Consider the following 72,089-nt stretch of genomic DNA (forward strand, 5'->3'; position numbering starts at 1 on the left):
TTTTAATCATTTTCATCAAACACTATTACAAAAATATTAATTTAATGATGCGATGTAAAAAAATTATTATGTAATGATTAACTATTGCATCATCGTTGTACAGTCAATCTCTATATTTAACCAACGTTTTTTATGTTTGACAATCAATTTATAAATGATGGATTAAACTTGGTGGAATTTTTATTAAACATTATATTATTTATAATTTTATATTAAATGTAAATTTTGTAATTAGTAAATTAAAAGTTTATATTATTTTATAATGTATATCAAATTTTATTAAAATTAAACAATAATTTTAAAGTATTAAAGTGTTCATATTTTATTATATTTTAAAATGTATATATTACGTCAATTTTATTTTATAAAAATGAAGTATCAAATTATTTTAGATTAATATAAAACTTTACTTATATAATTTAAGAGTAAAGAATTTTCAATTTAATAATTATAAAATTTATAAAATTTATATTTAATATAAAATTATTGAACAATATAATACTTAGTAAATGTTATACCAATCATTTGAAACCTCTTTCCATATATTATATATATCTCAGCTAAACGATGTCAAGTATATATACTCATTTTTAAAGTAACTCTCTCGTAACTTATTTATTTTGTATACATTACTTGAAAACTTTATAAATATAAACTCCTTATCACCTGAATTAATAGGTGATGTTGAATCAATTTAAATTTTTTTTTTTAACCTATCTCTGGCTAACTTACTAGAATAATATTTTTTTGAAATACAATCAACTTTTATACACAACGCAACAACAGTCAACTTAATTTTATACATAGAAATTTTGAAATTGATCATTGAAGAACTTACATTATAATTTATATATATTTTATACATATCAATTACTTTTCATTATAAATATGTTTTTATAATGCATTAAAACATTTATAATAATATATCTTTTCTGTTTAATGCATTATAAAAATGTCTCATCTTTAACAAAAAGGGTAATAGATTTCCGCTGCCACATCTTTTCTGTTTTTAAAATAAAGTTTTATACACAAATTTTGAAATATTGAATTGAAGAACATGCTTTATTTCTATGTTATATAGATCAATTATTTGTCATTATAAATATGTTTTTATAAATGAATAAGCATTAAAACATTTATAATGATAATTTCTAATATAATGTCTTCTCTTTATCAAAGGGGGAGATTGTCCCTCGTCAGCCTTTGGCTCCGCTGTCACTTCATAGTGGCTTTAAAAGCATTAATACATTTTTGTTGGCTACAAAACAACTTCAACCCTAGATAGCTAAGCTACTCAACATTAACATACATGATAGTATATATTCATCAAAATAGAGATGAAACCAGTTTTATATAAATTCGGGAAAGACATTATTTATATGAATTTATTACAGTTTTCGATATCAAAACGATTGACAACTAAATCCATTATTACAAATAAAAATTGCGAACTTCCGAATGGATGGTGTCACTAAAACTAAGAAACATGGATCACGTAATTGTGATAGGTTTGGCTTAAAACCTTTTAAACTCAAGACAACACTTTGTGATAATCATTACATAAAGGACACGTTTTGAGGAACATCTACGTAACCTCATGCATGTTTAATGTTTAATGTTTACTCCCACCTCCTCCACCAACACCAGAACCAACACCAACACCGGAACCTTGACCAGAACCAGCTCCAACCCCAATACCTACTCCAATGCCAATTCCAATACCAATACCTCCACCTCCACCACGACCACCTCCTACACCTGCTCCACCACCACTTCCTACACCACCACCACCACCAAAGCCTCCACCATGGCCTGAACCTCCACCTATTCCACCTCCTCCACCGCCGCCACCACCACCTCCTCCTCCCCCTCCTCCACCTACTCCTCCACCTCCTACACCACCTCCAGCACCAAAGCCCCCTCCGTGACCTGAACCTCCCCCTATTCCTCCACCTCCACCACTACCACCTCCTCCTCCTCCACCAATTTCCCCACCAACACCACCTCCTACACCACCACCCGCTCCAAAACCTCCTCCATGCCCTGAACCTCCACCTAGTCCTCCTCCTCCTCCTCCTCCTCCTCCTCCACCACCACCTCCACCAATTCCTCCACCAACACCACCTCCTACTCCACCACCCGCACCAAACCCTCCTCCCTGACCTGAACCTCCACCTAAACCACCACCACCACCTCCTCCTCCTCCTCCTCCACCACCACCTCCACCTCCACCTAATCCTCCACCACCACCTGCTCCAAACCCCCCACCATGTCCTGAGCCACCACCAATGTCTCCTCCACCACCACCACCAAGACCTCCACCGCCGCCAAAGCCTCCTCCTCCCCCTAATCCGCCGCCACGGCCACGACGGCCCATCCAGCCCCTACAGCGTGGTCCACGTCCAAATCGACAATCATCTCTGAACCTTTCTTGGTCAAGCTTCTGGTCACCAACAACAGTGATCACACTCATCTGAAGAACAACACACATAACAAGAACACTCACAGAAACCCATCTCCGATGGAAATTAGTAGCCACACCCATAACTGGTAAATCAGTGCAGATACTCTTTATCCACTTCGTGCTCTTCCATAATAACCAGTGTGCTTTATATAGCCTTTCTCCACTACCCAATTCTATTAATGTCGTATCTTCTCAACCGTTGGGAAATTGGCGCTAACATTAATACATTACGAGTCCAAATAATATCAAAGTCAAAAGCCCACGTGAACTTTCGCTGTATGCACTCGTTGCACTATATATAACACCCCTACATTCATTTATGTATGAGCTATTTCAATATTACAAATTTATGCAATTTGTTTCTGGATTTTTTAATAATTATATACTATAGTTTCAAATTAAAAATGACAGATATCTTGTGTGCGTTTAAATTCACAAGGTACTTAGCTACTTCAATTATATATATAAATATGGGTATATGATTTAAATATGATTTGAACAAATAATAGTTTTTTTTTTTTTTAAGAAAAACAATTATGTTTTAAAGACAACTCCAACCAAAGATCAATCCAATATACACAATATCATTTAAAAAACTTTTTTCCTTTTTCTGAAAATTAGGGAAGTCCTTTTCATTTACTTTATTTTTTTTCTTTCTTTTATTGCATACACTATGTCTTGCTATATTTGGTAATGTGTACATACGGTGGCATACACCATACTCGGAAAGGAGATGGTCAACACTTCCGACGCGTATACAGTTGGCTATGGATCTACCTCTCTGCGTAGAATTAAATTGGGTCGTCTCATATTTATTTGTATCAAATAGTAAGAAAATTGCTCTGACAAACATCGATCTACATGCACAGTCATGGACAAAATAATAATGAATGGTTGACTCTAGAGTCTCCATTGACTTGTGCTACTCTTTTAGATACTAGCTGTCACTACTCAGTTGGAGATGCTGGATCAGTAAAACAGGTAGTTCCAGGAAAATTAGGCGCAATTTTACGGTTTTTTTTTTATTAAAAAAGTTAGTTATATAAGCTTTAAGTTATTAGATAATCACTGGTATTTTAATCGGATATATAGATTAAATATTTATATAATTTATATATAACTCAAATTTATTATAAATTATAAATAAATATTATATGTTTAAATATACAAGTTATATTTAAAATTTTCAAAATTAAATATTTTTAAAGATATAGATTATATTTTAGATTTATGATAAATAATTTACACTATAGTATAATATTATTTTATTTATTGATAATTTATTTTAAAATATTAAAATTTAATTCAAAAATATTTATAATTAATAAAAAAATAAATTTGATAAAAAAAAAGTGACTAAAAACTTTATCGTAAGAGAAAAACTCTTGAAAGATGCTTTCACACAAGATAATCCTTCGTATTTAATATATAGAGTTTGACTTGATTTAAAATCATTAAAATTTAGCTTATAAATAATTATGATGAATAAAAGTTGATTTTGATAAAAAAAATTAAAATTATTCTTAAAAACTTTCTCAAGAAATTTTTTTACAAATACTCTCACACAAAATAGTTATTCGTATTTAATATATAAAATTTAATTATGATTGACTTAATAATGAAATTGGAAATAATATGTATAAAGTTTTAAGTTCAAACTTGATTGTTGTTATTGTAATTCTTCCTAATCAAAACAAAAGGTAAGGTTTTTAAATTTATAAAACAAAAAAACACAAATATACTTAATTAAATTATATAAATAAGGTTTTGTGTCATGTTATAAAATATTCAGCCATCTTGTTTAAACTTACAGTTTATTTTATAAAAAAAAAAAAAAAACTTTTATTTTTTTTAAAGAAGTATATAAAATGAATTAAAAAACATAAAACTAAATATTTTGATACTTATATATAAAGTTATTTATACAATTGAAGAAAATATAATATTAAATTATTTCTATATAAACTATAGGTTATTTTCATAAATTATTCTGAAAAGGTTATTGAAATAATCAGTTAAAAAAGGTTTGTGAACATATTATAAGTTTTAATAAATTCTCATAAATTTCAAGTGTTTATTATTTTTTTATTATAAAAGTTGTTATTTGTTTTTATTAGTAAACAATAAGATTACAATAATGAGAATAAAAACATTTATAAAAAAAATTAATATAAAAAATAAAAAAAATATGGCTTTATAAGAAGAGGGAATAATATATTGAAAATAATTATATGTGTGTGTAGAGAGAAAAAAAAAGAATAGAGGTATAAAAATTGTATTGGTGTTATTGACTAAATTCATTGAAAATTATAAAATTATGAGAAAAAAAATCATTAAATAGGTTGTAAGACTTATTAAATTTTACGATTTTCAATGAAAGCAAGTGATCGAATGACATTGATGTAATATTTATCAACTATTACCTCATTCAATAACTTTATATTAGATGTGCTTTATAACTTCATTTCACTTTTTATTTTTATATTAAATTTTGTTAAAAATAAGTAATAGTTTCGTATTTTTATATGTTTTGAAATATATATCACGTAATATTTGATTTATATAAATGAGATATCAAATTATTGTGGAATAATATAAATTTTTTTATATATAATTATTTCAAAAGTAAAGAACTTTCAATTTTATAAAAAAAAATTGAAAGAACAATTATTTAAAATAAAATTATTAAATAATGTAGTAATTAGTAAATATTACACCAATAAAAAAATAAATTATTCAAATAGTTGTTGTACAAAATATTATACTAATATGTCTCTTCTCATCACTTTATTTGATGTCTCCCGAAGTTCCAATGAAAAAATATTGGCCAATGACAATATATTACAGCTTTAAATTCACATAACTTAGATGATTAATCACACTACCAAAATTAACACCCATATAAAGAAGTCACTTTGATGATTTGAAAATTATATCTATTGTCTTGTTTTATTGTGTCACAATGTTTCCAAGAAGGCACAAATTTATTATTTTTCTTGAAAATTTGAGAGGTATACATCAATATGTTAGTAGGAGGATTAATTTAATATAATTTTAAAATTAAATAAATAGGAAATTCATATCATATGTTAAGTCTCAATTACACTTCTTTTTGGATAAGACTTGTTGAACAATTCTACTCATTCTTTGAACCATTGCAATATAATTGTTCTTTTTTTGATTCATTTTGTGTGCAGATATAGCTAACCCATAATTTAGCTAACAATACCCTAATACACCTCATTTTTGTGCAGGTATTAGAGAATTGAGGATTGAAGACCCATAGGATTGGAAACCTAAGGAGCTAAGGAGCAGAGAAGAGTGATTGCGTCGGGCGCAAGATGACCCGCGCCGGGCTTGAGCAGAACAGAGTGCCTTATCTCTGGAAGTTATATATGCGCCGGGCGCAAGACTACCCGCGCCAGGCGTGATCGAGGCAGAGAGTGATTCAAACTCTCTGGAAGACATTGCGCCGAACGTAAAAAGAAATCGTGTCGGGCGTGTCTTGAGGCAAATAGTGCTCAACTTCTCTGGAAGGCCCTACGCCGGGCGCAAAGACTTACGCGCCGGGCGCGTAACCCTAATCTGACTCCCCAAGCTCGTATTTGAAGACATTTTCGAGGGCTTATTCCTCATTCACACATTGGGCGCGTTTTAGGAGCTGTGGAAGGGATTCCCGGGCTTGGAGCCGTTCGTGTGTGGGTCTTTCCTTCGGTTCTTCATTCTCTCTTCATCTCTATTTTATGTTTACCCTCATTGTTTTGAGTGGTTCTACCCATTGTTTTGTGGGGTTAGATGTAACCAACGAATTCTATTGTAATCCTTACGTTTTCAATGATATATATATACATGTTGTTCATTCATTGTTGTGTATGTTTATATTCTTAATGTTTGCTTTGGATTGAATCTCCTTTGCATGATATAGGTTCCATTGGGTGTTGGAAAATAACCATTGAAACTAACTCTGAAACAAATGCTTAGTGAGAAATGTATCTAGGAATGGAGCTTGGCCCATTAGTAGTCTTAAACCTTAGCCCGTAATGCAGGTGTAGATATTGGGTACTCAAGGAATTGATATTTAATATTCGCACCTAGACTCTTGCTCTAAGGGATTAGGTTTGAGTAAACTTATGGGATGACTAAGCAATGTATGTAACAAGAGATTAAGGATTCATTAGTCTAACGTTTGGTGAAATTTGACCCCACAATCTCACAAAAGTTATAATACCATTTCTACCATTTTCCACTCACAACCAAATATTTTTATAGTTAACATTCCAGTAGTTATACTCTTCAATTAATCTTCACATGACAAACTACAAATTGGAATTATTCTTTAGTCACGAATAGTCAGTAAATGCTTATTTTACCTACTAATCCCCGTGGATACGATAATTTTACTACTTGAACGACCGGTATACTTGCCGTGTTTGAGACCGTTGATAGAAAAAAAGTGATTTAAAGTGATAACAAAAATAATTTTAACGGAAATCTCAACATCATATTAATTTTATGTCTCTTTACCAAATATATATAGAGAGAGGATGGATCCGTTTACTCTAGGAGTAAGTCTACCTAGACTTACTTCGTTCAATAACTCATGTTTAACATTAAATTTCAACGATCCAACCGTTCAATTTAAAGTTCTTAATACATAGATCAAATTTGTGAATTTTTAGAAAATTTGAAAATCATTTGATACTTTGTTTCATTAATTCAAATTGACGGATAATCATAAAATCATTTTATATATTGATTCAAATTAATGAAACGAAGTATCAAATAATTTTCAAATTTTCTAAAAATTTACAGATTTGATCTATGCATTAAGAACTTTAAATTGAACGGTTAGATAGCTGAAATTTGATGTAAAACATGAGTTATTGAACGGAGTAAATCTAAGTAAACTTACTCCTAGAGTAAATGATTCCTCCTCATATATATATATATATATATATATATATATATAATCATAAAAATTTGCAGATTTGATCTATGCATTAAGAACTTTAAATTGAACAGTTGAATCGTTGAAATTTGATGTATAACATAAGTTATTAAACAGAGTAAGTCTAAGTAAACTTACTCCTGGAGTAAAAAAATCCCTCTTATATATATATATATATATATATATATATATATATATATATAGTTTCATGTCTCTATGATTCATCATACTAATTGATTTTCTTAAATTTCATAGAGCAAGAATTTGATTGGCGAGAGAACTCACCTGTCCTTTCTTTTTATTGTCACCTTGAATATTTGAGATGTATCACCATTGTAAGAGGATTTATTAAAGGGAAAATAAGTCGTTTAGTAATTTAAACTATAAATCACAAACTATTATTTATAGTCATAAATTACCATTTGTTTATTTGATAGTGTAAAATTATCTTACTTTATTAGTGCATTACAATTAAAGTCTTTATTAAATGTAATTTTTCAATTCAGAAAAATCAGAAATTTAGAAAATATTTTCTATATTAATTTTGTGATAATTATTTAAAGAAGAAGTAAATTGGTCTCCTTTTTTAATTTCTTGATATATAATCATTTTCTGATCATAATTCCTTATTGTAATAATATTGCTTCCCTTATAAAAACAATTTCCTGGTCATTTTGAAATTATTTTAATTTAATCAACGTGAGACCTAATAATGGAAGTTGAAATAGTATGTACAAGATTTTAAGTATGTTCAAATCTTGATATTTTTATTATAACTTTGATAAATAAAAAAAATAATCAATGTGATTTTTATTTATTTATTTGTGTTATAAACGAGATGTAATTTAGTTGATGAGAAGTTTTACCTTATTTTTTTATATCGTAAAATTAGTCAACTACGAATCTCTAAAATATTTGAATATATTATCATACTAAATATTTGAAATGTGTATTATTATATTAGATAATTAATTGAATATAATTTCACAATTTAAGTAAAATTAATAATTAAAAAAATGAATGACTACTTTAAACAATAAAATAAATAAATAAAAATTAACATAAGACATTAATTTTATAATGCAACCTTTTCTCTCTTTTTTTTTGTCTTTTCAAAAACTACAGTTCTGAAAAATACAAAAACACTAATGGCATAATTATTATAAAAATTTAAAACATTTTCAAACAAAAAGGTGCTATGAAAAAAACACATCCAAAATTAATGGAACAACTAAACTATTAGTACAATAGTAATAACAATCTCATTACAATTCCCATGGCACATTAATATAAGGTCCCTTGAACCTATCTAAATAAATAAATAGTTTAAATATGAATATCATAATCCAAGCACAGATTATCTTACAACTGACTTTGGACACATGAAGAGAAGCAGGAAAGGGGCAATTATCTATAATTCTATAATCTATGGTAATATAACATGACTGCTGCAAAAAGAGCAAGAGAAAAATGGCTTGAGTTGAGCCCTAGAAGCAAATGAATGACACTGTTCAAACAATAATATTCCTAATGTTAGTAGCAGCATTATAAAGCCCGATTGTAGTGGCCCACAGCCTTGCCACACCTCAGAGCATTACTTGGAATTGGGTACTCATCTCTCCACGAATTTGTAGGGGAATAGACTCTAAGATAAAATTGCTGGCCCAAATACTGACGGGCCCAATTCTCAGACCTCACATTCCACATTCCCACATTGTCCAAAGGCATGTATAGTGCAGTCCATGACTTGGGATACACCTGTCAAACCAAACAACACTTTTCAGTATCTAAATAGTAATGTCAATGAAAATGGCATCTAACAAAGGTTCTCCCTATAAAGTATAAAGAAAATCACAAGGGGTAATAACAAACTTGATTACCTGAACTGTGGAACGAGAAATTGTATCTCTCAAGTTGTAACCTAGCCTGCTTGCTGCTGACCATTGCCCTCCATCCATTCTGCTCATTTCAATGAATAGCCATGTTATTATGAGTTTGATTTTAATGATTTTTACTCTATCAATCTATAAAAAAAAAAAAATAACTTTATATGCGATTTCAAAAGTAATTACTGCAAAGGTCATAAATTCTATCATACACAACAATTTATGATTGAATGACTATATAAAATAATTTCACACTGTCAGTACATTCTGATTAAATTGTTATATGTAGTGACAATATAAAACGTTTAGACCATTATTCAATTACAAATCATTATGTAAAATAAGTTTCTCTTTTATAACAATTGTCTTAAAAGTCATAATAACAATAATTTCTTATGAATAAGAATAGTGAGGTGAACTTCTTACCCTACTACAAAGAAGCTGTGGCCATCAATGTGCCATGACTGCACAGTATCTTCAGGATTCTCAAACACAACCTCGATGAAGCTTCGGAAATTGCTTTCCATGACAGAAGTCTGAAGGTAGCCACCACCACCAGTGGGGTTGTCAGGGATACTTCCAAGGTTGAAGACTCCTTGGATCTTGTAGTAATCGGCCAGTTTAAGTGGTGTATCAGCAGGTATGAAGGACACACTATTGACTGCATATCTCTGTTTGCCATTGATAATTGGAGCAGAATTTTGAAGTCTTATTGTGCGGGTTGTGTTTATCATACCATAATGGTAAGATCCTTGTGGATTAGGTCGCGGCCCACTTGCTGTCAGATTCCTCCTGAATTTATTAAATACATGATGTAACTTGTAAGTAATCATGGTATTGTGTTACATAATATATAAATTTCAGAGATCATATAACAAAAATGTTTGGCAATATAAAATCACATAACTTCTGTTATCATACTTCTTCACTATGGAAGAAGTTGATTAGATATCAAATACAATATTAATGTAGTTATGTGGTGGAACTAATTTATAGGATGTCTCAGTTTTTATGATTCTAAAGGATCAACTAAGGATTTTAGAGGGCTGAGTCCTTGAAGGAAAACTGCATACAAAATAATCAGCAAATAACATATAGCTAGATAATGGACAACAACATGAATATGTGCACGTAAGTATTTACTTGACTGAAAGTAAAATTGATTCCGGAAAGGCACGTGTATGATTTAGCATTTGAATATAAAATAAATACCTGAGAGAGCGAGCTTGGTTTAAGGACCAATCAACTTCAACAGTTGGTCCCCAAGGGAAAACACCAGAAACACTTCCTGCAGAGTTACTGTAACGTAAAATGGAGGTAGCATTCAACACTTGTGATGTAAATCGTGTTGTGACAACAATTTGGTAGTCTTGGGGTGGTTGATCAGCAGTAACCAACACGGAGTAAGTCTGCCCCAGATGAATGTCAAGTGAGTCATAAACGTTTTGGAGAGTGTGGGTCCCTTCCACCTCAACAATTGTCATCTTATGCCCTTGGATTCTGAAGTTGATGGAAGTGGTGAGCCCCACATTAGATATCCTGAATCTGTATGTCTTGCCTGAAGAAAAATAAAGTACCTCATAATTTAACATTCAATTATTCATCCAATTATTAAAGTTACATCTACTATGGTAATGGCATAACCTTTCAAGTAAACAAATTGCTCAATGTTGGTGGTATACCTTGATCAACTGTGAATGTGTAGGCATTGGAACCACGTCCATTGATGATAACTCCATCAGGGAAGGGAAGGTCACTTCCACCATCTAGAATTGCCCTCAAATCCTGCAAGAATAAACACAAACTTGTTGAATATTTTAGTGAAAAATGATATACTCTAAGCAACCAGTAGTAGTAGTATATATTGAACTGCATCACGTCAATTAAAACTATGTTTGGTTTACAGTTCAACGTGAAAAAAACCCATTCAACGCCAAAGCAACAAAATGTTGCTTCGTCAATTTTTGCTTGAGAATGTGTGAAATCCTGTTTGCCTTCTCAAACATGCACTAAGATCCATGTCCATTTTCCACGTTTAAGGAAAAAACTACTTTCAGTAGCTTCTGATTTGCATGTTTTTGGTGGTGCAAATTTTGAGGTTTGGACATGAATCCAAACACGCAGTAGCTTCTATTCATACACTAAAAACCAAATCCCTGACACATGTCACACACTTAGATATGATTTCTTGAACAGAGTAGATTGTTTCTTAGTTACATTGCAAGGAACACTAGAACTAATGACACTGGGATCTAACCCCTTTAAAGCGAGGAGATCAATACATTAAGAGTTCATTTGGTGGTTAGAATAGGGATACGATAATAGTAGGATAAGATAAGAACAGAATAAAGTTTAATCCTATCCAATATTTGACGCACACTAGATAACAAAGCAGATAACATTGTATTATCCTATCCTATATACGACATACTGCTAGATAATGATTATATAGGATTAAATTATGTTTCAAAGACAAATTAAGTGGAAAAGTAAGAATATATCTAACACTGATTTGAACTAAAATGTTAGCAGACTTAGACAAATCCAACAAAAATTATCCAAAGAAAGCAACTTACAGTGTGATTTCTCTTGTACCAGTCTCCTGCCAATATGGTGAAATCTCCTGCTGGAGGAGGAAAAGGTACTGGAATCATGGGGCGGCTCGCAATTTGGAATCCACCATAACCTCCTGCTGCCTTGTGGAATGCAAGGGAAGGGTAGTAGAAGTAACTACCTATCTGATCCTTCACTTGAAGAACATAAGTGAAATTCTGCCCCGGTGGAATTGGACAATTGGTACCATACACTCCATCTTGCCATGAGTTTCTCCTCTGCTGCACTCCGTTCCTATAAAGAATCAAGTAGTGTAACACTTAATTCTCCTCTCATGAATAATAGAATTTCTTTTTGGAGGGTGAACAATTATCCCTAGTCAGGAACCAAGGACTAATCCCTTAAGATATTGAGATCCATTTAGAGAATTGAAATTGTTATACTGCATTGTAATTCAGTCTTAGACTCTTGACATTGTTATTTACTTGTCTATTTGGTTTTCATTTTTCATTGATTTACACATCAAGCATTACCACAAGGCTTCCCTATGGGACTATGTGAGTATTTGAGAACAAGTTTTGGACAAAAAAATTCACGTCAATAGCAAACCTACAATATTCAGCTTCAGCGTCTTTTTGTGCATTTGATGCAAACATGCTCTAACTCTATTTGAGGGGGGAAATGCGAGATTCCATTCATGTATTATAGTGCAAACTCCACAGATTACATGAACAATTTAATATTTTCTACATCAGACGAGAGTATTTTACATTTCAATCAAGGGAGTGTCTATCGTCACTTTTATTTAATTTTATAAAATTCTCTAAATTATTATTTGATTAACAAAGAAGGGTATTTAAAATAAGAGTCACAATAAACAGATGAAAGTGACAATAGAAGCATCTTAAGATCTATTGAACCACATAACAGAAAATCCGTGACAGTTACAGTCAAACAGTTTTTAAAATCGCCCAGATCTAGGCATTTAGCATATATTATATTCCTATAAACCGAACCAACCATTATCCTTTTCCTGCATTATGCCTCTCAAACGACACCGTATCGTCAAATAGGCTCCCATAAATGTAGAATAAAACAGAAGGAAAAGGAACATTTTTCTGCATTTGATACTCTAAGCAAGAAAGAGACTAACCAAGATATGAGGAAAGGTTCATCCAAGCTGTTGAAAACATTGATAATCAAATTATCATTGGTCACGGCCTCGATTTGTGGCCCTGGAAATTGCCAGTTTATCAAAATCCCCTGCCATTAAGATTCACACACCATACAACATACATCAATTCCATTCTTAAGAAAAAAACCTGAGATTATGAAGATGAAAAATTTGAAAGAAAAAAAATAATAAAGTACCTGTTGTTTAACACCAAGAGGATAAATGTCACCATATGTGACATTCCAAGTGTAGAATCTATAAGGGTCCTCCCCTCTAGCACATGCCACAAACAACACTACCAACAATAAGACACGACCCACTCTTAAGGAACACCCCATTTCTTAATCCTTGGTTTCTCCTTCCCTCTGTAACACAAAGTGTGGATATGGGAAAATGACAACCTTTGAACCAACCAAGTTCAATATTTTTTGGACACAACAAACACCCTCTTTTCCTTTGTGCAAAGAGGTCACAGCCTACACTTTGCTTTTGCCTTTTGCTTTAGAATTCAATGATATAAAGAGTGACAATGTCGGTAGAGAGAGAGAAAGAGAGAAGCAAAGGATTATTGATTCTTGAACAGAAACAATGGATTAGGGAACCATCACTTGCATTTGCATGTGGTTGTGTGAGAAGTAAGCAGTGGCATAATTGAGCTGTACCCAACACTGCAGTACCATTATAAAGAGTGTCAGCAACCTCTTCAGACAGTGCCCCTTCGAATTGACCATTGCTAACTCATTCACTGGATTACCGTGTTAATAATATAAAAAATCAGAAAGAAATTTCTTTCCCAGAATTGAAAATTACCAGATCAGTATACAGCTACAATGGAATCACATTTACTTTTTCTATTAAAAGAATAACAATGCCTTAATGATGGAAGACTATTTTGTGCCAAATCCAAGGTTTTTCTTTTAAAATGATTAGCATCCAGCTTGATATAAATTTTTTTCAATTATTCATGCACCATTTTGCTACCAAATTATCGGTCAAAAAAATTAAAAAATAAAACTTTCTTTGTTTTTATAACCGCTTTTATTATTTTAAGCAGAGGGATGTCTTTAATACGAGAATAAATCTATTTATATTTATTTTATTGAATAATTTATATTTTATATTAATTTTTAATAATTTAATTGTTGAATTAAAAATATTTAATATATAAATTAAATTTATAAATTTTAAAAAAAATTAAAAATTATTTAATATCTCGTTTCATTAATTTAAATCAACGTATAAAATATTTTTATAATTATCTATCAATTTAAATTAATAAAATAAAATATCAAATAATTTTTAATTTTTAAAAATTATAAAATTAATATATGCATTGAAATTTTTTAATTTAATAATTAAATCATTAAAATTTAATATAAAATATAAATTATTAAATAGAATATATATAAGTAAACTTAGTCTTATTTTAATTAACATAATATAACTCTTAATTTACACTACTTTTACTAGACTTGTCTATAAATAAAAAAATCCATTTCATAAAAATTAATATATTTAATTTTCAGGATTTCACATAAAAATATATATTATATTTATTAAAATATTCTTGACTACACCAGCAATAAATAGTATTCTCATTTATTGTTTTGGAATATTTTTGGTTTGTGAACATTAAATAATATTTTCGTGATTTAAACCTACTTATATTTTAATAAAAAATATTAAGGCTTATTTTGCTTATATATAAGTCGAAAGAGAGTACTTTGTTCCTTTTTAATACTCCTTCAAAGTTGTTATATACAAAATATCAAAGGTAATAAATTTTCTTATTTTTCGTAGAATAATTTTTATGTCTTCTCTTATACCTTCTATTAGTTTTACTTCATAATAAACTCATATTAGGTGTCCTATATAAATTAATTAAAAATTAAGTGAGATGTAAGGTATAATTAACAAAAAAATTTAAAATTACCTTGAAATTTAAAAATAACAAAGATTACTTCTGTTCCTATTTATAAAACACAACGTAAGATAATTATTTATTCTTTTATATAAATTTAATTTATATTATCTTGTATAATACTTATTTTTAAACTAAAATATCTCTAAAGTATGTTCTCTTAATTAAATAAAATGTATTAGTTGATCTCTTTAAAGGCTATGCACTCTCTGATTAGATAGAAAAAAAAATGAATATTAATAAGAAGACAAATAATATAACAAATGCATTTTAATTAGTTAAAAGATTGTTATTAATAATTAGAAGAAAAAAAAGATGATATAAATATAGTCTTAGAAATATATATATATATATATATATATATATATATATATATATATATAAAATTCATTTTGATCGACTAACTTAATTAGTTTTCTAATCTGAATGAATTGGGTAATTGAAATTTATATATAAGAATGAAAGTACCGAATAAAAACAAAATTTTACTTAAAAAAAAACTGACTTTAAAAGAAAAAATGGAGTAGAAGATCCTGAAATGATATTGTTTACTCTCCATATCAAATTTTAATATTATTTTAATTTTTATCCTAAATCAATTATTATTGTAAAATTTAAAAGTTAAATAATATTTTTTAATTCTATTCCTATCAAATAAGTATTTTTTTATCGATTAGTCATTTATTTTTTACAAAACGAGATAGTGAGATATTAATGAAAAGTATTGGTCCAAAATTGTATTTATTAAAATATTTAATGATAATATATTGATAGTATAAAATAATTTTATACAATTTTGCATAGTCAATAAAAAATTTTATGGTTAGGAGTCGTTATATAGATTAGTCCAACTTGCAAAATTTTATTTTATACGGGTCAAGTTCATATTACAAAATAAATAAATTTATTTTTCAAATCTGTATTAAAGTCGCCAAAATCCATGAATAAGAGGATTGATATGTGACTCTAAATAATAATTTAAAAAAATATTTTTTTAAAACAAAAAATGCATAAAATTAAAAGAAAAAAAAATATTTTTACTTTTAAGTTAAAATCCACTACACTAAAATTTATCAATATTTAAAATAGTTTTAAATATTAAATATTAAAATGTTAAGACCAAAAATATTATCAATTCTTATATAATTGTATCAAAATTTTCAATAATAAAAATATCAAAATGGCTTAAAAACAATTTAAATGATAAATACACATTAACTAACCATAATTTTAATATCATAATAATTTAAAAGATTAGATATACAATTAAATACTAAAATCTTAATATATAAGAAAAAATTAATCAACAAAGTCTAAGAATTTGCCCGCTTCACAAACTTCATGAACTAAAATAAAAAACTAAACATAATTATATAGAGACTCGTGATATATATACTATATATAGATTGATAGATAAATTTTAAAAAAATGTATTAAAATGAATATATCATGAGTCTTACATAAATTTTAAAATAAAAAAAAACGTTCATTATATGTGAAGTTTATAGACTTAACGAAATAATTTATAGATTTTGGATTCATTTATCCACCTCTATTATGGTTAATTGTGATCGATTAATTGTATAAAATTATTTTACAGATGGATCGCTATTAAATTCTTTGTTAAATATTTATGGTAAAAGTGCCAAAGATTTTTTTTTTAAGATTAATGTGCATATATTAAGAAATATTTAAAATATATGTAAGATTGGATAAAAAAATCCTTATTTGATATTTCGGAATCTCGATTTTTTTGTTGTTGTAAGTATTAACTCTATTATCCTTTTTAAAAAAGAAAAAGAAAAAAAAAAGGTAGTGGATGAAAAAATGTCTATTAAATAAGAATTCTAAGAAAAGTAATTGTTTTGGGAAAAAAAATGGAGGTTAAAAAGAATGAAGATTTGGAATAGAGAATATAAATTGTTGCATGCGTGTAATTTCTTTACAAGATTATCATTTATGAGGACTAATGTGTTTTTTTCTTCTTTGTTGAATTTTGTTACGAAGGGATGAATGTGTAACTGATGATATAGAGACAGTGCATTAGGGTCTACCTGTCTGCAGGTGTTTGAAAATCCTGGTCTTGTGCATTCATAGCCAGCAACCACTTTTTTCTGTCACAGTAACTTTTTACTAGTTTTTAATTCTCCACGTTGTTTCTGTGGCTCATATAAATATCTAATTCATTCCTTAAATCTTCTCTCTTTTCTTTTTTTTTCTTAAATAGAAAATGCTTATATTGTTTTGATGGTTGTTGGATTACTTCTAAGTTCTAAACCAAAAGAAGAAGCAAATCAATAATAATATTTTTTGCAAAACTTGAATATAATATCACGTGATTATCATTTCACATCAGCATAAAAAATTATCTTGATATGTTTTTAAGAGTTTTTTTAAAAGTAAAAAAGAGAAGTTTCCAAATAAATTAATTATGATAATTTAATGACGAATTATAAGGTAGCCACCATCATAGATATCATTACTTACAAATCTACTGCATTCATGTTTAGCATTCGCCCTTGAATACGCTTCAAATTTACTTTTATAAAACCTACCATTTACTAAAACACTGAATCAATATCTTAAGTATACCGAGAGAATCCATCCAAAAGATGACTTTATTAAATGAGAGTTTTATAACTCAAAGATCATATCATTTTTTTTTTTATTTTACTCGATGCGGCTCTCATAGCACAAAATATTTGAAATTTTGAAAGTTGAATAGTGAAATGTACAAATTTAAAAATTATTTTATAAAATTTTTGAAATCATGAAACTTGTGTGACAAAACATAAAACTAAACCTAAGTAAATTATATAAATAAAAAAAATGGTGAATTATATCACAAACTTTTGATAAATTATTTTTTTCTAGTTTAAAGAATATCGTTTTAAATTTTGTTGCAAATGAAAAAATATTAATCCGACCTTGTAATATTTTAAAAAAACATTGAATATAATTTAGTAATAAGATGAATATATATATATATATATATATATAGTATATAATGTGTGAATGAAAATTTTATCAAGACTTAAAATTACACTCTCGATCATTGTATAAAAATATATTGTAATCCCATCATTATCATTATCACTATCCTTATTAAATAAATATTTATTTGTTTGCATGTCAACTTTTTTTTTATCAATAAATGTCATTACAATGGGATGTTTGTGTGTCTATATATATATTGAGAGTGTATATGATAAAAGCATGTCTTAATATGAAAGATGAGATGAATAAATCAAAGCCTTATGATTGTGATAAAAATAACTAATAGTTAAGATTAAAACTCAATTATAAACACTCTCTTACAAGATTATTACTATTATCACTTACACAACTATTAACATTAATTATTATCACTTACTCACATTAGTGTCATTGTCACTTTTGTTGTTACCATACCATTGCTACCAACGACAATGGTGGTGGTGACGACAACAACAACGATGGCAAGTACAAAAGCTCATTGTAGTATTCATGTCAGACGTAAGGTTAGTCATGTCAGACACAAACCGTCTAGAAAACAACATATGCTCTTTGGATGCGTCACGCTAAGGCGCACGATGGTTGCCATCGGGCACCATTTTATACCTAGTATTTCTCCATGTTTGCAACTCTTGGTGATTAACATGTATGACTCTTGTGCTAAATGATGTATATAATTAAGCATGGTAGATTTAATATGAATTTATGATATTGTGGTATGGTTGTTGTAAACGATAATTTACCAAAAAAAAACCGATAAGAAATGGTATTGTTGTGTGTGAATATCTTGTGAAGGTCATGTTATGACAAATTGGTAAATTGTGAATTATATTGTGATAACATGATATTGTATTGAGTTTTGTGCTATATGCATTATATACATAAATGACAAATCAACGAATCGATGAGTTTTTACTAGCGCCACATTAATAAAAATATTATTTTAATTGTTTTAGTCATCAATAATATATCTGAAAGTGAAAAATTAAAATAGTTATGTACTATCAGTTAAGTTCAATGCGATGTTTTCATTAATAAAAATAACAATATGTAGACTTTTATCTAATAATATTTGACAGATTCTTTAATAAAATTTGAGTATAAAGATCAAAATAATTTTTTTCAAAACTATAAAAATTAAAAAGATCAATTTAATTTTTTAGAAACTAAAATCAAATTTATTTAAAAATTTAAAAAACTAAAAATATATTTAAATCTAAATATAATAATTGATTCTTATACCATAAAGCAAACATAATTATGAATAGAAAAATTTTTCATCCTTCGACTGAATTGTCCGAAATATATTCTGAAAGTTTAAAAAATTAACTTAAATTATAAAATATTAAATTAAATATTTATTTAATAATAAATATATTATAAAATATTAATATTTTAAAAATTCGGACCGTGTTTCTGTTCTAAATTCGGAAGATATAGCAATTCTCTTATGAATAATGTAGGTTTAAATATGTTTTTAGTCCCTCAAATTTAGGGTAAATCTATTTTTGGTCTCTCAAATTTAAATTTATTATTTTTAGTCTCTGTAATTTAAAAAAAAATATATTATTTTAGTCTTTATATTTAAATTTTATTAAAAAATTTATCAAACATTATTGCATAAAATATACTTATTTGTATCTTTATTAGTGAAAATATCACATTAAACCAGGTTAATATTGTATAATTGTCTTAATTAGTCATTTTTAAATATGTTATTAATGATCTAAGAGATTAAAATAAAATTTTTAAAAATTACAAGAATTAAAAATAATAATTTTAAATTTAAAAGACCAAAAATAAATTTATCTTAAATTTAAAAAACTAAAATATATTTAAATCAATAATATATTACCCACGTTGTAAAATGCAGCAGCACATATCTCACTCGTAATTGACCACAAAAATACTTTATCGGGCATTGGTTCACGGTTTACCACGTGGCTCACTTTCCATCTCTTAATTGAATTGTGCATTCGGTGCCTAGGTCTGGCAAACAAACATTTAGGTGGCCCCACCCTTTCATACGTATCCACGTGACAATATTTCAATATTCTAACTCTTAATTCACATAGGGCCAATATCACGCTGCTTAGACTTATTATCTTTTTAGGGTAATTTTTGAAACTAATTATATATATAAATAAGGTTATTTTAAATTATTCATATCTTACACTAAATTTTAATGATCTAACTGTTGAATTTAAAGTTTTTAATACATAGATCAAGTTTATAAATTTTTAAAAATTTGAAAATTATTTAATACTTTATTTCATTAATTCAAATTGATGGACAATTATAATCATTTTATACATTGATTTGAATTAACTAAACGAAATATCAAATAGTTTTCAAATTTTAAAAAATTTGTAAATTTGATCTGTACATTAAAAACTTTAAATTCAACGATTGGATCGTTAAAACTTGATGTAAAACATGAATTATTAAATAGAGTAAGCCTAGGTAGACTTATCCCTAGAGTTAACAAATCCTTCCTCATCCAAATAATATTTGTATTTTTTTAATGTTGATGGAACCATTTGACTCGTATTAAAGTTGTTACAACCTATAGCAATTTCATCTATGTTACTACTGGGAACTACTATTTGGCATTACTTGTTCTAATTTTTTTTCTTAATTTTTTTATTGGGTTGTTATGGTCCATGTCATCTTTAATTTTTTTTTTGTTTTATTGGGTCATTATAGTCTTTATTGTCTCTATTAAAAATAAAATAAAAATTGAGATTATGTAATAAAAGTATGTTGGTCTAATTAGTATTGTAATTGGTCTTCAAATTTGAAGATTTTCAGTTTAAGTCTTAAATTTGATAAAAATATTATTTTTATATAATAATAAAAAGGTATAATGATCTATCAAATGTGAAAGAGACTAAGTGATTGTTAAAAGAGTCTTTTTATATATTAGTATAGATAAAATAATTAAAAAATTATAAATATAGTCACTATGAATCACAACAACTTAATAAAATAAATAAATAAATTAATTAAAGAGTTGATATGAACTATAGTGACCCAATAAAAAAATATTAAAAATAGAGATGATATAGGTCATAGTAACCCAATAAAAAAAATTAAAATTAGGATTGCTATAACCCATAACTACCTCATTTTTTATTTATTTATTTTTTAAGGAGTCACTGTGGACTATAACAACTAAAAAAATTAGTACTTTAATGTTGTTACAACTTATGATGACTAATACTAGGTTACTATTCTTTACAACAATTATTTCTTCATGACTCTCATGATTCTGGAAGAAACATAATACATGTGTCACTTGGGTTGTCATGACCACAACCATAGTGACATTATGTAAAATAGTTCTAAAGACATAAATAATTACAAAATAACAACGTTTGCTATGGTAGACAAGTTTAATATATTGTTCATCGGTGGATAAGTGAATAGTGATTATTTTTATTTAAATTGCTATAAAAAAAATTAATTTGATATCTTGCTCACATTGGTCATCATCACAAAGCCTTCACTTCAATCGTGGTGGTGTAGATTTGCACCTGTCTCTACCAATAGCTTCATGGAATACTCTAAGTTGAGATCATCTAACAAATCTGAGTGAAGATCTAAAAGTACCTTTATTACACGTACCATCGGTCATGTGCAGTCTTGTGAGGCCTTCACTTTGATTGTGGTGGTGTAGGTTCGCATCGGCCTCTACCAATACACATAGAGAACCCACCACCATTGTTCACATCCAACTGCATTAGTGTCTTCACGAATGACGTCAGCTTCTCCAAACCCTCAAAGACGCCTCCTTTGTCAATGTTGGGATCCGCCAAGAACCTCATCACCACCACACGACACACAAGAAGGGATGAAATCCAAATAAGCGAGGAACTAAAATCCATGTTGGATTATGCATGTTACATGTCCCTGTGGAATGTAAAATACTTTCGAGGTCTAATACAAATTTGGGGTGTGCCATTCGCATTGAGTGGTGCTATTATTGGTGTCCGTGAATTCGTAGCAACGAAACTAGTGGAGGTTGGATTAGGATTATTGAATTTTGGGAGGGGAGGATCAAACAATTTTTTTTAATAAAATAATTATTTATTATTAAAAAATAAAATTAATATATTAATAAGATTTTTATTCCCAAATAAATTTGAAGCGTTTTAATTTAATTATTTATATATTTAACGATATTTATTATTTTTCCACTAGTGAGCCACATGAAAATCACACTTTATTTATTGGTTCACCCATAAATAACATAAATCACAGGTTCATAATAGATTTCACCCAAAATAATCTTACTTAAATACATAATTTCAAAAATTACATCACAAGGGTAAAAAGTCCACAAACGAATGGAAATTGTTAATATATTTTAGAAGAATAAGAATAGCCAATTAGCCATTGCACGATTATCTTAGTTCACGAGTTATAGAGCATGAGATGAAATGTGATTCTTTACGAGTTAAAACTTTTTGGAGACATTTAATATGACAATTAGTTACATAATAAGAAGTTTATATGATTTTATAATCTTTCATTTTACTCACAGATGATAATTTATTTATTATCACCATTGAGTCGGATTATAAATTAATTGTCGATTATATTTATAAAATGGAGGAAAATATTTTTAAAAGTGAAATAATTCTCGACCTAATTAGAGTGATATTGTCTCTGTATTTTTTCATTACTATTCAACATAATAAGAGAGAAGTTAATGTTATAGCAGTAAAGTTATATCAATTTGAAAATAAATTTAAGAAAAGGATTATGATGAATATATACCTCGTTTTTATAATTTACAATTTGTTTGATTTATTAAAGAAAAATATATAAAAAAATGTAAGAAAAAGAGAAGAAAGTGATATATTTTTTAATGGTTTAATAAAAGAGAAAAGAAAAAAATAAAAAGAATGTGTATTTATAGCATGAGATAAATATGTAGATAAAAATAAGATAAATGTTTATTTGTATAATAATATTTTTCATTTTTCTCCTCTTTAAAAATAAGATAATATGTTGTTTATTTGTCTAATAATCCAGGCGAGAGACTCACCCGTTTTTCTTTTTTTCTTTTCTGCCTATTAAAAAAGAAAAAGATTTTGAAAGGAAATTAAAATGTACAATCCTCTCTTTCTTATTCTGTTGCACTGTCTTTTCCATGTACCAATCAAACAAGTGTTATGATTTTCTTCAAATAATTAGAGAAGTAGCATATAAAGAATTACGAAAGAAGAGAAAATGAATAAAAAAATAGAAAGAACTTTAAAGTGTTTGACTAGAAAGAAATAAAAGAAAAGTAGTAAAAAGAAAAGAAAAGTTAATTTTTTTCATTAGTTTGTATTTAGTTTTAAAACAAGAAAGAAACAAGAATACACAAACACAAATATATATGAATTATTAGACGAATAGAGACAGATTGAATGTATAGTTTAAGTCTAAAAGATGAATGAAGTCTCTAAATTAATAAGACTTGACACATGAAAAGACTTTACAGAGCATGCGAATAAAAAATTAGAGTTTGGGTTATAATCAACTGTTTGATTATACAGAAAGGTGAAGAAGAAAAATAAAATTTTCTTGTAATTAAAGACATATTTACCCTTAATGTATAAATACATAGAAAATATTTTTAAAAACAAAAAATATTATCATACCAAAAATAAATTTCATGTTAAATTGTATATTTAATGAAAATAAACATTTTCCCATTTTTCTTCTAAAATTTCAATCCTATAATATAGTAATAATTGTATAATTATAATATAAAGTTAATTTTGCAATTTTATACAAAATTCTCTCCTCTTTTTCAAATTTATTTTCATATGAAAAATGAAAATTTATTTTTTAAGCAGGTCTCACACTCATTTTTTTTTCTCTCTACATATTATTTTCTTTCCTAACCAAATAATATAAAAATAAAATCTTTCCACTTCTTTCTTCTCTTTTTCTTTTTGCTCAATGTTGAAAATAAACAATGTGTTAGAGTGTATGAGTGGAAGGAAAAAAAATGATATAATAAAAAATAATTAAAATAACATGAAAGAGAAAATACTTAAAATACTGATAAAACAATAGTAATTCTAACTAGTTCTATTTTTTTGACACCCAAATTTTAAGAGACACCCAAGTAATGCCTATTTATTATTATTTTTAATTATTCTTTTACCTCAATTTTTTCATGCAGTACACTTGAGGAAAGAGAACAAAATTAATAGTTTTGTTTGGGATGTTTTTGTCTTATATGGGTGTCTTAGAAGCATTTTTCGATTCTAGCTCAAAAGTTGACACGGACAATTTATTAAGCGGGATATTATGTTCTCGATCTTGTCTTATGAAAAAAAAATCAACTAAGTAATAATCACATGAATGAGATTAGCTTTTTTTCATATTATTGAATGAGTATAAAAAAAAATAGCAACTCTCAATAAGAGTAACCTGAAGCAAACATGTTTTATTTGAATTATAGTACAAGATCCCCACAAAGGACAGAAAGGACCCGCCAAAAAAACCCCAGCTAATTGATGTCTGAATTATTTTTGACTCATCACTCTAGACAAATGATAGGTAGCTTTTTTGCATCACAAATTAGTGTGTCCGAATTGATTTTGGCTCATCACTATAGACAAAGTATAGGGGAGCTTTTCTTGCATCACAGAATCTTCTTCTCTCTCCTCACTTTCTTAATTCTCATTAACACTATTATCCGAGTGTGTTTTGTGTGTGAGTTCCAACTCCAAGTTAAAGGGACCAAGAGAGAAAGAATAAAAAGAAATAAGCTCAAAAGAAAAGAAGAACATGGGGGTGATAAAGGGTGCCATTGGAGATGCAACTTTGACATCCATATGGGTTTTCATCATCTCAACTTTGAGGATCGTAGCCACTGAGGTGGCACTTCTCCTTGGTCTCCAACCCTTTTCACTTTTAGGCCTCTTCATAACAACCATCCTAAACACCCTCTATGTCCTCACCATAAGCTTCATTGGGAGGGTCTTAGGTGGTGCTAGCTTCAACCCTTCAACAAGTGTTTCCTTCTACACTGCAGGGTTGAGGCCAGACTCATCTCTTGCATCCATGGCTGTGAGGTTCCCTGCTCAGGCTGCTGGTGGTGCTGTTGGTGCCAAGGCTCTCCTCATGGTGGTGCCACCTCAGTACAAGGACATGCTGAAGGGTCCTTTCTTGAAGGTGGACTTGCACACTGGTGCTGTAGCAGAAGGAGTGTTGACTTTCACTCATAACTTGGCTATACTCTTTGTCATGCTTAGGGGTCCTAAGAACCCTTTTTTGAAAGTTTATTTGCTCTCTGTGGCTACTGTGGCTTTGGCTATTCCTGGTGCTGGCTTCACTGGGCCTGCCATGAACCCTGCCAATGCCTTTGGATGGGCCTTTGTGAACAACAGGCACAACACTTGGGAGCAGTTTTATGTCTATTGGATATGCCCTTTTGTAGGGGCTAGTTTGGCTGCTTTTATCTACAGGGTTAAGTTTATGTCACCAATCAAGCAGAAGAAAGCTTGAATTAGTTTAGCTTATTCTATGTTTTATTTAATCAGTCTGATGTCTGCTCCTTTCAAAGACTGTTGTTGGTAGGGAAACTTTGCTGTAACTTTTTGCAACTGGTAATGTTCTTCTTTCATAGATAATCCAGGCGTAGGTTAGCTTATTGTATGAATTAGATTTATGAAATGAGTGACTCCGTAGCATTGAAACGTGAAATTTATTGTGTCTTGGAAAGAAAAAGAAAATGTAGATAATCTTAGTTTTTGTTTGTATGGTGAAAAATCAAGATTTCATTTCATGTGGAGGTGAAATAAAGGTTAAATAAAAGTATATATAAACATATATAAATATATATTTTGAATGGTTGAAATCATCTGTAGCTGAAATTTCATCTACAAACCTGATCCAAATCACAAAGGGGAAACATGGGAGGTAAACAGCATGTTGTAATGAAATGTCAAAACCATATAATTTATAGTATGATATTAGTACCGATATATATTTGACAAGCATAGTAACTGATGTAGTAATAAAAAAGATAATTTTTTTTCTTCAAATTATCAATATATAGAGACTTATGTATATAATTATTTAATGTAATTAGATATTATATACGTAAATTAAAAAGTGATAAAATTAAATTACGTAAAAAAATATTTAATTGCACAAATTTAAAGAAAACAATACAATGGATGAAATTAATATATAATAAAAATAATTGGAGATTGATTTGTTAGCTTTCCTTATGCAAAATGATATAAATTTTTCATCAAAGTAATTAATCCAACCACTTATATATGTATTTAAACTCTAATTTTTTAGATAAATTTTTTTTTACATTGCTTAAGAAAAATATTAATTTTTTGGTGATTTTTATTAAACAATTCTACATAAGATCATGGATTAAAAGTCAACTAATGAGATTTATATATCCCAATTCCTTGATAATAAATGTTATTAGTATTTTCTCCTTGATCATAATTTTAAAAGAGTTTCCTAGCCTTAATTAATTTTAATAAATCATGTATTGGGTGGTCAAATCAAAATAAATATATATTAAGAGCAAAAAAAAATTTAATTGAATAATACATTTATTAAATTAAAAATAGAAAAAAATTACATAGTTTAAGTAGTTACCTCAATCCTCATCATCAATAACAGGAAACTTAACCGTTCATGACTAAAAATTATAGCTTTAAATGAATCTTTGAGCACTCAATGATTCTTAAATTGATATCACAAAAACTTTTCTAATATTTAGAATTGTATTAAAGAAAATATATTATAATATAAATTAATACAAAGATCTATAGAAACTCTAATTTTATAATAATTTTTTATGATTTTCATGTTAGCTCTAGATGCTTAGAACGCTCATATTACTCGCTTTGAATAATCAAGTTAATATGTTTAGTATTGTCCTTTGTTTTCAATCACTTAATTAGAACGAATTCTTTTCGCTTGGAAGACAATTCTATACAACTTGAAGTGAAATTTATCCTTTGAAACTTGTAACTTTTAAATTATTCTTTTTTGTGATCCATTTCAACCAAGAAAAACATAAAACAAAAATACCTATATTTAAACAATTGAACTAACATTAAAATTATTTCTTGACTAAATATTTTGTAATGAAAATAAAATTTAAAAATACAATATAACTTAATGATTATTTAAATTAAATAAAATATAAATGCATATTTAGCGATTATCAATTACTCGGAAATTTGAAGTTCACCTCACCAAACTCTCACTATTTCTTTATATAAGTTAGGTGAACACACTAAGTTAATACAATATATGCTGCAAACAGCAACGGGGAATAAAAACTCAGGAGTACTATTACATTACATCCATAGAGTGCAAAAGCTTAGACTTAATTACTGCTACAAACAAAGCTATATATTTAGTAAACGATTAAAACAGTGACAGGTTTTGAAGTATCCAAGGGGAACTCTCTTCGGCAGGTACAAGAACACAGGATCTAAATGAAGCACACATGTAGAAAACTGCCATGGAGTAAAAATATTACATCGAGGGCCTGAGATCATGCAAGAGGGTACATTGATGCATAATTATAATATGATGAGTCAGATTGAATACAACTTTAGAAGAATTTTTGAGAATTTTTCTATTGAAAATTGAGAGTTTTTTTCATTAGAAAAATTCAAAACAAGACTTTTAAATTTGTATTCAAATAGACTGTATACCCTCTACGGTGCCACGTTGTTGCTTAGTAGTTCTTCAAGTGGAAGGATCTGTCTACTGCATGGATAGCACCATGCAATCGGAACATATTTATGAGTCAGAAAATTGGAGAAGGCCTCAATCAATTGTTGCAGGAAGCACCACTGCCAGTAGTTCTGCCTTTTCTCGCATTCAACTTTGTTGCTTTTCATGAGGCCACCATTGATCTAACTCATGGCTTCTAAATATATTTACATCTTCATCTTAAATAAACCCGTTTTTGTATTTCCTGCTCCAAATTAATTATTGACAAACGGCATTAGCACTGGTTTCTTCAAATTCGTTTCTAAGCAATAATTAATGAAATTATTTTTATATATCAAGGCATTCATAAAAATACTATGTATGAATAACTTGTGGTCAGAGTCCGGTCAATATTTGTATTCAAAACAAATAACATGTGGTCTTATAATATTATTCTAAGACAACCATTTAGTGGTTTAAGAGCAAACTTCCCATTTGTTTTTGGAGGGAGTCTATTTAGTAAGAGGACTATTCCATGAATACATGCGATTTTAAAATTAACCAATCAAAGTGGTATGAAATCATTCACCTAGAAAAGATATTAAAATAGATTTTGACTAAATTTAAGCCACTTGAAATTCTTATGAATTTGCATGCTCCTTCCACTTTTTTTAATAAGATTCACTAAGATTATAAGAGTTGGTTAAATTAAATTTGTTAAACTTTTTTCTCAAAATTATCTCTAATATTATGATATTCTTACTTTACTAACTATTATTAAAGTAAAGGATTAAAATAATATGCGTAAGATCCAATATAAGATATTGATATATCACTATAGTCAATATCTTGAAATAAGGTTTTAGGTCCAAATCATATTACCATCATTGTAACTACTAATTAAAGTAAGAAAAATGACTTTAAGTAAAGATATATTTTGCAAAAAAATAAAATAATACAAGAAACATTGTATATTGATTTTTATAAAAAAGAATCAAGACACTTTTAATTCGAGTCTCATAAAAATTAAGGACGAGAAGAAGTATATATATTTTTGTACTAGTTTTCATCTTCCATTGTTTATGTATATGTACGTGTGACTGTGTGAGTGAATAAGTAAGTAAGTAGATTATAGACACGATTGAAGAAAAAAAAAAGTTCAACAATACATTTTGTAAAACACTTTTGTAGATTCTCTTAATTATTATTTGAATTTCATTACAAAATGCAAAATTTTGTAGGTTTTAGTTCTTATAACTCTATTCATAATCTTATAAGTTTTAATAAATTTTAATTAATAATAAAAATATTTAAAAAAATATGTTAGAAAGTATATCGTAAATATTAACGCTTATTAATAGATATATAAATGTCATCGACATATTTTTTTAACATGCTTTTTTATGATTAAAATTTATTAAAAATTATAAAATCATAAGTAAGATTCATCATATGAAAAAACAAGAAAATTTTATTACTCCAGTAAATTTCAGAAAGTGTCTGATTAAAATTATTTATATGATCGCGTTCGTATGATTATTCTAACCAGTTAAGAACCCCTTCACGATACAATTAAGTTATATAATATAAATTAAAGACGATGATCTGTCGTCTAACGTGTCATAGTCAATAAGCTAGCAGCATTGGAGGATCCATCTACAGTTGGCAATTTGGCATCAAGTAATTGGAGATTGAAACTTTAATTTCCAATTTCTATGCATCATGTTTCGTCAAAATTTGGTTAAAAAAATGTATAGTTTTTGTGGTTGATTAGTTATTTTTTTAAGAAGAAAAGTTTGTCAGTAGAGGAAGCAAGAGACAAAAAGGGGCTAAAAATCCACAATTAAAAAACAAATATGTGTAGTTTTTGTGGTTGATTAATTAGTTTTTTTAGGAGATTGATTAGTTAATTTGTGGGGCTTTAATAATACAAATTAATTAAAGCTTTCAGACTTTCAGCTACATTGTACTCTAGCCAAAGAAAATTATTATAATCCCTTCCCAAATCAAAGTACGTTTTTCTATTGGCTAATTTATGATCATCAAACGGTCTTTAGGACTTGAAAAGAATCAAACCGTGAAAACAACACTAGCCATAGGCCATATGCCAATGACCTTTCCTTACACAAAATCCAAGACCTGCCCCTGCCAGTGGTGCAGCAAGCATCTTTGTGATGTGATTTTTGTTGTTAAATATTTTATAATTAACCCATCAAACATGGAAAAAATCGATCTCTTTATTTGTTTACTTCTTTATTACTTAATTTCCAACATAGATTACAAAGTAATAACTCGCCACAACCACAAAGTTTTTAACAGACCCATAATTATTTATTAAAAAAATTAAAAAGGGAAAGTTTTATTATCATTTTACAAATAACGATTAACGAATGAAGAGACATATATATATATATAGGAGAATAAAAACATCCTCGAAGTCAGTTTAATATCGATCACCCATCCAATTCGAACCTAATTTAGCATATGAAGAAGAATATTCATTTAGAAAAAGAGCATATATATATAAAAGTACCTGAAAGCAACTGCTACTTGGTTCTCTGTCTGTGGTAGCTTAAGCTTGTGTCTGAAAATCTTGAGGACACTGAACTTTGATCCAATAGATCAAGGACAAGAAGCTAATGTTGCCGTCAAGAACTACCTTTCAGTGATGTATAGCTGTAAGAAGAAAGAATTGTAGGAGCTCTTGATAAAAAAATATTTCTACATCATTCTATGAATTAATGTCTTATAAAAAGTTGCTTGCAACTTTAGATCTTGTTATTTTTTCTGTTATACCAAGTATAATTTTGGCTCCTAGATCAATACTAATTAACACTCTTGCACTATTAGATATGAATGAAGAAAGTGAAGTAAGGTTTGCATATATGAAAAGGTGAAGCATAGGTTATATGAAATATAAGGGCATGAATTATAGAAACGTACCATTAGGTGAGATATAAAAGATGAAGTGGGTGAAGGAGGAGCAGCCAGGTTTATTTGTACGTAGGGATAATACAAAGGGTTTGGGCCTGGCCGCTCCTCTTCAAAAAAGAGTTTAGGGTTTAAAGCTTAAATATTGATATATGGTCCGAAAATACTAAAAAGTTAGAAATAAAGAGAAGAGGGAAGTGAGAAGGTTCATTGAATGTAGACAGAAGAGGGGAGCATCGTACAGAGACAGGAACATGGCTTTGGGAGTGGGACGAGCTGTAAAAGGTTTGGTAGGTGTAGGCAGCATCTGTTTAAGGTTTCACTTTTTCGGGAAAACGAATAAATCGCATGTTTAATTCAGCTTACACTCTTAAGCGTAGCCACGTTTAATATCCCGGCCAATGCACACAGAATTAATATATCTTTCTTTAAACTTAAAAATAAGTATGTTTAAATAAATATATTTTAAAAATTAATTCTTTAAAATACTGTTTTAGTAAAAAGTATAGTCATCATTCAAACACTTAAAGACTCTCCTTTTTCATTGCATTTGTTTTTTTTATATCTTATTGTAATCGTTATATCTGTATTTCTTTTTTTTTAGCTACCTATTTTGTTATGGGTGATGTTACAGAGATGTCTTATTCAAGGATAAAATTGTGAAGGTTTAATGAGTATTATAACAAATAATATCTTAAATGTATTACTAGTAGAAAAATAAGTTTTTAAAATTGGTTATTTTTAACTTTTAAAATCGATTCTCTATCCGATTTTAAAAGTTAAACTTTTAAACTCGATTATTTAATCGATTTTAAAAGTTAACTTTTAAGATCGATTATTTTATAATCGATCTAGAAAGTTTTGGCTCCGAAAAAAATAAAACTGGAACGGGTCGTTTCAAAACTGGAACAAATCGTTCCAGGTTGTTAAAAAGGCCTAAAACTACCGTTTGAAACGGACCGTTCCAGCATAGTTAGTTATGAGTTAAAATCTATCCAGAACGGGCTGTTCTTCTTGCAGAACCTTAAATTCAAAATTTACCGAAATAAATCAATAACAAAAGTAGCCAGAATAAACCAACAACGAAAGTAGAGACACGAGAAGAGCATGAGAATGTTACCTTGATATAGTAGTCTTTTAAAGAAAATGAAAAGGTGGAGAGTTTAAATGAGAGAACGAGAGAGTAAAAAAAAGAATGGAGGGAAAACTCAAAGAGAATGAGAATGGAGAGAAAGATAAAAGGTTTCTGACGATACTTTTAAAATCGGTTATCTAAGAACCGATTTTGTATACTACATACAAAATCAGTTCTTAAATAATCGATTTTAAAAGTAGTACTTTTAAAATCGGTTCTTAAACAACCGATTTTAAAAGTAGCAATTTTAAAATTGGTCATAAAATAATTGATCTTAAAAGTACTTTTAAGATCGGTTAAAATTTTACCGATCTTAAAAGTGTTCATATTATTTACAAAATTGTCATCGTGTCACTTTTAAGATCGGTTAACCGATCTTAAAACTCCGATTTTAAATCTAATTTTTACACTAGTGTATTGATATTAATGATGTTAAGAAACTTACAATTAAAATATTTTGACACCTACCGTAAACTTTTGTAAAACCTTTTGGGTGGTCACCCTCCTAAAATATTGACCGTGTGACTAATGACCTTTTGAATTCATAAAAAAAATTGTATTAGATTTGCATTCAGGTCACCATCACCTTTGTCCTCCATGATGATACCATTTTAAGCATTCAAAAGAGCTTCATCAAATATACTGTTAGACACTACTACAATTTTTCTCCATCACACAATTACATTCCATTCTCAAATGATCATATTTATCTATGATGTTTGTATTGAATCTACATGTGAAGTTCACAATCAAGAGTAAGGATAAAATCTTTTTAATTTATGGGAAATCAAAAAGTCATGCTGAGGTTGCAATTTTTTTTATTATATCTAATCCTAGCGCAATCAAAGAGTTGAGATAAGATTGCGAACAACTTGAATTAAAACTAACCCTAATACAATTAGTGAGTCGTGTTGAGGTTGTGAACAATCCAAATTATAACTAACCTTAGTACGATTAAAGAGTCGTGCTAAGATTGTGAGGTTATAAATGACTCAAATAATGATCGACTATAGTATAATTAAAGGATTGTATTGAAGTTGCAAACGACTCAAATTATAATTGACCATAGAGCGATCTAAGAGCATCTCTAATGTAGAGTACTTAAAATGTATTTTTTCTAATAAGTAACTTTGTTTATTAACAACTCCCATTGGAGTGTGATGACATGGAATATGAAATTACTTTTAAAAAAAAAAAAGTGAAGACTCTTAAATAAGCAATGCTACTTAAAACACATTACTCCCATAAATCATTCCCACCAGTAAAAAAAAAGATTACTTATTATGTTTAATTAAATTAATATTTAATTATAATAATTACATTAATTTTTAAGTTGTCAAAAAGTGAAGTGTAAATAAAAAAACTATAAAAGGTTGGATTACTTATAAGACTCTATCATTAGAGCAAAATTTATAAATAAAAAAAAATAGTGTGTGAATTGCTTAAGAATGATGTGACATGGTAAGTTTCATTTAAAGTAAAATAAAAATCTTAATAAGTTATTTATAAGAACCATTTTTGGAGATGGTTTAAGAATCATGTTGAGGTGGTGAATTATTCAATTTTTCAAAAAAATACTTTAATACTCTAGTATTAATTTTCACTATTTTACAAGGAACACTTATATTAGTTTGTGTATGGTTAATTAATTTCATATCTTACTATGGAAAATTTTATTTTATTTAATCTCCTTATTTTGAAAAAAACTCGAGATTAGGAGATTGTTTATCCTCGAAAGATTTTATCTAACTTGATATTTATTTGGGAAGAGTGGCATATTATGATTATAATAAAATATATGTGAATTAAATTTTTTTTCTTTAAATCATGGTAAGATTGGTCACTAAAAAAAGGAGATAGAATAAGAAACAACAAATATAACTATTGTTTTAGATATAAAATAATAACAAATATAATGAAAGAAGAGAGACTTAAATACTCCAATAATATAACTATACTTTTTGCTGGAATACAAATAGATAAGATTTTTTTTTTTATATATAAAAACATAATTTTGTTTATTTTAAGTTTAGTTAAACACATTAAAAAATAAAAAAGTGCTTATTTTATTAAAAAGAAATACTTTAAAAAAAAGTTTAGACAAACAAATCTAATATGTAATTCAATAATTATATTTCTTATTTCTTGCATATTTTATGTTAGTTAAAATTTATAAAAAATTGTGATAGAAGTTTATTAAATAAAATATAAGTAAATGCTTATATTACTATACTGATTTACCTTTTTCATGGTCTTATTAACTAAATTACGTCTTATTATTTTAATATTTATAAGATAAGATTATTAATTTATATATGTGGATATTTATAAAAGTACTATTCCAATTCATTTAACATATTTTCTTTTTTATAATATTATTATCTAAATTATATTTACTGTAACAAGAATAATTTTCTATATGCATTATTAAATTATGTATCAATATGTGTTTGGTTTTTATAAAACTTAAAATTATATTAATTAGTGATTTTTTTTAGAATTAGTTATTTATTATTTGAACCATCAAATTTGTGATGAGATATTAAATATATTTTATGATATTTTTCCTAATATTTATTGTGTATAAGATGTTTAACACTGTAATATATGTGAAGTAATTGATCAATTTTAAATATTAAAGACAAATTTTGTTGCCCATAGATTCATGAACATAATTGTTTCTAGCGAGATATTTATGGTGTACATACAGAAAAAGTAGTTGATCCAATTAAAATTATAAAAAAAATTGAATTAAATTTATATTCAAAGAGATTCAAATTAAATTATAATTTATTTTGTGATTAAATTAGATGTTTTTATTTTCTGAAAATGGACCCAAAAAAATCACCAAATGACTGCAACTTTTTTTTTTGGCCCAGTAAGAAATTATATTTTATTTTGTTCAAAACGATTCAAACTAAATTATATTTTATTTTTTGATTAAATTAATGTTTTTCTTTCCTGAAAATGGGCCCCAAAAACATCACCAAATAATTGTATTTTTTTTTATTTGTTTAAATAAAAAAAATTACCACAATTACAATAAAAATCGTAGTTAAGTTATCATACATTTACCTGGAGGCTGATGATATATACACCTCCTATCTTTTATAAATACACCAACCAAAAAATGACTGTAACCCTGCAAGTCCTAGCACCCCCAAGACAATAATACAATTGAAAAATCAATTATTAATGAATTAATAAATTCTTAAATAACATAAACACTCAGCTTAACAGTGTTACGGTGATCTGCATCTGCCCCAAAGATATTCAAGCGACTTTAGAATTTTGATGGCCCGCTATATACGATTATGGGTAGGTCAAAAAAAAAAAGAAACGAAAGTCCAAATAGCCAGAAAAAAAGAGTAACAGCCCATCAAAGATATGCTTTTGGGTCAGGTAAAAAGAATTAAATGACTAGGAAAAAGAAATTCTTTAGGGTAAGTAATGGGGTCAAACTGAGATCAAATGTAATGTAATGTAATATTTCCATTAGATTTCTTCTTACCTTATGCTTGCACTCCCTGATTATCATTTTTTTTGTTTATATTGGTAATTAATTAATATTTCCATGTTGGGCCCTGGGGGGTACTGGGTAGGTTGCACTTAGCCCAACGCCATTGACATTTTTGTCCAACCAATTTCTTGGTATGATCCTAAACGGACTAATATTTGGGTACTGGTGGGTCTGCAAACCATCATTGACATTGAACTCTCCTACCACTAGGAATGGCAACAGGGCAGATTGAGTATGAGTTTCATGATACTCGTTCTCATTCCCGTGACTCAAACCCATCCCTACTTGTACCTGTATCTGTCAGGTATGTAATTTTCGTCCACATCCCATCTCCGTCGAGTATCGGTTATACCTGTCCCCGTAAAAAATTATTTATTTTTTTACAAAAAAAATACACAATATTTTTAAATTATTTTTTTATTATATTATAATTATAATTAAATTGTTTCTCTATCTCATATTTTAATTAAAAGATTTCTTAATAATTAAACAACTATAAATGTTGCACATTATAATAAATAATTATACATAATAAAATATTAATTTTTTTAACATAACTCAATCGGGGACAGGTACGTGTACGGGTACGAGTATGTATATACCCGTACCGTCAAAGTCGGGACGGGTTCGGGTATTACCCATGAATACAGGTTTATTTGCTATCCCTGCCCACCACTAAGTACCTCCTCCTTTCCTTCACTCTGTCTTTGATTTAGCTAATTCTGAACTAAGGAAGGTGAGGGATGAGGAGGAGGAGAAGAGATAGAGGAAATTGTATTTGAAGAAGGAGAGAAAAAAATTTGATAAAGAAGTGCATTATATTATTGTGTATATGAAATAAATCTAATAGTGTACCGTAGATTACATTAAAAATATGGTCTATAGTAACATTAGTCTAATATTAATACAAATGTATCTATAAAAAATGTAGTGTGAAGGTAGATAAAGAGTCCATTTATTTGAACTTAAAAATAAGTATTTTCATAAAAAATAATTATTTAAGAAGTAGATAGAAGTTGTTTCTTAAATAAAGTAGAAAATTATTTTTTAAAAAAAGTTTCGACAAAAAAATTAAAATGGTATTTATTTTATTAAGAAGAAGCGTTGTTATGGTTTATATATATATATAAAATAAATTGACCCAAAATATTACAATTAAATGTTGAAAATTGATTTTGGATAAAGTAAAAATAACTTCATATTGCTTCAATCCCACCATTATTTTTTCTAATTGAAATTAATTTTACTTTAGTTATCAAATATTATAATTTTGAGTCAAACCATATTTGACTTAACTTAGCATGGTTTCATCATGATTTTACTACCAAACCAAACATCCATGCACTAATCAATGAAGTAACCTAAAGTTACTAATAGGACGTGACACTTTTCTAAAGGTTTGGTTTTTTTCTCTAACAACCAACCTTCCTTGTTGATGCTTTGCAACTAGATCTTTTTGTTCTTTTGTTTTTCGATTCTTATCTTTTTCACAAAAAATACCCTCCCAACTATGTTTACATTTTTTTTTCAGTGTACCAGGTGTTTAAACAAACACAAAACGAAAGTCTAATAACATTGATACACACTAGTAATGGTGTAGTAGTGGACAAAATTAGCACATAAACTAGTTTAAAACTGAAAACGTAACTGAATTGAGTGCTAAATTGAAAGATGATAAACTAGTTAACTGATTATAAAACGCTTGATAAAATTAACTACTAAACTAACTCTTATTATACATACTATAACATAATTACTAGCTAACTGGAAGTTTAAAATTGAATACCAAAAGTTGACAAACTACTTGCTGAATTTAAAATATATAAATTCTAACCCTAAAATAAATTTCCATAAATATATGCGCAGTGAGGCACACCCAATTGATGGAATCCAAAGTTGAAAAGGATCTGCTTGGATGATCCGCAAATAACTAATCATTAAAAGCTCAATATTCACATAATTTGTCAAACTTGATGAAAGAGATAGTTACTTACCTTTCCAGAATCGTTGGTTTTCTGTGTACACAGTGTATATGTGAATATGTGACATATGTCTCTCTCGCACATTCAAATATGCTATGTTTATATATTAATTTTCAGCTAACACAAGATAAAAAGGATAATTTGATGAAGTAGGTCACTAGATAGATTTGTTATTGTTGCGATCACTGTGTATATAGTAATTCAGAGGGAATTACGGGTCTCCTTTCCTGTCTCCACATTCGTATATTGTCCGTGACGCACCAACTGGATCTAGAAATCTGGTCTTCATCTTCTGTTTTAATATAATAAAAGATCGAGTCTTCTCCATTCAAGAACAAAACAAATTCCCTTCTAATATCAATTGGTAACGTAGAGGATTCTCAACTTAGTTAGATATGTAACAATGTAGACAAAACTACTGAATATCTAACTTTAACTCTACAATTAATATGAGTTTGTAAGGTAAGAATCTCTTTAATTATATACTTTATTTTAGTCATATTATTAATGATGTGACATCTCTAAAATATTTATTTTATGTTAAAGTTTACATGATTGAATATTTATGAGTAGTCTCATAGCAAGTAGTATAATATATTAAACAATAATTATTAGAATATACTCTCTGATATTATTTTAAAATGTGAGTTTATACTCAACTTTACAAATCTAATATGTAAAAACATCCGTAATGCAAATTGCTTAACAATGTATCTTATTTTATTTTATTGGTTGGGTTTTATATTCTCACATTATATTTAAGCAACTCACAATAATTTTACTCCAATAATATATAAAATTTTAAATAATTCTTCCTAATTTTCTTTTCTTGATATGATTTACTGATTCTTCTTTCCTTTCTCTCAATTTAAATTTTTATATAAGATGCAAAACTAAAATTTAAAATATTCTTTATGCTTAGTTATTTGTTTTAATGATGGATACTTTATATCAATATAATGATTATAATATATATATATATATATATATATATATATATATATATATATATATAAAAGACACAATTGTTTGAACGTAAGATACTTTAAGTTATTAGAGCGTCATTTACTTGAAAGTGAATATTATTCTCTCACTTATATATTTTATTTTAACTAAGTGACTAGTTGATGCTAAATCTATACTAAAAAAATGCAATAAAACGTATTTAATATTTTAGAACAAAGGTCAAAATTAAGTAAGATCCAGCAAACCGGATGAGCAACTTAGATCATGGCCTAACTCACATGATTGGAGGATTCTCTTGAATGTTGATCTCCTTGATGTCCTTGTACTTGCGTGATTCTCGAGTGGTTGAATCTAATATATATAATAGGCCAAGTTGAGTCACGCAACTTTACCTGCGCCCGAACCCTATACAGGAGGATATTTTGCATGGTTTTAAGTGCATATTGTTTTCATTACTTATTTTGACGAGGCCTTACACTGAACCAAGTGCCTTACATGCACTCGGGTAAATTAATAAAGCTAGCATATTCTTTTTCGACGGAGATAAAGATCCAAAGACAAAGCATTGTGGGAGCCAAAGAGGAAAAATATTAAAAGATTAAATGTAAAATAAGAAAAGTAAATATTGAATTAAATAAGAAAAATATATTTTATTTAAAATTTAACAAAATTATAAAGGATGTAATAACTTTTTTGGGGTTATGAAAGCTACCTACAAGAAGCATCACCTTTAGTTGCAATTGCAAGGCACACCCATTAGGCATGGCAACGGGGCGGAGCAGGGGTGGGTTTTACGTTCTCCGTCCCGCCCCCGCAAATTTAAACTGCCCCGTCCTCGCCCCCAATATCCGCTGGGATAAAATTTGGGTCCCCATTTTCGCTCTCAACGGGTTCGTCCCACCCCGTTCCCGCACCTATTTCTTTTTTTATAAATAAATGAATAATTAAAAAAAATAAAAGAAAAGTAAAATAATATAAATTTTTATATATAAATATTTATAATTTTAGTTTATCTATATATAAATAATTTTTTAATTATATTATTAAGCGGGACAGGGACAGGGTGGGAGCGGGGGCAGGGGCGGGGGTGGGGGCAGGGTGGGTATTAACATCCCCGTCCCCGCCCCTGATTTTATCAATCGGAAAAAACCCGAACCCGAACCTGAACCCGATAAACACAAGTTTTTCCCATCTAAATCAAGGCAGGTTCAGACGGTACTCACGGAGCGGGTTGGATTCTCATGCCTAACACCTGTATTGCACTTTGCTGCATTCTCTGCTACCAAGAAGCACTACATACTACATACAGTAGAAAAGTCCAATCGCTAGTTGAATCTCTCAGCTGGTACATTTAATTTTCTGCAAGTAATAAAAAACAGTAAATTAATGTTATTTTCATTTATTTCTTAAAGCATGTTAGTTTAAGCCTTTAACAAAATTAATTTTGTATTAATTTGATGCTTTAAATATACTCCTGTATCCTTTTAAAATTTGTATAACTAATGAATTAAAGATAAAGAAAAATTGAAATTAAACCTGGTGATGCATGTTTCGATAAGAAGTGATTCTTATAAAGTGGTCCCTTGTTATATGCAACCTAGAGGGAAGTTTAGGGTTTAGAAGTGGGATGATAGGAGAAGGGGTATCTAGGAAGAAAGAATCATAAATTGAGAGAGGTGTCTGAATTTATACCCTCCAACTGTTAAAAGGCATCGTCGTGGTGTCAGTGGTCCAGAGTGGTTGGTACAGTTCATAACAATTTTAATAAATATGTTCATGGGCATTGGGCACATTTAAAAAAAGTTGAACATAAAATTATGCTATGTGCAGGCCCCAAAGGCTATGCTCATCTAACGTCTGCTTCAGTTTTCAACCACCACCTAATTTTTCGCCGCGCTCTAGGTACACGTTTGGGAAAGTTGAATTTCAGATTATTTCACCTTGCTTAATTAATGCAATAATAAATAGTTTTTAATTCATTTTGCCACCTTATCAAATCACCAACTAACACTATTATAAATTAAATAGCTTTCATCATCATCTTGAGGTCAACTATCTCACTTTTAAGATGCCTCTAATAACGCGAAGATTAATTACTTTTATCGAGATAGATACTTCAGGAACGAACAAAAAAAAAATGAGTTTCAACACAAATTTACATAAATAAATAAAGTTCTTTTTTATATATATATATTATATAACAAAGAGAAAGATATAAGAAGAGAAGGAACATACAACTATAACAAAGAGAAAGATAAGTGATATGATGAAAATATGTAAAAATAATGTTGACAAAAAATATTAATACTATACTGTATCTCTTTATCAAAGGAACGGGTTATATAGTTTCACTAAATTTGGATAAAGAACACTTCTATTTTTATTGCAGCTTCATCTTTTTTATGGAAAATTTTGATACTAGGAGTCCTTGGAATGCATATATTTATACATACATTGGATTAAAAAGAAATACTAGAATTTTAAATTATTTAATAAACCTTGGATTTTTTTTATAAAAAAATTAATCTTGTAATTTTATCAAATGGTATATATCTTTTTTGGTACATATAATTCAATTTTTTTAGTGAAGTCTTTCAACATTTTAAAAAGTTTTAAAATATGTCCCATTTGTTGATAGCCACTATCATTTCTTTTTGGATAGATAGACATTATCATTTGATATAACTATAAGATGTTCAACTATGGGTTTTATCAAATAATTTTCTATAAATTATCTATGCTATTGACATGCAAGTGTCTATAATCTAATGGAACTTAACAAAATCTTAAGGATAAATATCACTTTAATAAAAAATATCCAAGTGAATTATATTGCGTAAGTTTCGTAACACACGTTGAGTTACACTCACCGTAATTTTCTGAAACAATATATATAATTGTTTGTGTTAATTTTCCCCATGATTTTATACATCGTAAATATAAATTATTACCATCAATTAAAAAAATTGTTAATTTGTTAAATAGACTAAGATAGGATTTGATATGGTTGGTATTTCAGTTCAAACTCATCTTTTTGAGGTCGGTAGACGTTAGTTTTCTATACATATATTGAGTTCAAAACATTTTTATACCTTAAACAGACACATTATTAATCACTTACCCCCAAATTTCTTTCAAATTACAAAAAAATTATCATAATCATAAATATTTTATTAATTAAAGCAGTAGTTTAGTACTCAAATTGTTGAATATTTATTAATATTGATCGATATAAATGATAATGATTTGAATTTTTATTTATTAAAATGTCCATAATTTGAATCTTGACTTTAAGTGCGAAATAGACTTAAAAAAAGAAAATATTTATGTTGTGTGTGTTTATGATTTTAACATAAATCATATTCATTCCTGCTTATTAATATCATAATTATAAAAAAATTACTCAATATCTTTATTTTTTTTACATTTTATTTAAACTAAATATTATTGAATTAATTTATCAAGCAATAAATATTACTAAAATATAATATATTATTTATTGTTAATTAATAAAATTATAAAATCTAATGACATTTAGGTAAATGTTGTGGAACATCTACAGAGATTTATTGTTTATTTAAAAATTACAAAAAAAGATTGCAACCTTTTTAATTCATAGAATTCAAATTTATTTTTAAAAAAATTTATAAGACACTGTTCAATCAACTTGGTTGACTGGTTGCAATTACTTCAAACTCCTCACACAAAAAATAATGTAAAGAATTTTCACTGAAAAATATAAAAATTAAAATATAAATGATAATAAAATTTTGATTCTTTTAATACATGCATTACTTATAAAATATCATGGAATTTTTTTTAACCGTTATCACTATTAAAAGAAGTTTGTTGAAATTAAAAATTTTAAATCTCAATTGATATCATTATACTATATATAAGAGTAAATTTATTGGTCATATTATGATCAATTAAGAGTATAATGTTCTCAAATATAAAAAAAAAGTGTAATGTTATAATTAATTAATTGAATATATAACTTAGAGTTAATATTTTTCCATAAGACTAACTGCTATTAAATAAAGTTTAAACATTGCCACGATTAAGTCTCGAATATACTAGTACTTTTTTAAAAAAAATATAAGATCTTGATAAAAATTCTTAAATTATAAAAAATTTCTTTAAAAACTCAATAAAACTAAAGGAATATAAAGAATTATTTAACCTTTTATTTCTAAAATTAAATTAAAAATATCAGGAATTTAATTAGAACTACTATTTTAATTTGTGTAATAATGCATAAGCATTTCTATTATATATATAATTAAAATTTTATAATAAATTATACATAAAATAAATATTATGTTTGAATATATAAATTATATTTAAAATTTATGTAAATAAATATTTTTGAATATATAAATTATATTTTAGACTTATAATAAATAATTTATATTATTGTAATTTACTTTATTTATTTATTGATAATTTATTTTAAAAATATTAATATTTAATTTATAAATACTTATTACAAAAAAAAATTAAATAAGAGATTAAATAAAATCTCTACAGATCATTTAGTCGAAAAAAAATTCTAAAAATATCCTTGTTCAAGATAATGATTTGCATTTAATATATAAAAATTTATTTAAAATTGTAGTCTAAGAGTTTTTTTTTTCACATCGTTTTATATTATATTGAATTTAATTTATCTTTACAATATCATATATTTTCATGTATGGTAAAATTATTGATTTTATAATAATCACTTAAAAATCCACTAACAATAAGTCGTTACATTAGGCTGTAAAAAAAATATTAACTGTATATAAAAAGTTAAAATTTAAAATATAAAAAAATTACATAGGTAATATAGCAAAAGTAAACCGAAAATTTAATAAATTATCGCCATGGACTTATTTTACTTAATGTTTAAGGTTTTGACGCATGAATTAATTAAGAAATAGAATTAATATTTTAAAATTTATAAAAGTTATTATGCAATTTTTAGTACATTTCTTATCTTTCAAAATAATTAAATTTCTCATATATATATATATATATATATATATATATATATATATTGTCACTTCATAGTAAACTATTAATTAAGGATATATTGGAAAGAAATTACTTAATATTTTATTAAGATTATAAAATAAGAATTAAAATATATATATAAAAAAAGTATTACAAGATGAAAGAAAATGAAAGAGAAAGGAGTAGTATGGAAAATAGAAAAGTAAAATTTGTAAAGATTGAGCGAACTGAAATGAAAATTAAATGCAAAGAAATACGGGTCCCTAGTCCCTACGTGGTGGCTGGTGGCTTCCTGGAAGATGGTTAGTCAAACAGTACACAAACCAGTCCCTTCGGTTTTCATGATTTCTTTTGTTTTTCCCCTTCTCTTCTCCACACGCACCGTTTCATGCCAACCAAATTTCACCAAACTCATTCTACCCTCATCACTCAATATCACATATATATCATACTCCTTCATTCCTTTCTCCCAACATCATTAGCAAAGACTGAACAACAACGCCTTAATCAATTATCAACATCATCTTGGTCCATGGGGAGTGAGGAGAAAGAATGAAGCTCCAAAAGGGTCATCAACCATCCATCATAGGTGGTGATGGAGAAGTGTTTTATGAAGCACAAAACCAAGGTATTGGCGCGCCTCAATTTGAAGACATGGTTAACATGAAAACCAGCCATGTTCTTTTGATTGAGCCGCGTCAATATCTCACCTTCCACTTCTTTCCATCTCCACCTCATCTCAATCTCAACTCCTTCCTGGTATGTTTGTGTCTTTAATATTCTTATTCATCTTTTTCTCCTTAATTTCTTCACTTCTCACTTTTCTCCTTGTATCGTTCTCTTGTTTCTCATGTATATATATGCCAAGAACCTTGCTTCTCCACCTTTCTTTGTCTAGTTATATATCCCCACAATCAAATAAATGATTTGGATGTATTTTTGCAGAAAACATTTTTTTTTATATCCCTGTAGGAGATGAAGGGCATGTAGATTTTTTTTTTTTTTTTTATCGGTCATAATAACAGAGTTGAAACCTAATATCGGGTGTATACTATTCCAACTCTACTACTGCACATATAGAACATGTATATATCTAAGCTTAGTTGGCCGGTGGGATTATTAGCTATAACAATAGACTGATGTGAATCAAAAAAAAGCTAGCTAACCAAAGAAGAGCCTTTCTCAGAGAAATTGGAATTAGGGTGTGAGATGAATGAATTAAACAGAAGACTTGGTAGTTGAAGATATTCATTAGTCGTCATTAAGCATAAGAATTATGAAACACGGTATATATTATGTTAGGTAGGATGTAGTGTAGATATTGATCGTGGTCAGAAAATCTCTAGTGTTGCTTGCCACCAACTTTTCTTCTCCACCTAGATATTGGTATCTTTGATTTGTCTTCTGGCCTCTATAATTAACCAATTGTACATCTACCCCACGAGTATTCAGAACTTCTGATTCTTCTATATGGTTTAACAATTATATCGTCAAAATGCATACATATATATATTAATGCTTATTAACGTCAGCAGGAGTAGGTAAAATTGGCGTATCAGGTCGGCCATCAGACCTTGCACTATCCATTATTCTAATATTGCATTATCTGTATGCATAAAATAGAGAGAATCCTAGAAAAAAATACATATCAGGAAAATCAGCATTAATTAAACAGAAGGTAGAGAAGATAAAGTATATATAATAATATATATAGGTCCACCCCTGTAAAAAAGTTTATATATCTAATCTAAAATTATCGTAATTTTAATTTCTATCTAAAATTTAATGGCAAACATATATATAGCACATATATATACTCACTTCTCACAACAACAATAAAGCCTTTATCTCATTAGGTGATATCAGTTATAAAGATCACACAGTATAATTCAACGCAGTTATAATAATCTAAATTCCGGATTTTTAACCGGCCTTCATGCCTAGTTAAACTCCACCTATATTTTCATACTCAGTCCCAATATTCTAGGGTTAAGAAGGATATATCAAGTCTTCGATAGCTAACAAAAAAAAAATCACCGATATATACTGAACATATATCACTCACATATCTACTTTACAGAGTGAAAAAAATAAAAAAAACTCTTGTAGTCTTCACAATCATCGTATAAAGAATGAGAAAATAGACTATAAAACACAATCATTCAATCACAAATTATCGTTGAGTGAATTTGTTGATGACTTTTACAATGACTTAAAAGTCATATATTACGTATGAGTTGTAATTGATTGGTAGTGTAAATGTGCATAACCATTAAACCGGAAGAATTAATGTGATGTTGTCTAGCTACTCATCTGAAATACTTAATGTCCCCGATGTCGATGCCAGTTATGTGAAATAATAAATATGTGCACGTAGAACTATAAATTCCCTGCTATGTAGAGGGTGTGGGGGTTGTTGTACAAGGAGTGAGGGATAGTGATGATATTTAAGCGTGAGAGGAATAATGAGAATGATGTTAGGGAGTGGTTACATTACAGGGAGGGGACACAGGGAGAATTAATGAAGGGAATCGTGGCCTTGATGGTTGAGTTAGTAGTGAAGCTTTTGAAAGTGCAAACTCAAGTGGGGCCTCTTACCCTTTCTCAATGTATGTGTTTAATTTGCATTAACTTCTATACCATAACTTGTGTCCCCATATACATAGCTAGCGGCGGGGCAGGCTTTGTGAATTGTGATGTTTCTCCAACTATCCTGTCCTTTTGAGATTCCAATTAACTCATGCAAAAAGGGCAAATTAGGGCATTATGGTCAACATTCAGGGAAGCCAAGTTCAATTTTTAAGAGACAAGAAAAGAAACACACTCATCAACTCAATTGCACTTTTCCATCACACCTACACTTCTAATTTATTTTAAGTTTCTTTGGGTAAATTTAACTTTAAACATTTTTAAGAGAAAGAAATAAAGAAGAAAAATGGAATAAGTGTCTTCAAATTTTTACTTTTAACTTATAGATAAACTAATTTTAACTTATGAAAAATTTATTTTATTTTATTTTTTAAGGTTTTTGAAAAAATATATTTAAAATGGCCCTTTTTTTATCAGTTACGATAACATATTGTAAAAGACTTGACTTAAGGAATTATTGAAGTAAAATTTCAATTTTAATTAAGAAAATGTGATACCATGAAAAAGAATATGTCATCATTTTGAAGGAGGAAGAAGAATAACGAAAATGATAATTGAATTTTATGTTAACATGTAACGTGATGAGCTATTATTATTTGTTTATTTTTGTGATGAGATTTTCTTTTAACTTCTAGGTTTTTTTAAATGACTTTTTTTTTAAAAAAAATTATTATTATAGAACCATTTTTTTAGATTTAGTTTCTTTGAAGTAAGGGAAGTTAAAATTTTAAAAATAATCAAGATAATATCATTAATTGAAAAATAATTAGTTTAAACAATAATTCTTTTATATTATTATTAAATTCTTCACACTACTAGACTGATTTTAATTAGTTAAAAAAATTATTCTATTACATACATATTATATATTATAAATAAAAATTAATATATTCCATTTATATGTGACTTGAGTAACTTATTTACTCAACAATCCATGGGAGGTTGAGTTAGACTAAAAAAATTTATAAACTCACAATTAAATTGAATCTGTCTGACCTAACCAGAAAATACGATAGCATGTGGGGTTAAATTGATAGTTTTACTCAAAAGTAAAGTGAGTATATTTTAAATAATTGTAATTTTTAATTAATATTAATATTTTATATTTTAATTATTTTATAAGTTGTTACACATGTATAATTATAAAGTATAATATTATATATATATATATATATATATATATATATGTGTGTGTGTGTGTGTGAGAGGGGTTATAATAATACCGGTATAACTTAATTTACTAAGTATTACACCGCTCAATAACTTTATATTAATTGTAAATTTTGTAAATTTAATTGTTAGATTGAAAGTTCATATCACTTTATACGTGTATATCAAATTTTGTTATAACAACAACTTGAAGGTAACCAAAGTGTTTATATATATAGAGGGGGTTATAATAACACTGGTGTAACTTTTACTAAGTATTACACCACTCAATAACTTTATATTAATTGCAAATTTTATAAATTCAATCATTAGATTGAAAGTTCATATCACTTTATACGTGTATATCAAATTTTATTAAAATTGAACAATAACTTGAAGGTAATCAAAGTGTTCATATTTTAGTGTATTTTGAAATGAATATATTACGTCAATTTTGTTTTATAAAAATGAAGTATCAAATCATCTTGGATTAATATAAAATTTTGCATATATGAACTAAGAAATATGAATTTTCAATCTAACGGTTGGATTTAAAAAATTTATAATTAATGTAAAGTTATTGAGCGGTGTAATACTTAATAAAAGTTACACCGGTGTAATTATATATATATATATATATATATATATATATATATATATATTCCATAATCAATCCAATTTTTTTTAAGTAAGGGGATTATAATTGGTAATGTATATTCGAAGTCTATTGATGCTAGGATGGTAATGGAGTAGATACGAGTTTCACTATTTTTGTCTTCATCCTCATTCTCATATTTTATATCTATCTTCATTTTCATATTTGATGAGTATGAAATTTATGTTTCTATTTCTATCGAGTATTATACCCATTCAAAAATTAATTAAATTTTTTTCTAAATTTTTTTTTTGAAAAAACAAAAATTTCAACTTAGAGTAACAATTACAAAATAATTAACTTTCACTTGTTATAAATTTAAAATAAAATAAGAATTATATAAATGTCAAGTAAATTTTTAAAATATAAAATAAGTTTCTAAAAATTTAAAGTAAGTATGAATACGAATGTGAAACAAATAAGTATATATCTATCTTGACTCATGTACTTAATTTTATTGATCTTTTTGAATATATGATTATTAATTTTAATCATCTTTATTATTATCAAAGGGAATATTAAATATTTTCGATGGATACAATTTTTGATAGAATATTAAACATTTTTTACAAATCAAATTTTCGATAGAATATTAACCATTTCCAATGGATATTTCATAAAAAACCTCTTGTCAAAAATCATGAAATTTTTTACAAATCATTATCCATCGGTAACATTCTATGGAAAAAATTTGACTTAAACATCTATCAAAAAATTTCGTTGGAGATTCTTACATTTTCGATAAATATAAATCTGTTTAAAATATTCCGTTGATAATATAATTTTTCTTATAAATATTTTTATCGATAAAATCTGTTCAAAATATAAATTTTTTGATAAATTTATATTCGTCGATAATTTATATTTTTTTATAATAATAAATAAGATATTACTTATATTTGTACTCAATCAAACTAAATATTTTTCATCAAAATCTAAACAAATTTAAACATTATTCACAAATACAAATTTATTTAACATACTTAATTAATACTAGAAATTAAGACTAAAAACGTTCCTTTTGTGAATCAAAACAATTGATGACGTGAGATGAGCATCATAGACTCATCACACTTGTTACATTTTCATGTCCACTAGTATCTTATTTTTTTAATTTCCTTTTTTTTTTTTTTTCTTTTCGTGGGTCAAGGAACCACTCTAGGGTTTTACATGCTGTGACAGGTTGATGATTTAACTATGATCCTGGTCTCTTGCCATTTGTCATCACTCCTAACAAAATCATAATCACAAGGCCCACTCATGACTCAACCGTATACTTTTGGATTTAGACAAAAATCAGGCTCATCTTTATTTGATGACGTTGTTTTTTTGACACTGAAATCTTTAGTTTATTATTGGGTCATATACTAAACATGTTTATATGTACCAAAAAAGACTAGACACGCTTATGATATTATTGTTAGGATAAAATGTTTTTGCATACGACAAAAATTGAATATCAGATTTTTAATTAAACAAATTGTTATCGCGAATGTAAGGTGTTTAATTGTTATTTCAATTTATTATATTTTTATATATGATAGATTTAATAATATATATGTGATGTAAATGTTTTTATTTTTATAATGTTATTTTATTTATAATAAAAATTATTATGTGTGGCTTTTTTATTATGTTTGTTTTTATTTTCATAATATTTTTTTTTGTTTTAAAGATTATAATACTAATATATATATATATATATATATATATATAAGGGAATGTTAATAGAAATACAATTTTATTAATATTTGCAACAGACAACACACACATATATATATATACTCCCTCCGTTTTTTTTCATAGTCGTTTAAGGTTTTGCACGGGAATTAAGGAAATCATTGATATTTTAGTTTTCAAAAATATTTATTACTTACTTTCCTATTTTACCCTCTCTCTTTTTTTTGCATTTTTTAGACTGTTGAACTACTCCATTAAATAGTTGTCCCTTTTTTTGTTTTTTATATAGTATTTTGTTGGGAACATATTGCTCTTATAAATGCATATTAACTTTATATGAGTAGTTAGAGAAAAATTAGGTAGACATTACAAATAAATACACACATTGTTCAAGAAACATGTATTAATTATTAAGGGTAAAAATGGAAGAAAAAAATTAATAACTCATTGATTTTAGTAATATGACAATGAAAAAAAAAACAACAAACTCTGACAAAACGACTATGAAAAAAAAAACGGAAGGAGTATATATATATGGAGAATACTAATATACTCCCACCTATTTTTTAGTAAGAGTATGTTAGCAACCTACACCAAAATTTTAGGACAAAAAAACCACTTATTTCTTTTGATTTGGTTAATTCGTACAAAGGATATTATAGTAATGTAATTTAATTTTGAATGAAAATAAAATATTTTCTCTCTCTTATTAATTAATTCTCCCAACTCATTTCTCTTTCCTATTAAATTCTTTCTCTAACTTATTTATCTCTCTCCTATTAAATTCCTTCTTTAACTCATTTCTCTCTCATCTCTCATGATGTCTCACCCCCTTTCTCCTTGAACAAATAAAAATTAATTAATAGAATTGGTAAATGAAGTTAATAAGAGAGAGAAAATATTTTATTTTATTTAAAATTAAATTAAATTACTATAATATTCTTTATACAAATTAACCAAATCAAAAGAAATGAGTAATTTTTTTGTCCTAAAATTTTGGTATAGGTTGCTAACATACTCTTACTAAAAAATAGGTAGTAATATATTAGCATTCTCCATATATATATATATATATATATGTGTGTGTGTGTGTGTGTGTTGTGTTGTGTGTTGCAAATATTAATGAAATTGTATTTTTATTTTAAATGTGCTTATAATATTTTAATTACTTACTATAAAAATTACTTTACTATTTTTAAGAGATATTTACTTTTCCACTATGATTAATTTAAAATTTAAGATTATTTTAATCTTAACTAATGTATTATAATGGATATTTTAATAATTACACATAAAATTTATATAATCTTATAAATATTTTTATTTTTTTTTATAATTTTTATATTTATAATTGTATTGCAAAAAAAAATTATTATAAGTATATTACTGTGATAATTATTTTATTATTATTGAGAGATGAATATGTATAAGAGTTTAATCATTTTGTTATTAATATATAGTTACCTTAAATGTTTAATATTAGTTTATATATATATATATATATAAAGAGTGAGAGGAGAGTTATAATAACACCGGTATAACTTTTGCTAAGTATTACACAGCTTAATAATTTTATATTAAATGTAAATTTTGTAAATCCAACCGTTAGATTGAAAGTTCATATCACTTTATATGTTTATATCAAATTTTGTTAAAATTGAACAACAACTTAAAGGTAATCAAAGTGTTCATATTTTAGTATATTTTGAAATATATATATTACGTTAATTTTTTTTTTTATAAGAATGAATTATCAAATCATCTTGGATTAATATAAAATTTTGTATATATGATTTAAGAGTAAAAAAATTTCAATTTAACGGTTGAGTTTACAAAATTCATATTTAATATAACGTTATTAAGCAGTGTAATATTTAATAAAAATTACATCAGTATTATTATAATTTTCTCCTTATATATACATATATATATATATATATATATATATATATATATATATATATATATATATATATATATATATATATATATATGGGGGTGGGGTGCAACCGTGTTTCTTTTTATTATTTTAAATGTAGTCTGGTTTGGCATCTTGCTGTTTATATAAAATATTTCTTAGTTTTATATAAGAAATATTATGTTTAATACATTATTTTGAACACACTTCGTAGTTGAAATGTATTGAAAAAAAAATCATAATCTCAATTCTCACATTTTATTTAAATAATATTTTTGTTCATATGTAGTCATAGTTCATGTGATGTTTTATATAAAGTTAATAATTAAAGGTTAATTAATGTATATAAAATGTAATTTTCACTTACCAAGCATTATTATGATCTTGTAATTTGTAATAAGCTTAAAATAATAATAATAATAAATATTATATTCAAGAGTGTGTTGTTAATATTCACTACAAGAATATTGTCATATAGTGACATAATATGTGTCGCTAAAAATTACTTTTACCTACACAATAAATATAATATATGTTGTTATATGGTTAAAAAATGTGAGTATAAACTATAGTGACACACAAAATATGTTGTTAAATCTCATTTAAAATCAACACTAAAAATGTGTAACTATATGTCAAATAGATATATACTAATTACATATATTGTACCTATATTAACATTTTTTGTATGTCAATATATGTAACATTTCTTGTAGGTACTAAAAAAGAAATACATACATACATATAATAATATTTTTTTTTGTTAAAAATTAAAGCAAGCTTGTAAAAATAAAAATTAATTTTCATTTTTAATTTAAATTTCCAAATTTTCTTACCTTTTTTATTTCCTTTGCTCTATATTAATTAGAGTGTTAAAGAAAATTACTAAAATCAGTTTAATAGTAAAGAGTGAAATATAATCCAAATGATCTTATGTTAGAACTTAATTTAGTATCGTTATTAAAATTATAACTTATTAAAAAATAGTTGGTTAAAGGCACATTTTTTTGTTCTTATCATTAATGGCCTTCATTATTGAAACTGCTTACTTAAGCATTAGGGGACTTTGATGAGAAATGGTCTTTGCTTCATTTTTATCCTCGTGTCATTTTTAGTTTGCTATGTGTTTCTCTATATAATGTTGATTGAAGATTATTGATTGTCCCCACTTGCCATACTTAAAAATGTACTTTTCACATCAAAGAATTTATTCATTTTGGTATTGTCATCATTCAAACCAGTTATAAATATGTTTTCTTTCCTTCTTTTTTCCAACGAAGATAAGTTCTTTAATAACTCAAAGTTTTATTGATCAACACTAATAATTTATAGTAATTCAAACAAAGTTAATTTAATTACGCTAGCAATATAAAAAAATTTAGACTATTATTTAATCAGAGTATTATATACGATAAATTTATTAATTTTATAATGAATACCTTAAATATCATATATCTAACATTTTTTAATTAGTTAATTATCGTCGATAGAAATTAAAGTCATTCAAAACTCGGGATATAAAAGTTCATTCGCTGGTTTAATTGACCATAATGCACTTTGCATCGAATATAATTAGTGCTAATAAACCTAATATGCAATATAACAATTTATCACTAAGCCATTGAATGTGGAGCACAATGACATGTAAAATATAATGAGTTTTTTTTTTTTAATTATAAAAATTCAACTCAGATACTTCACACCAACAACATTTTTTAAAAATAAAGAAAACGTCAAGAGATTTACGATCATCCATCTACACATTAACAATAGCTTTGACATTTGCCTCAAATCATAAGAACTTTACAACTAACGTAGATTTAGGGTTTGTTTGGATTTTTTTCTTCAAAAATACTTGTAGGAGAAAAAGAAGAAGAAGAATTAAAATATTTTTTTATAGGCTAAAACTAACTTATGAGTTAAAAATAAGATTTTGGAAAAATTAATAAGAAAGAACTTCTACCGAATAGTTTATGCATGTGTTAATTTTAACTTATAGTTTTTTTTTAAAAAAAAATTCTTTCTATTTTACTTTTTTGTAAATACTTACGTAGAAATTTATCCAATCAGATGCTTAGAACTTGAGTCTCATATTGCTCCACAGTTCAGACTTTCAACAAAAACAAGACACTGAGTTAGAGAGTTTGATACAGAACTCAATATCCAATAAAATTTATACAGAACTCAATATCCAATAAAATTTATACAGAACTCAATATCCAATAAAATTTAGGTTATTATTGCATCGATCTTTCCCAAGCATGAAAACTAGGATCAAATTTATCTGGCCTTGAGATTGTTCCATCAAGAAATTGGAATTTATTTTTGGAAATCAACGCAAGTTTCATAGATTTGGCTCAAGGATGACGTTACTTCCAGTTAAGATTGAACTTACCAATGAAACAATGGATTAGCTGGATTTGGCATTGAATCCATCTGAATTAATTTGTATGACGAATTTCTAATAATTAATTGGAACTTGGAAGAACCACCTTGATTTTATATTTTGAGTTCGATATCAGCTTTTAAAATGATTAGCTACTTGATTGTACGTACTCCAATTATTTTCTGAATGTAAATTTGATTGATTATTCATTTTTATTATATATTATCGTTGTTCAATTACAAGTTAAAAGTTAATATTGCTTAGTATAGCATTTACAGATAATTAGAAGTGTTCTCAACTAAATTGGTAAAATCAATCAAGTTAACTAAATTTGTTTTTTACCATAAAAAATATATAAAATCAAACTCATATATTTTTATAATTTTCAAACACAACCGAATCAAACAACTTAGCGGTATTTTTATAAAATTTTAATGGTTATTTGTTATTTTTATTAAAATATTTAGTCGTATTAATTAATTGTTACTTGAGTCACGGAAAGTAAAACAAAATGAAAGTAAGTTTTAGCAAGTATATTTGTTCAAAAGGTTGATTGAACCAAATCAAAATAAATCCATTAATGAGTTTGGAGTTTGGTTAGATTCCGATATCGATTATATGTTTAGTATTTAAAAGATTGATTTAACTTGAATAGTTTTTTAAAATCAAATTTATCTAGGAACACCTTATATATATATATATAATCTGCAAAATCACATTTTAAAAAAGAGAAAAAATATTTTAAAAAAATGGTTTTTCACTTTCAATAATAAAGACTTTATTTTATTATATAAAAAAATAAATGTAAATACATATTAAATACATTATTACATCTTTTTTGAGCCTTTGTCTAAGTTGGATTTTAAAGCATTGAATTTAAAAGCTAATTAATGAGGCTGGAATCAAGCATTAATTAAAAAAATAACTAAAGTTGAATTGCCATTGCTAAAATACAATATGTACTTATCATTTCTGACTTATGAAAAATGGTGGTAAATTAAACCTTCGGAGACAAACTTCATATTCTGATTATCATTCTAAGTTTATTTTATATTAAGTTACCATCTTCAAAAATAAAAATGAAGTCAACGAATTATATATGCTTACTTCATAAGAATATATTTCTTTCAACCACAAGAGAAATGAACTGAAACTAATATTTGGATGGAACAAAAGCACGTTGAAAAGCACATTTGTAAATTAATCAAGTAATCAAGTATCGTAAAACAACATTTGACTTTTATTTCTTTTTGCACGAATACATTAAAAACTCAGAATTTTGCTTGAAACCTGGGAGCATAGATGGGAATTGATTTCTAAAAGATAGGCCCATTTCCTACATTTTATGGTTGCTATGGTCTAACCTTCATTACTTATGTTATGGCCCAGTGGCGTGAACAATCCCTGTTGTGTATATCTGCTTCTTATTTAGAACTTCGAATTTCGAAACCAATTTTATGTGCTTTAGATGTTTCGGTACTGTATTTGGTTTTATTTTAATGAAAAATGATAGTTATACATACACTTAGAAGCATTTCGGTGGTGTATTTGATTTTATTTTTGTGTTATTTTAATGAAAAATGATAGTTTTACACTTAGAAGCATTTCAAATTTGAACCATTAGAGACTATCTAATAATAAGATAGTAAGAGAAGTATAATTTATACACAGAATATTAAGTTTAACATTGGTGTCATTATTATAATTATAATAAATTTAAAAAGTATATTTCAAAATTAATTATTAATAAATTATTTACTAATTGTTTGAAATAATTTGGTAAATATAGATGAAGATCATGAAGTGATAATATAGGATAAATAAAATTAAAATACGGATAGTAATATATACACACAATACAAAATATAGTGTTTAATAAAAAATACAAAATCTAAAAAAAGAAAATAAGACATCTTTGCCAAAAGAAGATGGGAAGTTAAAATGACGTAGTTTAAAGTTTTTTTAATACATTATTTATTCTTTAATTTTTTTATCATGTTTTTAAACTAAAAAAAAATTATAATTAGTTCTTTAATCTTTTACATTTTTATAATTTGATCTATGAAGTTATGAATTTGTTCACAATTCATGAAATTTTACCAAACATTATTGGTACATATAGATAAGGACATCAAAGGTCCCTCATGACAAGAGCAAAGCTAAAAAGGTCCAAAAATTACAATATATGATGACTAATTTGAGGGTAACCTAATTAAATGAAAGAACCTAAAATGGGGTTTCCAGTCACATGTATTGTTGCTTGGAGTGGGAATAGAAGATCAACTATTGACTTAGTCATTTAACAAAAAAATAATAATAATAAAGTGATTATAGCTAATTTTGAAGCTTAAATCTCAAACTTAATTATGTCTCACTTAACTACTAAGGCATTTTAGTTATACTTATAATGTTAAGATTTTATTCTTCTTTTACTTACTTCCAAGTGCATTAAAATTAATTTGTATTAACCATTTTGAAGCGAATGAATATAACACCTTTTGTTAGTTTTATTATTAAAGCATGAGAATTGTTTGCTAGAATTCTTCTTTAAATCATTTGATCTAATAAAAAATTTGTTCAATTCTTGTGACGATCCTCAAAACTTATCAAACATTATTTTTTATGATGCTTATCATGTTCTTCCTTTTCTATTTTCTGTTTCTTTGTTTATTTTTACATTGCCAATTTTAAATTCTATTTGAATTTTTTATTTTAATATCTCTTGTTCTACATATACTTTTTTAAGTGTTTCTTGAGCCTAAATTGTATTTTAAAATGTAATCTTCCATTTCATTTTGGAAGTGTTCCAAGTTCTGAGTGTTATAAATTAAAATATGTATAAAAATTAACAACTCATTTCTAGCTTAATTTGTGTGTGAATTCTAACTTAGGCTTTGGATTCAAAGCAAGACAAAGGAATTTTCATTACATATGAATGATGAGTAATGACACAAAATAATAATGTAATATGATTGTTCAAATATGTGAATATTAAAAATATTTTATAATTTTTTTTGAATTATAAATAAAATTCTAAATTACATGACTAAATTACAATCATAGATGTCAAAACATTTTTTTTACTTAATTAAAAAATTTTAAAATTCAGATATCAAATTATGTATTGAACTTGAACCCACTTGTTTTAATTTTTTTTATAAAAAAAAAAAAGAAAGAAAGAAAAGGAGTGTAAGTAGTAAAATGGGGGCGTGAATAATTGAAAAGCAACCTGCACGAAAGTTTCTTCTTTGGGCTTCGCAGAAAATATAAATAGAAAAGATTATGAGAACAACGACAGACAGAACAACTTGTGGAAAATAAGAGGAAGACATGTCCCTCACTTCTCCTCCACAGATCCAAAAGAAGAAGAATTTTTTATTTTAAATAAAATAACCTAAATGAATTATCCAATTCCACTTTCAATGTTGTCCACCCTTCTCAGAAGCCATGGTCGTAAACCTCTCTCCCTCCCCACCTTTACATTCCAGTTCCGTAATCCGATTGGCGAATTCGAAGTCACCCATTTCAGAACCCCTGTTCAGGCTCAAAACCCACTTCCCAAAACCTCTTTTTTCCCCTTCTTTCGCCTCCCCAAGATTCAACTTCACCTTCAAGAAGCACTTTTTGCATGGAAATAGCAGGAACAGGTTGGATTTCAGGACATGGTCTTTTGCTGGGTTTGACTATGGCAACTTTGAGGGGCCTCAGTCTGTGCTCGAGGCTGCTGCAGTGTTGACAGCCATCATAGTTGTGCATGAGAGTGGCCACTTCCTTGCTGCTTCTCTCCAAGGCATCCATGTGAGTAAGTTTGCTGTAGGGTTTGGTCCAATTTTAGCAAAGTTCAATGCAAAAAATGTGGAATATTCCATCAGGGCTTTTCCCCTTGGTGGCTTTGTGGGGTTCCCTGATAATGATCCTGAGAGTGATATTCCTGTTGATGATGAAAACTTGCTTAAGAACAGGCCAATATTGGATAGATTGATTGTGGTCTCAGCTGGTGTTGTTGCTAACATAGTTTTTGCATTGGCTATTATCTTTGCTCAAGTGCTTTCTGTTGGTTTGCCTGAGCAAGAGGTCTTCCCTGGGGTGGTTGTGCCTGATGTTAGACCCTTTTCAGCTGCTTCCAGAGATGGGTTGCTTGCTGGGGATTTGATCCTTGAGGTGAATGGAAGTGAGTTTAATAAACCAGGTCCTAATGCTGTTTCTGAAGTTGTTGATGTAATAAAGAGGAACCCCAAGAGATACGTGTTGCTCAAGATTAAAAGGGGGGAGCAGAATTTTGAGGTAGGGGTTACCCCTGACGAGAATTATGATGGAACCGGGAAAATTGGAGTTCAGCTTGCTCCTAATGTTAAGATAGCTAAGGTTAGGCCAAAAAATCTGGTGGAGGCTGTGGAGTTTACTGGAAAAGAGTTTTGGGGTCTGGCTTCTAATGTTTTAGATGGCTTAAAGCAGACTTTTTTGAACTTCTCCCAGTCAGCTAGTAAGGTTTCAGGTCCTGTGGCCATTATTGCTGTTGGTGCAGAAGTGGCGAGGTCGAATATTGATGGTCTCTTTCAATTCGCCGCGATCCTCAATATTAACCTTGCTGTTATAAACCTTCTTCCTTTGCCAGCTTTGGATGGAGGCACATTGGCATTGATCCTCATTGAGGCTGCCAGGGGTGGGAGAAAGCTTCCTTTGGAAGTGGAGCAAACGATCATGTCTTCTGGAATTATGCTTGTTATAATTCTGGGGTTATTCCTTATTGTTCGTGATACCCTAAACCTTGAATTTATCAAAGACTTGTTGTAATTATTGTGAATTCTAGTGGGCTTCAAAAAGTATTTCATGATTCTCATCTGCAATGCTGTTGCACCAGTGTCTTAGCTAGTGGTAGTATCTCTGTAGAGGAGGCAAGATCATTTGAAATGATTGAGGTGAGTTTCTTCCTCGAAGGATGTTATGTGAGAGGCATCCCTTTGTTGCAAATTCATTGATCTGATCCAGATTGGATTTGTGATCCTGGAATATAAACTTACAAATTACAAATACTAGTTTTGATTATGAATTTTAATATTTTCTCTTTTGCATTTTCTCTGGAATTCATGAAGTTATCCAGTAAGAGTATGGTTGTGCACAAATTCTAGGTCACTACTTGATATGAATTCTTTGCCTCTATATATCAGAGTTGGAAATGCTTCGATAAAGCATTATGAATACAGAGCAAAATCCTTGCTTTATATTTTAATCTTTTGGAATTTATGACCACTTTCTTTTCTTTTCTAATGTGATGAAATTGAGAGTCCGGCATATGTCCAAAATTTAACTGTTTGACATAATTGCTTGAACTCTGTTGCTACATTTACATTACAAGCCTTGCTAATTCAATGAAGTGGCCATTTGGTATGCAATTTCCTTTCACTGTAAATGAAGAAAAAATGTTGCGTAACTACTCCATGCTAGTTAAAACCTAGGGAGAGAGAGAGAAAAAAGAGAGAATTTTAGGTGTGATAGGTGATAAGAGAAAGGTAGAGAAATAAACCAATTTTTTCTTGTTTTGCTAGCCAATCAGAGGGCCCTTTTCATTAAAGATAAAGTAGAGAAAATGGAGAATAAAAGTATAAAGTAGAGAGTAGAAATTGTTTTTTAGATAATGGTGGAAACTGGAAATAATGAGTGCCAAACTGAAAAATAGGAAATGTTCCTAATAGTTTAACAAGTTTTCTTTCTCCATATAAGCAGGGAGTAAAAGTTAAATATATTAGAATGAAACTAAGATTAGCATTTGGCTGACTTTTTACTATCTAGTTGAAACCAATATGGTATGCGAGTGTAATTTCTTAAACAAGAGCACTGTTAGGTAAAATGTTTGATCATCATTTCATGTTTGTGTATATGGAATATCGTTTTTTGAGAAAGATTAATTCCTTAAATAAATGCCAATACTGTGAGGGATTAGGTTTTGTCTCTCAACTTAGAAATACTCTAGACTCAACATAAAAACTAAAATTAATTGACAGTATCAACTAATTTTTAAATTACACAAAATTCATATATTCGATATTGTTTGCATGCACTTGTGTGTGTGCACCTGTTGTTGTTCAATGTCTTTAAGGATAAAACTTAAGTACAATACCACAGGGACTGTTAATGTTATTTTCTAATTAGAATTGGAGTTTCACTTAGATAATAAGTGTAAATGTAAGAAATGCTAGCAACACACTGTTTCATGCATTTTTAAATGCATTACCTCTCATTGATTGAAATTTATTGAAAAATACAAAAAATTAGTAGGTCTCACATCCTATTAATTAATTATCTTCTATGATTTTGTAGTTTTCAATAAATTATAACCAATAAGAATAACTGTGTTAAGAGGAGTGTGTTGTTAGTACTTCTTTTATAAATGTATATTACCAGGTCTACATTAAATATAAATATATATTATCAAAGTGAAATTTTAATTTTGATTGAATCTAGGGTCTTGGAGCTAGTTGTTAATTGGCTTGGAAGCAAGAGATTCATATGGAGATCCTGCCATGATTGAAATCATTGAACACTAGTCGTAGCCTTCAGAATGTAATCATATGACTTATTTATAACAAAATACTAGATGAATGGAGAATGCTCATGTGGAGGAAAAAGGGGATAATAATAAAAAAATCCGAATTGTCAAAACACACTAATTGGAAGGGGAAAAATGAACAAGGTATGAACTTGTCAAAAAAGAAGAAATGAGCTCATTTTGTCAAAGGTTGGTGGTTGAAGAATGTGTTTGTTCATTGAGATCTTGATGATATGAGGAAGAATAGAATGGAGAAAATGACAAGGATGATGGATAACGGGGTTGTGTGAATGTTGTATATGTCGAATGTTGGTTTTATGTAGGACTTGTTTACAAAGAGATGTGTACCGTTGAAGTCTTTACACACGTGGAACGTCTGAAAGTTTATATTGACCTGTGAAAAAATTTAAGAAAAGTATAGGTCCTAAAAAAATTGGAAGGGTGAAGGAGGAATTTAATCTTTTTAAGAGTGTACTTCCAATCATGTTCAACAAGGAGTTGATCACGTACTTTAGTAGCGTAGGATGATATGACTTTTGTGCCATAAGGGATTTCTCATTCAGGCAATGGGGAAGGGTTGACATGCAAATACACTTACATTTAAGTTACTAGGGTTCAGAGTTGAGAAATAATTGGTATAGGGAATGTGTATCACAGTATGACTTTGTTAACGAAAAGAGTTTGATCCAAAATATTAGTCTATTGTTCCACGTTTGGCAAGTGTACCAATCGTTACTGTAGTAATAATATTATTATTCTTGGAAATTGAATTTGTTGAATATTAAATTACTAATTTATATTAATTTTGAGCAATCAAAAAATAGATGGAACAATGAATGTAAAAAATTCACTCAATATTAAAATTGTTACAGAATTGATTTCATATTCTTTCCTATAGATTCTTACCATTTTTAATTGATGCAAGAATTGTAATTACCCACTTGAGTTTATTAAGAGTTGTTTATCCCTAATTCCTTAGACAAGTAAATCTATTCATTGAATCTTAATCCCCAATTCCTTAGGACAATTATGAAAATTTAATAGAATCATGAAGAATAATTATCATCTCAAACACAAACTAATTAGATATGTCTAATTTTTCAAGTGTGACAAAACCTAATCTGTTCTATTTATATTCGTAAACAATCCCCAATCTTCCAATTATGAAATTGTTCTTAGAATAAATATTAAAGACATGGATAGAACATTGAGATAATTAAAATTAACTAAACATCAATTGAAAAGGTTCGGGAACTATAATTCAAAATATTACATTAATACTCTAACAAAAAAGAAAATTAGTTCTGCATAATATAAAAGGAAAAACTAAAAGAGATTGATGAGGCGTTCATCTTCCGATTGATGGTGGGTTGATCTCCTCTTAATGAGTTGTACTCTCCTTGATGTTCAGTTTTTCCTCTTTTGATTATTTTCCTATACTTTCAGACTCTCTTTTTCTTTTAATTCCTAAGAGTTATCTTTTCCTCTTCTTTTCATTTGGCCCAAGCCCACTTAAAATTCGTACTTGATAAAACCACAAGCATGGAAAAATCCACAACCTATGGAATTCTCTGACTTGACTTTTGCAATTCTAGAACATTTTCACAGGAATGGAAAAATCCACAACCTACTCGTGGAACTCTCTGACTTCAACTCTTCCATCTTGATAATTGCTCTCTTTAAAACCATGATTTAAGCACCTAAAACACTTATTTACAAAGAAAAACAAGAAAACCAAAAGTGTAATCTAAAACAAAAATAATGCATGATAAAATCATTCAAACAATGCAATAATGTATGCAAATAGCCTAAACTAAAGTACGAATGCAAAGGCAATTTATACACACATCATCTATTAGGTGGGAAATCTCAATATTTAAGTATCACATTAATTTTTTTATTCAACTCAATGTGAAATTCGTAATATTTTCACCTTCCTTTAAGGGTTGATGTTCACAACAATTTTCACTTTATTAACATTAATATGACAGTAACTTTTTTCTCTTTAATGTCGTCTACCTATCAATATTCAGCTTACATGTTAATTCAACCTAAAGATAGTTCTTTTCATAGCTCAACTCTTAATAAAAGCATAAAATGTTAGGAATTAAGTACGTGAGAAGAGTTTAATATGAAAGACTAATCCATTAGGTGAGAGAACATTAAGGCTCAAGTATCACATTAAATTTTTTATTCTACTTAATGTTAGACTCCTAACAACATCCTCAAAATATATATAATCCCCATCTTATCATTACTAATAAAAAAAGGCTTAAATCCATTTTTAGTCTCTATAATTTTATGAATGTGCAGTTTTGGTCATTCAAAACTTTATATTGCAAATTCGGTCCTATTTTAAAAATTAAGCAATGTTGGTTTATCCATTGATATGTCATTCAAAAATTAACAAAAAAATATCGACTTGTTTGTAAATGATACTAGAAAGCAATTAGTTAGTCACATGGAAAAATAATAAAATTAAAATTTTTTAAAAAATTTATTTTACATGGAATTAAAAAACATATAAATAACATATATGTTTTACAATACAACGTTTTTTTTTCCTTGGAAGCCAACATGACTAGTTAATTACTAGGAAATGTTATGCATGGGCATGTAGGTATTTTCTATTTAATTTTAGATGATATGTTAATGAGTTGATTAACTTTGCTTAATTTTAGATGATATGTTAATTACTAGGTAATGTTATTCATGAACATGTTGGGGGGAGGGGGTTAATGGTGATATACTAATGGTGTAAAAAAAATATTTTTTTTAAAAGAGAAAACAATTTATTAATATGCGATTGCTAATAAGAACATTACAATATGTGATTTCCAATAGTATAAATAACAAAAATAGAATGTTCAAATCTAAAATATTTCCGCTTACAACGTAAATGCAACATCAAAACTATATAGGTTGAAAAACAGTCAAAAAGAAAACTAATTTACAAATAACAGTAAAAAATGAGACTATTGCAATTAATCCCTCCCCCTCTTCCACACACACATATAGGAAGCAACTTTAATTAGAATGGTCGCTTATATGAAAATGAATAATAATAACCTTGAAATTAAAATAGTCAACTTAGATTAAAACACTATAAATAAAATTATCTCATCATTATAATTACATATATCATTATTATTATCATAATTATTATTGTAATTATTGTCATCACTACCATCGATAAGAATTTGAATCTATGTAACAAAAAAAAATAATTTAATTTGAATTTATGTAACATATGGTTACAAAAGTATATTGCATGTTAATTTAAATGCATGTAGCAATGTATTAAATAATTTTTAAATTTTATAAAAATTTGTAAACTTAATTTATTTAATAAAAATTTCTAATTTAACAATTGAATTATTAAAATTTAATTTATACATTATGTTAGTGAGTGAAATATATTTAGTAACAATAATTTTCGGAACAAATTGATTCTCACTTTGCCAAATACATTCATGAGATAATCAATAAGTTATATGGTAAATTGAAAAGGGAAGAAAACAATTCATAACAGAAAAGGGACCAAAGGAAGAGGTAAAGACGATAATCATATCTTGTATAAAAAGGAATCAAAATAGGTTTCATTGACGTAGTTGACAATGTAATACTTCTCAAATTCATTTGCTATGAGCTTCATATGAAGAAACACTCCATCATCGGTTGAAAATTGTCAAATTTCATCCTATCCGAAAAGAATGTGTTCGGATTAACTTTAAAAGAACGTGTTCATTCTACGTTGACCTTTAACATAAATCTTTATTGTACAAATTATTATGTAAAAATTTTAATTCTAAATTAAAAAAATAACACTAATTATACTTAAAAAAAGTTACATTTAAAAAAAAAGTAACTGCCTATGTAATCATTCTCAAATTTATTTTTTGTGAGCTTCATGTCAAAATGTGCTTTAAGTTAATAATAAATTATTGATTTTTAAGTATTTTTTATCAACAAAAAATTTCATGTTAACCCTATTAATAAAAGGAGTCCAAATTAATAATAAATTAGCATAAATGTTTTCTTTGTCTTCTTTATAAGATAAATTACGGGTGTAAGTAGATAATGATTTACCCAAATACTTGAATTACTCAACTTAATTTAATTATATTTATGTAGATTGATTTGATCATTGAATTGAGTTGGATAACTTTTATGTTACCTAATTATAATTAGGTTGGATAATACATCAAGAAATTTGCAATGTAATACTTAACCTAATTTATAGTAGACCACTAAATTAAATTACAAAATATTACACATATATAATATAGTCATTGTTATTATTGTTAACTCAGTGAGTACTAAAAAAAGATAAAGACATAGAGTAAGAAGAATAATTTAATTTCACTTTTTATGTAATTCAAAATTTGTTATGTAATGACTTAATATTTACTTGTTTGGAACATTGATGATTTCTGATTTATAATTGTTGTAATGTTTGGATTTTGCATCACTTATTAAATTTTTTTGAATTAAGTGTCCATTTCTTTATCCTATTTTTTTTTAATTTGTTTCCGAATTTTAAAATATATTAATTTTTAATTACTTAACTTGACTTAACCAAATTGTAATCAAATTGAATTAGGTTAAATCACTTGAAAAAATTTATAAATTTAAATCAACTCAATCCAATTAAGTTTAATTGAATTAAATAATAAAATAGTTTAAATTCAATCCAACTTTACTCATTTATATATTTCTAGATTAAATTGTATTTTTATATGCCATATTTTGTGATATTCTTATTTACTAATAAATTATAGATTAAAATACATCATTTGAGAAAGGTTAGGTTGTGACTTTATTCAATTAAATATTCTCAAAATTTTCCGTTTTCTATCGTTTGAACGGGCATTTCATACATTTATTTTGCAACAGGCTAAAAAATTTCTTTTAACCTTAGCAAATGGCCCTTATTTTATCTTAATCAGCGTATGATGACTTTTTTTCAACCAATTGTTATCCTTTTCAATCTATTTCTTTTTTATATTTGTTTATAAATTAAATTTTTGTAAAAGAAATTATTAATATTTTTTAAAATATAAAATATTTAGTAACTTCATCGATAAGTAAATTTTATTTAATTTGTATGATAACAGTAAATCTATATCTATATTATTTATAAAGAAAATATTTCTATTTGATTTTCACATTTTTTTAGATATTTATATTTTTTTATTATTCATTAATTTTTTTCACCATCATATTTTTTAAAAGTAAAATATAAAAAAAATGTATATAAAAATTTATTTATCATTCACATTATCAATAATAATTACTATCTTGTTTTCTAACTACTTTTGTTTAAAATTATTTCTTTTTCTTTTTCTAATCATACATTATCTCACCTAACTCACATATTGTAACTTCTATTACTTTTATTTTTTATTTTATATTATTTTTTAACAAGAAATATTTCAATTTCATTAATTTATATATAAATAAGATATATTCTTTAATTTCTTACTTTTTTAAAAATATTTACTCTCTCAATAATTGTAACTACTTTTAATCTCTATCTTTATTTAACATCATTTTATCCTTTTTTAATCTTTTTTAAAAAAATTATAGAGGGACGAATGGCCTTTTTTTTTATAGTAATTAATAATGAGCTAGTTTATTTAATTTATAAAATCACTTTTTTCTTTGTTTATTCCTGGAGTATCCACCGCTGATAGGTGGCATACACAAGGCAGGATTTGAATTCCTGACATTGCTTAATCGTGGATCAATCCCTACCACTGAACCACACGCTTGAGGTTATAAAATCACTTTTTAAAATAAAATAAGTATTTTTTATTTTTACTTTTATACATGTTTATCTAAACTTTTTTTTATTTAAATAATTTTCTATTTAAAAAAAAAGGAATTTTTATCATCTTAAAAATATGACTTTTTATAATTTTAAGCAATCTGGCCTAATGTTAAAAAAGAAAAAGTAAAAGAAGTAAAAAGTCAACAGGTTTGAGTGCAGATAAGAGAAGAAATGTAACAGGCAGTAAAAGTAAAAGTAAAAAAGAAAGAAAGAAAGAAAGTTAGTATAAAAAAAAGGGTTTGAAATGATAATCTTATAGGTGACTTCATCTAAGATAAAGGGTTGATACCATTCGAGATTCGACCCTACCACCGCTCTTCCATTCTCTTCTCTCTAAATCAATTCGCATCTCTCCCTTTTCACCAACCAAAGGTACTCTCTCTCTCTCTCTCTCTCTCTCTATCTTCATGTACATGCACAAAAATTTTTAACTTTTTCTCCTTCAATTCATTAACCATTCTTCCTCACCAAGAAACCTTCTCGCTGTCTTTTCCCTTCTCGATTCGTACCTTGATTCATCTGTTACTCATGGGCAAAGGCAAAACAATCAACTTTGCTTTTAATTCGTTAACAGATCTCGCGCCAATGGAAAAATTCATATGCATGTTGTTTCAATCTTCCCATTGCCATTTGCCACGATAAATTTTATTTTCACGCCTGAAGCGTTGAATAATCGAACTGATTATCTGTCACAATCGACCCAAACGCGTTTACTTGCTGTTAATTTGACCTCGTGAGACTTGGATTAGATGCAATTGTTTTTGCCCCATTTTTTGTATTTTTATGTTTGCCCCAATTTATTATTTCAATTTGACATTATATTATGCTGTTGTGCCTATGAATCAAAAGAATATTATGTGGTGACTTAGTCTCAAGGCCTAGGAGTAAGAGTTGAAGTAATATACATAGTATTTTAGATTTGAATCTCGATGTCATTATTGTAATTATTATGGATCAGATAAAAAATCTCTAGTCGCACGATCAGAATTTTTTGTGTACGATGAAGATAACATGATTTGAACTTTAAGACTTTGTGTAGATTATCCAAATTCTTTTCTGCTATAGGGTTAACTTGTGTTGATTAGAATGAATAATGAATTGGAATTTGTTGAAGGTTAGAAGAGTAGATCATGGGGAGTAAGGCACCAAATTGGTCAGATCAATGGGGAAGTGAAGCATTTGGCAGTGATCACTATGATGAAAATGAGAAGCTGAAGAAGAGTGGTGGAAGCAGCAAGGCAAAGGCGGTGGCATCAGCTGGTGTGGACAAGGCCAAAGCAGCAGCAATTGTTGGAGCTGACAAGGCCAAAACAGCTGCTGTGGTGGGTGCCCAGAAGGTGAAGAGTGGCACCTCTGCTGGCCTCAAATGGTTCAAGAATCAGTACCAGAAAAGGACTTCAAAGTGAACTCACTCCCTGCTCCTTGGACAGTTTCATTTTCATAGCTTTGGTAAATAATACATGATGCTCCAGTAAAGTCTTTTCTTTGTTTCTTAATTATTTGCTTTGCTTTGCTTTCTTTGGAGTTTCTAGTGCAACAGTCCAGATTAGCTGCTTCTTTTTATTTTTCACTTGTTTATAGAGAAAAATGTTGGATGTTGAACTTATATATCGTTGTTCTATGACTGCTCAATGAACAAATTTCAGAGTCTTAAACCGTTTGTGGGAATGCAGGGTTATGTTTTACAAACGTTATTGTGTAAAATATTATGTAATTATAATTAATTTAGACACACATTATGATAAATGAATTTTACATTATTTTACTTTTTGCACAACCTATATTTGCACTGAAACAACTGGAAACTAAAAGGCACACTAAATCGGGTTAGATAGGTTGATTTTTATTTCACCTGAACAAACTTTATGTCAATCAATTTGAACTTCAGATTTCTTTTTAATTTAATTTAATTCAAATAAACAGAGTGCATGTCTGGATCAGCTTAATGATTTTTATTTCACCTAAACCAATCTATGTTTTGATTTTCATTCAGTTTCGTTTGATTCCAACCCTACTATGTTATTTTATTTTTAAAAATCTAAAACAACATTCGTTTAAATAGAATTTGTTCAAAATTTTAAAAATAACTTATCACCCAATTCAAATTAACATAACCATGATAGGTTTTTTTTTTTTTTTTTTTTAAAGATAAGAAAGATTACAAAGATGGTCGTTACTAGGATTGAATACTTCTAACTATCATAATCTCTCCTTACCCAATTACTAGGCTAACCTTAGTGATCAACCATGATAGGTTAAATTAGTAAAAGTATTTGAATTTTTTTTTTATTTATAAAAGTTACAATGACGGTTACAAGCTTCAAACCTGGACGCATATTATCATGCATATTGCCACAATCTGTTAGTATGTCAATTCTAGTGGTTCAAGTATTTGAATATTGAATTGAATTAGTTTTTAAATATTATCAAAATTAATATTTCTTGTTGTCAATTAATTGCTTTGCTTTAAATTCTAAATCAATTTCAATCCATTCAAAAGATATATGAATTGGGTTAGTTTTTGGCTTCTTTATTTATTTTTTATTTTTTTTGAGGGGGAGTAAAAAATTAACCTTAAAATATACAATAAATAAAATAAAAACGAATTCAATGTAAACGATCAAAGAAGATTTGCCTTTTTTTTTATTAAAACTTAATTTTCAATTTAAAATGCAAAAGATATATAATTAAAAAGAACATATGATAAAAAAAAACTAAACATTAATTAATAAACTTACAAAAATATATTAGAATAGTAAGATGATATTTAAATACTAGGAGTATGGTATCTTTTTTTTTTTTTTGGGGGGGGGGGGGATCGTATGGTAATTCCACGAATATTTTTTCGATCACGTATATCTGCCAATATAAGTGTGACTTTTGGTATAATAATTCTTCAAATAGAATTGTGCGTGAGATGCGTTTTCAAAATTAAATTTGAATTGCAGTTCAATATCATAATTATTTTTATTTTTCTATTTCCAGTTTGTTTTGTATTCAGTTTCGTTAGTTTTTACATTTTCACTTCAATTATTAAAATTTACATTTACATTATATTAAATCACATTATGTTCACCTATAAGAAGTTTATCACAATTCATTTAGTTATTACTTTTTCGTTTTAATTATTATAATTTACGTTATATTACATTATGTTCACCTATATTAGTTTTGGCCTAATAAAAGAAGCTTATCACAGTTCAATCAGTTTAACTGTTTAAGATTTTATTCTATGCATTTGCACTTGCTAAACTACTAATAAAACTGTAACAAAAAAAAGTACTAATAAAACTACAAGTACATTCATCAAGTTTGGAAGCGTCGAATAGTAGAAGGCAATTGTTTTATAGAAAGAGAAAGAAGAAAATGTGTACAGAGCTACGAATTAAAAGAAATCTGAAATAACATTATTTGCTCACCTTTTAATAAACCAAAGGCCTAAAACTGCTAGGCTTGCAATTTGCCATTTTACCCAAATATCAGTAGTTCAGTGCTATCTCAAAAGACCTATGCCCATAGCAATTAAACGAAGATGCAACTTGAGTAATTTATACAACATTATCACCATTGTGAAAAATAAATGACCTACAATGCTTGCTCTCTAGCCCTTTTGTTTCTCTTCCATTTAGTTAAATTTGAACGCAGGAGATTTGACTCGTTTAAAAAGACAAAAAATAATAATTGCATGACATCATTCATAAATAAAGGTCAGAGATTAACGATGTGAACATTGAACGAGTATACCCTTAAACTTTTGCAATTTTGAACTGAGGAAATACGACAATTTTCAAATAAGTTCCCATGGACATAATAAACTTTACAATAAAAGCATCAATCCAGAGAATTTACAATTAAGCTAAGTTCTTCACGTGTCATTTTTTATGGAGTTCTATTCAGTTGATTGGCTGTCATGTTTTATTTCAGAACACATTCCCAAATGTGTTTTCTCCACTGTAAGTCATATATAGGAATCCATCTTCATCCTTGTTTTCCTCATAAATTGCAGACATCATTGCCGCTGCATAAATAGAAAATTCACCAAATTAACCATAAGAACAATCATCATATATAACAAACATTCCACATACACGCCCACAAAATCCATATTTGTTACCCGTTGGTGGTAAGATGTTCTTTACAAAAATGAAGATGGCCTTCTCGGGACTCAGCTTGATTCTCTTCCGCACCACATACACAAACTGCCCAACAGTCAAATCAGCAGGAACAAGATACCTACATTCATCCAAAAAAATAATAATAATAATAATAATAATATATATATATATATATATATACTGTCACATTAAATAAAGAGGAAATAAAAGAGATGAAAGATTATATTATATGTATCAAGTCATTCAGATGATTGTCAATGTTCTCGATACAATAAGAATTTGAAGCATCTCATATTACAGTTAAACCTTCCAGATAGTTGCTTATTCTTCCAAGTTTTGAAATGCACTTTTTCACAACCATTTTTTTTCTTTAAATTTGGAGGATGAGATGATGCAAGTGAGAGTCAATAATCATCCAAACCCCCTATAGTTTATAAGACTACGACTAAGCCAAAAGGCCAATGTAGATTTCAATATTAAAAGTATACATAGCTTCAATCCATACCAATACATAATGCAGATGCACATAATTTTTTGACAGCAGATCTCAAGTCTCAAGTCTCAACACTTTTAGACTTTCAAGTATTAACACCTAAGCCTCGGCTAAAAAGCCCACTTCACTGTACAATAAAACTAGACTGTTATTACACCTTCCAAAATTGAAATTTATTCGAGTTTTTTACATCAATGGTCTCATACAAAGCATCTATTAATATAATTCAGAAGAGCACTGTTCCTTATTTTTTAAAATTCAGATCAATACTGTTTTAATATTCTTTACTATTTTCCTATTTGATCCTATAAAAATATTATTAAGAAAGTGCACAACATGAGGTTTCTACTTTTGCTTACCATGTTGAAAGCAAGGTATAGTTAGTTTGCTACCTCTGAAACATTTTGATGACACAGACATATACAAGGAAGAGCCCAAAGTTGACAGATTTTTTGACAAACCCCAAACAAAATAAAAGTAACTGTTACAGTGTACACTTCACAAATTTTAGAGTAAAAGCTATAAGAAATTCAAAAGGCAATAACAGTATAACACTTGATAAAGATAATCAGAATAAACTGTGCCAATGTTTACAATTGCACTATCCAAAGAATAGAAGAAACTAACTTTTTCTTATCAATTTCAGGAACATCACTCTTCTCTGCCCTTTCAACAATTACCTACATTAAACCATCAACCAAATTACTCAGCAAAAAAGAAAAATGATATTATAATGACATATGCAAACATCAAAAATCAAGTCTTACTGGAATTCTATCAGGATACTTCTCCCTTATGCGAGATGCTTCGGCCTGCCTCCTTTCTGGCACAAAAAGTTTGCACATATTAGAAAACATATGTTGGACCTAAATCACCTAACGAGTAAAACAAATGCAAATTTACACACTCAATAATGATGTTTAGTTGACACTGTTTTTTCTTTACCAAGACAAAAAAAAATCCGATCGCCCGTGAATGTAAAGAGAAAGAAAAAAAAAAAAGGCATGAGTCATTAATAACAACAAATCCAATTCATAGGAAGTAAAGTAACATATCATATCATACAGAAACCAAAAACAAAACACACATCTGAAGTCTGAACTGACAAAGACAAAAAAAAAGTGCATATTTAAGTGATATAACATAGACCATTTTTTTCACTAAGCTAAATAAAATAAAAAAGCAAAAAAAAAAAATTTGAGTAAAAAGTTACATTTCCTGTAGAGTACACGTAATGAGACTCCAAAATACAAATTTTACACCCCTAATCAAACCCCAAATGGAAAATTACAAATCAGAGGTATGAAAATTCACATGGCTTCGAGTACTACCCGTGAATCCCGAGCATCAACTTTAATTCCGAATTAAAAATGCACTCAAGCATATGAGGAAATTCTGAGAAAAAGTCAATAAAAAACTAAAGAGAGAACGAACCAAGTGGGTGTTCCATTTTGAATGAGCTCTTAGCCATGGCAATAATTCTG

The 72,089-nt window shown here is 27.6% G+C and overlaps 5 protein-coding genes and 1 long non-coding RNA gene across 7 annotated transcripts in view; 3 read left to right on the forward strand and 3 right to left on the reverse strand.

Annotated features, from left to right (window-relative positions):
* Positions 1-8,631: 8,631 nt before the first annotated feature.
* On the reverse strand, positions 8,632-13,683 carry LOC109814254 (L-ascorbate oxidase homolog). Its single transcript, XM_020378633.3, has 8 exons — positions 13,223-13,683; positions 13,005-13,114; positions 11,875-12,145; positions 10,981-11,083; positions 10,511-10,856; positions 9,725-10,090; positions 9,293-9,371; positions 8,632-9,170 (listed from the first exon to the last, which is right to left on the reverse strand). Exons 1-8 carry the CDS (start codon positions 13,361-13,363, stop codon positions 8,958-8,960), a joined length of 1,629 nt encoding a protein of 542 aa, XP_020234222.1. The 5' UTR covers positions 13,364-13,683; the 3' UTR covers positions 8,632-8,957.
* Positions 13,684-24,555: 10,872 nt separating this feature from the next.
* LOC109814252 (aquaporin SIP1-1) lies at positions 24,556-25,682 on the forward strand. Its single transcript, XM_020378630.3, has one exon. The coding sequence runs from the start codon at positions 24,736-24,738 to the stop codon at positions 25,453-25,455; it is 720 nt and encodes a 239-aa protein (XP_020234219.1). The 5' UTR covers positions 24,556-24,735; the 3' UTR covers positions 25,456-25,682.
* Positions 25,683-27,255: 1,573 nt separating this feature from the next.
* Positions 27,256-30,752, reverse strand: LOC109814225 (uncharacterized). The gene is made up of 3 exons (XR_002241058.3): positions 30,592-30,752; positions 30,182-30,324; positions 27,256-27,913 (listed from the first exon to the last, which is right to left on the reverse strand). It is a non-coding gene; the product is annotated as an uncharacterized LOC109814225 (long non-coding RNA).
* A 26,170-nt stretch (positions 30,753-56,922) lies between these two features.
* On the forward strand, positions 56,923-58,689 carry ARASP (chloroplastic membrane metalloprotease). The gene has a single exon (XM_020378603.3). The coding sequence runs from the start codon at positions 57,065-57,067 to the stop codon at positions 58,409-58,411; it is 1,347 nt and encodes a 448-aa protein (XP_020234192.1). The 5' UTR covers positions 56,923-57,064; the 3' UTR covers positions 58,412-58,689.
* Positions 58,690-66,231: 7,542 nt separating this feature from the next.
* Positions 66,232-67,774, forward strand: LOC109814249 (uncharacterized). Of its 2 annotated transcripts, none has more exons than XM_083062076.1 (2): positions 66,232-66,369; positions 67,112-67,774. In XM_083062076.1, exon 2 carries the CDS (start codon positions 67,128-67,130, stop codon positions 67,401-67,403), a length of 276 nt encoding a protein of 91 aa, XP_082918202.1. In that variant the 5' UTR covers positions 66,232-66,369; positions 67,112-67,127; the 3' UTR covers positions 67,404-67,774. The 2 variants fall into 2 exon arrangements, with proteins under 2 accessions (XP_082918202.1, XP_082918203.1); XM_083062077.1 differs by having other exon boundaries at positions 66,247-66,369; positions 67,117-67,774.
* A 1,947-nt stretch (positions 67,775-69,721) lies between these two features.
* LOC109814234 (autophagy-related protein 8C-like) overlaps positions 69,722-72,089 on the reverse strand; it is a 2,667-nt gene continuing 299 nt past the window's right edge. Inside the window, exons 2-6 of the mRNA XM_020378602.3 lie at positions 72,040-72,086; positions 71,373-71,428; positions 71,233-71,285; positions 70,112-70,230; positions 69,722-70,015 (exon numbers count right to left, since the gene is read on the reverse strand). Coding sequence (XP_020234191.1) covers positions 69,918-70,015; positions 70,112-70,230; positions 71,233-71,285; positions 71,373-71,428; positions 72,040-72,076 — 363 coding nt within the window. The 5' untranslated portion in view covers positions 72,077-72,086 and the 3' untranslated portion in view covers positions 69,722-69,917. The remainder of the gene's footprint in view (positions 70,016-70,111; positions 70,231-71,232; positions 71,286-71,372; positions 71,429-72,039; positions 72,087-72,089) is intronic.

Source organism: Cajanus cajan, chromosome 8, assembly GCF_000230855.2.
Source record: "Cajanus cajan strain Asha chromosome 8, NIPB_CcT2T_4, whole genome shotgun sequence".
Taxonomy (NCBI): domain Eukaryota; kingdom Viridiplantae; phylum Streptophyta; class Magnoliopsida; order Fabales; family Fabaceae; genus Cajanus; species Cajanus cajan.

Excerpts from the sequence above, each read along its gene's own strand:
- LOC109814254 (XM_020378633.3), bottom strand. The coding sequence starts at position 13,363 with ATGGGGTGTTCCTTAAGAGTGGGTCGTGTCTTATTGTTGGTAGTGTTG. Across the intron at positions 10,857-10,980 it reads CACATTCACAGTTGATCAAG|GCAAGACATACAGATTCAGG; the intron begins GTATACCACCAA and ends ATTTTTCTTCAG. Across the intron at positions 10,091-10,510 it reads AACCAAGCTCGCTCTCTCAG|GAGGAATCTGACAGCAAGTG; the intron begins GTATTTATTTTA and ends TAATAAATTCAG.
- LOC109814252 (XM_020378630.3), top strand. The coding sequence starts at position 24,736 with ATGGGGGTGATAAAGGGTGCCATTGGAGATGCAACTTTGACATCCATA.
- ARASP (XM_020378603.3), top strand. The coding sequence starts at position 57,065 with ATGGTCGTAAACCTCTCTCCCTCCCCACCTTTACATTCCAGTTCCGTA.
- LOC109814249 (XM_083062076.1), top strand. The coding sequence starts at position 67,128 with ATGGGGAGTAAGGCACCAAATTGGTCAGATCAATGGGGAAGTGAAGCA.